Source organism: Grampus griseus (genome assembly GCF_964374135.1).
Source record: "Grampus griseus genome assembly, chromosome: 5".
Lineage (NCBI taxonomy): Eukaryota > Metazoa > Chordata > Mammalia > Artiodactyla > Delphinidae > Grampus > Grampus griseus.
Genome location: NC_138998.1, coordinates 104,243,693 through 104,315,781, shown reverse-complemented (window position 1 = coordinate 104,315,781; position 72,089 = coordinate 104,243,693). Strand labels below are relative to the sequence as shown.

The 72,089-nt window shown below is 38.1% G+C and overlaps 1 protein-coding gene across 3 annotated transcripts; it reads right to left on the bottom strand.

Annotated features, from left to right (window-relative positions):
• Window positions 1-15,773: 15,773 nt before the first annotated feature.
• On the bottom strand, window positions 15,774-62,872 carry VGLL3 (vestigial like family member 3). 3 transcript variants are annotated; one of them, XM_082654118.1, is made up of 4 exons: window positions 62,557-62,872; window positions 50,398-50,683; window positions 40,887-41,420; window positions 15,774-22,066 (listed from the first exon to the last, which is right to left on the bottom strand). In XM_082654118.1, the coding sequence occupies exons 1-4, from the start codon at window positions 62,680-62,682 to the stop codon at window positions 22,023-22,025; spliced, it is 990 nt and encodes a 329-aa protein (XP_082510244.1). In that variant the 5' UTR covers window positions 62,683-62,872; the 3' UTR covers window positions 15,774-22,022. The 3 variants fall into 3 exon arrangements, with proteins under 3 accessions (XP_082510244.1, XP_082510245.1, XP_082510246.1); XM_082654119.1 differs by having other exon boundaries at window positions 50,398-50,680; XM_082654120.1 differs by having other exon boundaries at window positions 50,398-50,515.
• Window positions 62,873-72,089: the final 9,217 nt, after the last annotated feature.

The following is a 72,089-nucleotide window of genomic DNA, read 5'->3' as shown; positions in this document are numbered from 1 at the left end:
AAAACAATCTTGTATATATAGACTGCTATATCAAAACCACTTGGGAACCACAAACCAAAAATCTACAATAGATATACACAAAAAAAAGAAAAAGAAATCCAAACACAACACTAAAGATAGCCATCAAATCATAAAAGAACAAAAGAGGAAGGGAAGAAAAGAGACCTACAGAAACAAATAAAAAAAAAAAGATTTTTAAATGTCAACAAGAACATATATGTCAGTAATTACCTTAAATGTAAATGGATTAATTGTTCCAACCAAAGACACAGACTGGCTGAATAGATACAAAAAGAAGACCGATATAATATGCTGTCTACAAGAGACCCACTCCAGATCTAGGGACACATAAAGACTGAAAATGAGGGGATGGAAAAAGTTATTCCATGCAAATGGAAATCAAAAGAAAGCTGGGGTAGCAACACTCATATCAGACAAAATAGACTTTAAAATAAAGAATGTTACAAGAGTCAAGGAAGGACACTACATAATGATCAAAGGATCAATCCAAGAACAACATAAAACAATTGTTAAATATATATGCACCCAGCATAGGAACACCTCAATATATAAGGCAAATGCTAACAGCTGTAAAAAGAGAAACTGACAGTAACAAAATAATAGTGGGAGACTTTAACACCCTACTTATATCAATGGGCAGATTATACAGACAGAAAATCAATAAGGAAACACAGGCCTTACCTGACAGATTAGATCATATGGACTTAATTGATATTTATAGAGCATTCCATCTGAAAGCAGCAGAAAACATATTCTTTTCAAGTGCACATGGAACATTCTCCAGGACAGATCACATGCTGGGCTATAAAGCAAGCCTTGATAAATTTAAGAAAATTGAAATCATATCAGGCATCTTTTCCAACCACAAGCTACAAGATTAGAAATCAACTACAAGAAAAAAACTAAAAAACACAAACACGTGAAGGCTAAACAATATGCTATTGAACAACCAATGGATCACTGAAGAAATCAAAGAGGAAATCAAAAAATACCTAGAGATAAAAGAAAATGAAAACACAATGATCCAAAACCTATGGCACACAGCAAAAGCAGTTCTAAAAGTGAAGTTGATAGCAATATAATCTTACTTCAGGAATTAAGAAAATAAACAACCAAACCTTACACCTAAGGCAGCTAGAGAAAGGAGAACAAACAAAACCCAAAGTTAGCAGAAGGAAAGAAATCATAAAGGTCAGAGCAGAAATAAATGAAATAGAGCTGAATAAAACAATATAAAAGATCAAGGAAACTAAAAGCTGGTTCTTTGAAAAGATAAACAAAATTGATAAACCTTTAGCCACACTCATCAAGAAAAAAAGAGAGAGGGCTCAAATCAATAAAATTAGAAATGAAAAAGGAGAAGTTACAATGAACACTGGAGAAATACAATGGATCATAAGAGACTACTACAAGCAACTATTTGTCAATCAAATGGACAACCTAGAGAAATAGACAAATTCTTAGAAAGGTACAATCTCCCAAAACTGAACCAGGAAGAAATAGGAAATATGCAGACCAATCACAAGCACTGAGATTGAAACTGTGATTTAAAAACTCGCAACAAACAAAAGTTCAGGACCAGATGGCTTCACAGGAGAGTCCTATCAAACAATTAGAGAATACTTAATACCTATCCTTCTCAAACTATTCCAAAGAACTGCAGAGGAAGAAACACTCCCAAACTCCTTCTATGAAACCAACATCACCTTGATACTAAAACCAGATAAAGATATCAAAAAAAAAAAGAAAATTACAGGTCAATATTACTGATGAACATAGATGCAAAAATCCTCAACAAAATACTAGCAAACAGAATCCAACAACACATTAAAGGATCATATGCCATGATCAGGTGGGGTTTATCCCAGGGATGCAAGGAGTTTTCAGTATCCACAGATGAATCAGTGTGATACACCACATCAACAAATTGAAGAATAAAAACCATATGATCATCTCAATAGATGCAGAAAAAACTTTTGACAAATTTCAACACCAATTTATGATAAAAACTCTCCAGAAAGTGGGCAAAGAGGAAACCTACCTCAACATAGTAAAGGCCATATATGACAAACCCACAGCAAGTATCATACTCAATGGTGAAAAATTGAAAGCATTTCCTCTAAGATCAGGAACAAGACAAAAATGTCTATTCTCACCACTATTATTCAACAGAGTTTTAGAAATTCTAGCCACAGCAATCAGAGAAGAAAAAGAAATAACAGGAATCCAAATTGAAAAAGAAGAAGTATAACTGTCACTGTTTGCAGATGACATGATACTATACGTAGAAAACCCTAAAGATGCTACCAGAAAACTACTAGAGCTCAGCAATGAATTTCATAAATTTGCAGGATACAGAATTAACACACAAAAATCTGTTACATTTCTATACACTAACAACAAAAGATCAGAAAGAGAAATTAAGGAAACAATCCCATATACCATCACATCAAAAAGAAGAAAATACCTAGGAATAAACCTACCTAAGGAGGCAAAAGACCCATACTCTGAAAACCATAAGACATTGCTGAAAGAAATTGAAGATGACACAAACAGATGGAAAGATATACCATGTTCTTGGATTGGAAGAATTAATATTGTCAAAATGACTATATTATCCAAGGTAATATACAGATACAATGCAACCCCTATCAAATTACCAATGGCAGATTTTGCAGATCTAGAACAAAAAAATCTTAAAATTTGTATGGAAACACAAAAGATGCCGTATAGCCAAAGCAATCTGGAGAAAGAAAAACACAGATGGAGGGATCAGTCTCCCTGACTTCATATATTATACTATAAAGCTACAGTAGTGAAAGCAGTATGGTACAGGTACAAAGTGAGATTTATAGATCAGTAAAACAGAATAGAAAGCCCACACACCTATGGTCCATAAATCTATGACAAAGGAAGCGAGAATATACAATGAAGAAAAGACAGTCTCTTCAATAAGTGGTGCTGGGAAAACTGGACAGCTATATGTAATAGAATGAAATTAGAACATTCTTTAAAACCATATACAAAAATAAACTTAAAATGGATTAATGACCTAAATGAAAGACCAGATACTATAAAACTCTTAGAGGAAAACATAGGCAAACACTCTTTGACATAAATTGCAGCAATACCTTTTTGAATCCACCTCCTAGAGTAATGAAAATAAAAACAAAAATATACAAATGGGACCTAATTAAACTCAAAAGCTTTTGCACAGCAAAGGAATCCATAAACAAGACGAAAAGACAACCCACAGAATGGGGGAAAATATTTGCAAATGATGCGACCAACAAGGGATTAATCTCCAAAATTTACAAACAGCTCATGTAACTCAATATCAAAAAAAACAACAACCCTATGAAAAAATAAGAAGACCTAAATAGACATTTCTCCAAAGAAGACATACAGATGACCAAGAGACACATGAAAATATACTCAACATCACTAATTATTAGTGAAATGCAAATCAAAACTACAATGAGATATCACTTCACACCAGTCAGAATGGCCATCATCAAAAAGTCTACAAACAATAAATGATGGAGAGGGTGTGGAGAAAAGAGAACCCTCCTAAACTGTTGATGGGAATGTAAACTGGTACAACCACTATGGAGAACAGTACAGAAGTTCCTTAGAAAACTTAAAATAGAGCTACCATATGATCCAGCAATCCCACTCCTGGGCATGTATCTGGAGAAAAACATGGTTTGAAAGGATACATGCACCCCAGTGTTCACAGCAGCACTGTTTACAATAGCCAAGACATGGAAGCAACCTAAATATCTATCGACAGATGAATAGATAAAGAAGATGTAGAACATATATACAAAGAAATATTACTCAGCCATTAAAAAGAATGAAATAATGCCATTTTCAGCAACATGGATGGACTTGGAGATTGCCATACTAAGTGAAGTAAGTCAGACAGAGAAAGACAAATATTGTATGATATCCCTTATATGTGGAATCCGAAAATAAAGGTACAAATGAACTTATTTACAAAACAGAAATAGACCCAAAGACATAGAAAACAAGCTTATGGTTACCAAAGGGGAAGGATGCAGAGGGATAAATGAGGAGTCTGGGATTAACATATACACACTACTATATATAAAATAGGTAACCAACAAGGACCTACTGTATAACACAGGGAACTCTACTCATATAGGTAATAACCTATATGGGAAAAGAATCTGAAAAAGAATAGATGTATGTATATGTATAACTAAATCACTTCGCTGTACACCTGAAATTAACACAACATTGTAAATCAACTATGCTCTAGTATAAAATAATTTTAAATGTGTTTATTGAAATTTATTTTATTATTAATTTTCCATTGGAAGTCATAGAAACCAACATGGATTGTTAAAATTTGACTGGACACCCCATAAAAGATTTTTTAAAAAAAACTAAATAGAAAAAAATAAGTAGGGGCAAGCCTGGATAACCTGTTATGTCTTTAGTGCTGTATGTCTGTAACATTATCTTCTGTATTGGATATAATTATTTATAAGAATGCTGTAAATTTTTCTTTTTAACTCTACATTTCTATTTTGCAACCATTGAGTAATTCAATCCTGAGCACTGAATGCATGGGATAAACAAAAATTCTAAATTATACACAGGTTTGAACATTGGCTCCTTGAAGGACAAGCTATGATAAAAATATAAATTCCAGGATGTCAAATTCCTAAGGAAATTGTGTCTCTCCTGCTTTTTTCCTGTTAAGATTACATAAACACCGATGGCCTTTGTCGCAAAGAGATTTGGAATTTTCCTTTGTTCCACTGTGTGCAACATTGTCATTACTGAATTTTTATAGTCTAGTCTTCCACTGACATCTGAAGAAGTGGTCAAATAAACTTTTCCAATTAGATTATTCTTTCCAAAATTTTCTTGCCCCAGGAAAATATTAATGCTGATGTCTAAATAGGTTATAGCAGTATGTTTTTAAAAAATACATGTAGAATCAGAAAACTTTTAGAGCTAGAAGACGTCTTAGAGGTATTCTAGTTTTGTTTTCCCTATTTCATAGATGAGGAAACACAACAAGGATATTCAGTAATTTTTCCAGAAGCACATAGGCTTTTAGTGACAGTCAGGTCAGGAATACACTTTTTTCAGATTATCTAAGAAAGCATTCTTTCAGTAATATTTCATTGCACGGTAAGACTTCATTTTGGGGAGAGCATGTGATGTGGTTCTTCTTTGTGATCATGAATAGTTGCAAACAACACATAGACTTTTTTATTCTTGAAGAAAAATAAGACTAGCTTATCCAGGGCGTAACTCGTTCCTCACTATTCTCAGCTTCAGGTTATTTACACATAAATTCTTCAGTTCAGAGTCATCTTACAAACTGTTTTTCTCTTGTTTCTCTATGTTGAATTCCTTCCAAAATTTTCAGCTTTCACTTCTGCCTTCCTCTCTCAACCTGAAGCCTTTTTTAAACTCGGCTCTTCAAGATGGAACTCTCTTATCATCTTTGAATTTATAATTTAATGTACTACAACAGACAAGAACTGGAAGTTAAAAATACAAAGCCAAGACAGCCCAGAAATAAACGCACATACTTATAGTCAATTAATCTATGACAAAAGAGGCATGAATGAATATACAATGGAGAAAAGACAGTCTCTCCAATAAGTGGTGCTGGGAAAACTGGACAGCTACATGTAAAAGAGTAAAATTAGAACATTCTCTGACACCATACACAAAAATAAACTCAAAATGGATTAAAGACCTAAATGTAAGACCGGAAACCCTAAAACTCCTAGAGGAAAACATAGGCAGAACACTCTTTGACATAAATCGTAGCAATATTTTTTTGGATCTGTCTCCTAAAGCAAGGGAACTAAAAGCAAAAATAAACAAATGGGACCTAATTAAACATAAAAGCTTTTGCACAGCAAAGGAAACCATCAACAAAAGGAACCATCAGTTTTCTCCTACTGAATAGGAGAACATATCTGCAAATGACATGACTAATAAGGGGTTTATATCCAAAATACATAAACAGCTCATACAATTCAACATCACAAAAAAAAAAAAATCCAGTTAAAAAAAGGGCAGAAGACCTGAATAGATATTTTTCCAAAGAGGAAATGCAGATGAACAACAGGCACATTAAATGACTCAATATCACTAATCATCAGGGAAACACAACCAAAACCACAATAAGATATCACCTCATACCTGTCAGAATGGCTGTCACCAAATATCAAACAACAAATTTTGGTAAGGATGTGGAGAAAAGGGAACCCTTGTACACTGTTGGTGGGAACGTAAATTGGTACAGCCACTATGAAAACAGTATGGAGGATTCTAAAAACACTAAAAGTAGGACTACAATATGACCCAGAAATTCCACTTCTGGGTATATATCTGAAAAAAACAAAAACACTAATTTGAAAAGATACATGGGGTCTTCCCTGGTGGCACAGGGGTTAAGAATCCGCCTGCCAATGCAGGGGACATGGGTTTGAGCCTTGGTCCGGGAAGATTCCACATGCCATGGAGCAACTAAGCCGGTGAGCCACAACTACTGAAGCCCACGAGCCACAACTACTGAAGCCCATGTGTCTAGAGCCCATGCTTCGCAACAAGAGAAGCTACCACAATGAGAAACCCGCATACCACAACGAAGAGTAGCCCTGGTCACCACAACTTAGAGAAAGCCTGCGCACAGCAACAAAGACCCAACACAGCCAAAAATAAATAAAGTAAATAAATTTACATTAAAAAAACTTGTAGTTTTTTTTTTAAAAAGAAAAGATACATGCACCCTAATGTTCATAGCAGCATTATTTACAATTGCCAAGATATGGAAGCAACCTAAGTGTCCATTAGCAGATGAATGGTTAAAGAAAATGTGGTAAATACACACAATGGAATACTACTCAGCCATAAAAAAGAATGAAATTTTGCTATGTGCAACAACAAGGATGGACTTGGAGGGTATTATGCTAAGTGAAATTAGTCAGAAATAGAAAGAAAACTACTGTATGATATCACTTATACGTGGAATCTAAAAAATACAACAAATAGTGAATATAACAAAATAGAAATAGACCCACAGATATAGAGAACAAACTAGTGGTTACCAGTGGGGAGAAGGAAGGGGGATTGGCAACACAGGAGTAGGGGATTAAGAGATACAAATGATCATGTATAAAGTAAGCTGCAAGAATATATTGTACAACAGGGACACTATAGCCAATATTTTATAGTAACTATAAATGGAGTATAGCCTTTAAAAATTGTGAATCATTATATTCTACACCTGAAACATATCATACTGTACATCAACTATACTTCAATTAAAAAATATAAGCAGTTGAAAACCACCCCGCTACGCAGGAACATGAGAAGTAGAGAATTAAATGTTTGCGAGTTCTCAATCCATGGCATTTCAGGAGCAAAAACAGACACAGCCTCTGACTCGGGAGAGGGCATTTACCTGAAAGCCTGCCGTTTCCTCCTCTTGCTTTGGATTGTATCCTCAGGCAAGATTATGTTGCGGAATCACATCTGCATCTTGAGATCATACCTTCAAACGCATCAGCACAACTCCTTCACCTGCTCCCACTGCATCCAGAGAAAGAAGGACCTTGAAATGCTGAAAATGCCAACCTCTCCAGTCTTTTGTCTCAGGAGAAATTCAGGAACAATGAGCTCCTATATGAAGATCAAATTGTGATTTGTTTTCTTTCCTGTCTGCATGTGCTCTCCTCTTACACAGACACCCCAAATTTCTGCTACAGCATGAAATCTGTTGGTTGCACTGACCTGCCCCTTCCAAACACGTGCGGAGCCCATTCTGTTACCCACCCTTGGACCAATGCCTGGACGCAACTCTCACAGATATACCCAGTAGCCCCCGTGCTTAATCCTGGCCTTAGCTTAGAATCACCTGGAGCACTTAATTAAAATAGCATTGATGTTTCCACCCAGATCAATAGACCGACTCTGGGGGGAGGCACAGGTGACGTTATTTCTCAATACTCCTCATGTGATCCTAATGGACGGGAACCACTTAGCTAAGCATTCCTTTTAAAGCTTTAAAGTGTGTGCAAAATCCCTTAAGGATAAGGGGCCTCAATCTAAGACGTTATGTTCCTGCAAGTTTGCACTGGGGCCCATGAAATGACATCTTAACAAGTATTTTGTTGCTGATGCTGCCCAGCAGACTCATTTTCAGCAGCATTGAGTTTGAGGTGTCACACAGCCCACCTGAGTCCTCTGCATGCTGTGAAGCTTTGGGAAGGGAACATCCCGAACTTCGGGCTCCCATGAGCCAATTCCTAGCGTCTGAGCTCATCCTGGAATCGGCGTGGCTGTGTTGTCACCTAGAGCACAGGCAGTGGCCATGGAGAGAATCACATGGTGCTTCAGAGTTGTGTAAAAGGTTCCCCTCAGAATTCTACCCAATGCCTCGAGTCCTTTAGCCCCCTGTCTCCTCAGGGCCCATTTGATTCACAGGGTAATCCATGGTGTGAGCACCTGTCCACAGGTGAGCAGAGCCTCCATCCCCAGGAGACCTGAGGCATGAAAGTGTTTACATCACAGCTTTGCCTGAAAATAAACCAAAGACAGCAATAGAGGATAGATTAGCATTTTATGTTTGGAATGGAGAGAAACGCTTCCAAATGATGCCATGAGTGCACATTTAATGATGCACAAAGGAAGCTATGATACATGCTAAGTAACAAAGGAAATTATAACTGGAAAAAAATGCAAAACCACACACCAATATCCTGTAAGTAGGACTTCTCTTTACCACGGGGACACGTTGAAGTGGCATGTACACAGTCAGATTTGCCCTGAAGCGAACTAGGCTAAAGCTTCAAGGCCCCTTCCCAAGCCCTGGGATGCATCCCAGCATTCATGTTGACATATGTTTTTGCAAATATTTCAAAAATAAGCTATTTTAACCACAATCATTTCAGAGCACTCTCTTTTTTACTCAGATGGTCCTTATTACACTTTCCCTGCATGGGGTAGTGGGGATTAAGCTAAGGGAAAGTTTAGTTGGTAGACATACACAGTTTGGATTTGGATTGAGTGGGATATATTTATAGCATTCTCAAACATTTCCAGGGGTAGATAAGTAATCATATCCTAGTGTAATGGCTTCTAGGAACACTTCAGCCCCTCACTGTGCTGTTTCAAAAGGGTCTGAGAGCATGTTACTTTATGAACAGGTCCTATGAAGGTTCCACTACCAAGTATAAGAAGAAGGTACTGGAAAAGGAACATGTTTGAAATCTGGTAATAAAAGCAAGTTGTTTGAAGAGTACTATGTTATACCATACTTGTGTCTTAAGCAGGTAGTTAATACAAATTTACATGATTTTTCTAAGTTTTGTGTTTATAGTATTCATCAGTCTCTCAAAATCTGTTAGCTGTGATTTCTAATTCTAAATAAATATTCACTTTCATACATAATTTAGCATTTGTTTTGTTTCTTTTTCTTTAAAAGTCCCCTATTCTCCAAACTTTTATGTCTCAGGTCCCACAAATCATAGATCAGCCCTTGGGTGAATAACTTCCCAGAGAGAATCCTTTTCGGCTTCAGGACAGCCTGATCCTGGCTCATTCCAGGAGCCAGAACTGAGCCAGGCAGGGGTAGGAAAGACCTATTATGAACTACCAAAGAAGTCAAAACCTCTTTGAGAAGTGCAATAAAAAGATCAACATCAGAAAGGGTTGAATTCTGTTGACAAGTCTAAGAGGCTCATCATGGGGCCAGGAAATGGACGAGTTCAGAAGTTTCACAGGCCCAGATGTACCACAGAGAGCAAGGAGCAGTGGTTGCATCAAAGAACATTTCCATGAAAAACCTGGCATTCCTAAGACTTGTTTTCATGAATGTGCACTGCCGAATAGGAGGGTAGTTTGCCCTATTTCAAATAGTACAGACACTATGTCCACTGCCAACTGTCAAGGGAAAAAGATTTAACACACACATGACTTCAAGACCACAGCCCCTATGCATTGAAATCACCACTTTGTTTTCCTTGTATGAGTATTTTATCATATATGGTTGACCCTCCATTTAGCATAAATGGAGAAGAAGAAAAGATATTATGTTGTACACATAAACACACCCAAATTCTAGGGTTCTGGGAGAGGGAGATTTCTCCTGCTCTGTTTTTTGTTTTTGTTTTTAATAGATCTTTATTGGAGCATAATTGCTTCACAATACTGTGTTAGTTTCTGTTGTACAACAAAGTGAATCAGCCATATGCATACGTATGTCCCCATATCCCCTCCCTCTTGAGCCTCCCTCCCACCCTCCTATCCCACTGGTCTAGGTCATCGCAAAGCACTGAGCTGATCTCCCTGTGCTGTGCTTCCGGGATCTAAAAAAAAAAAAAAGAAAGAAAAATGGTACTGATGAACCTAGTGGCAGGGCAGGAATAAAGACATAGACATCGAGAATGAACTTGAGGACACGGTGCGGGGGAGGAAGAAGCTGTGGTGAAGTGAGAGTAGCATCGACACTTCCTGCTGTGTTTTTATGGGATTTGGAGGAAGAAGAAAATGGGAACTATTTCCCTCTTGCACAAGTTTACGTTAATCTGATTGCTGATGCAGAAATTCGACTAGACTTTTTGATTACTCATCATGGTATATCAGTCATGAAATTAGCTGCCCAGTAATTTAGTTCAGGGACCACAGCTAGTCTGTGGTATAAGCAGTTTAGAAGCCAGGCATCCCATCACCCAGAGTAGGGCATTTATACTCTTTCTTACTTATATTTTATACGTGAATGTGAGCAAACCGTAGGCACTCAATATTAATTTTTTAGTAGATTGAGAAGCCAGCTGGTGCAGTGGAAAAGAAGTGAGCTTTGAAGTTACACAGACTGAGCATTCAATCCTAATTCTGCTTTGGACAAGTGATCTAAAATCTCTACAACTCAGCTTTCTCATCTGTAATGTGGGAATTAAAAAACCCACCTTGTGGCTTCCCTGGTGGCGCAGTGGTTGAGAGTCCGCCTGCCAATGCAGGGGACACGGGTTCGTGCCCCAGTCCAGGAAGATCCCACATGCGGCAGAGCAGCTGGGCCCGTGAGCCATGGCCGCTGAGCCTGCGCTTCCGGAGCCTGTGCTCCGCAACGGGAGAGGCCACAACAGTGAAAGGCCCACGTACCGCAAAAAAACAAAACAAAACAAAACAACCCACCTTGGAAAGTTGTGTGAGAATTCAATGGAGTGACTGTTGTGTCCTTCTTACAAGTGCCTAGTAAACTGGGGCCATTAGTAATTGATACAGGAAATCATACTCTTCCCAGGAAAGTCTAGTGTTCAACAAGCATATATACATTATCTCGTTTAATCCACATATCTACTTTACAATGCAGGGATTACCATATCTTTTTTTACTGATGAGGAAGAATACTTTTTCCCACATCAAACAACTGACAATTAGAGAGTAAAAAGATCAAAACCAAATCTTGCAATTTCTTAGCTTTCTGACAGAGAACCTGCAAGTTAAGATATTGTGTGTTTTTAAATGATTTATTCCATTACCATTGGTCCTGTCCCAACACACACTCGGTGTGAGAAATGAGAATACTTCATAAACATTAACCTAATTATAAAATAATCAGGTTTAAAATGTAACACTGATTCTTTCAGCAGAGAAAATGAGAGCTCATCCCTAAAGAGCTAGTGAGTTGACATTTTCAGATGAAAACTATGATAAGATGTCAACAGAAAGAAGCTATGATTCTTCCAACCCATTATCCACTATTTTAATGAGATTTGAGATTGGCCTGAGTAGAAAAATAACCAGGATCCTTCAGACCAGAGGAATATGTTGAATGAATTGATTCTATATCCCCATGTTACAAATAATGCTCTACAGTTGCAAAATCTGTCTGAACTCTATTTGGCTTGTGAAAGCCACCCTACTCTAGCTTGTTCTAAAGAATCTTCCCCTTTCTGGCTAGTTTTAGTTCCTCCTACTGTCTCTTTTATTCTAGTTAGCTAAGAGATTATTAAAATATGTTCGGGGCAAATACATTCAGATGTGACGATAGCAAAAACTTTTGGGAACAGTGTGGTGTTCTAAGATTCTATTTGGGGACTTGAATCCTGGCTTTTGAATCCCTTGAATCCCTTAGGCAAGAGCTTCCCTGATCATTTACTCAATTACTCAAATTACTGAAAAATAAGATTAATAAAAAAATCATAGTATTTACCTAGTGTTAAACTATTTACATATTTTACTAGTCTTCATAACTCTATGAAGTAGTTATTTTAAATATCTTCATCTTATGGATGAACACAATGAAATTTAAAAAGGTTAAGGAAATTGTCCAAGGACATACAACTTCTAAGTAACATCACTAAAACTCAAATCCCCATTTTTTAAATATTGCTAACAGCCTCCCAAATAATGCTATCCACATGTTATTTGTGAAAATTCCTTGAGATAAATTCATGTATTGTTCATGGTATATAGAGGACTTTTAGTACATATCCCTTCCTGTCTCTTTGTATCTACTTTTTGTTTTCTCAAAGCAGTTTGCATCTTTTTATTTCACTTGATCTTCATCTGACCAACAGAGAAACTTTGGAAATTTGGGACTAAATGATATCAACAAATTTCCCGTGGAACTGGTCCTAGGACCCAGGGTTTCTCCTTTTACGTTTGCCATCTTTTCTCCTCTCAAAACCTGTCAAAATCCTGTAAGAAGTAACTTTTATTTTAACTTCTCTTGAGTCCTCTCTTCCTTTTTAGGCTTTGGGTAGAAAGGCATATGCTTATTTTCATAAATGGATGAATGCCTTGATAAGAACCTGATAATACACACTTAAAGTGATTACTCTGATCTTTGGAATCTTCACGGCAGGATGGCCACTCTCAAGAGGACTTTCCCTCCCCTCGCAATGACAAGCCTTAATGGAATCTGGCCTGAGCAGTGTCTGGGCTGTGTGCAGGGCTGGTGTCAGAGCAAGTGCAAGCTGCTCCCCCGAAGCTCAGCCTTTACAACATAGTACAACTCAAACATTCCTTCAAGGCACCGCCCACCTTTGCCAGTGGGAATCTACTGAAATGATTCTCTTGGAAGCAGTGTGGAGGAATGCGGGAAGGGTGTTAAGTAGGTGTTTTCAGAGGAGATAGTGGATGGGTGAGTGGGTGGAGACAAAAGGGGAAAATGACAAGTAAAGATGGAAAAAATAACCACTACTGCCACCAAAATATTCTGCTCAAGGAGTGAGGGAGTACACCTTACAGCTGTCAGCACTGGTCAGCATATTTTGCATATTCACACACACCAGGTATTTCCAAACAGCCCTGTGTTTGTTTGAAAATCCCACGCAGAGATGTCTGGTGAAGCTGTCACTGTGAAAGAGTTATTTTCTTGGTGATGTTTGCAAAACTGCTTTCAAAATTCTGTATATACAACATAAGAGACAGAAGAGTCACTGTCATCACCCACGTTATAGAGAAATCTGGACTAGTCCATTTACCCATGAGACAACATTCAGAGTGAAACACCCACACTCTAAGGCAAAAAAAAATACCTGGTTGGTTGAAGCCAATTTTTTTATTATTACTTTTGGTTCAATACAAAACGAAAGACAAAACATCACCCAGTGATCCTGGTTAGTCCTGAACCCACCAAAGTGTGATTTTCTTAGTCACTGCTGACTCTCATCTTTGATTTAGGAGTTGATTTTTTTTTATGAAAAATGCTAACACTGGATGGATTTCTCATATAGCCATTTTCTTTTGGAAACATAAAACTCCACAAAACCACACATAGCCCATTTGAAAAAGATTAGGGAACTTCCAGCAGAAGGAATGGGGTAGTTGAAAGCTATATTTTCCTTTTAGCAAGATCCACAAGAAAAGGATAGAGTGTTATGCTTAAAGGGGAACAGATTTTGTATTTTTTGGCAAGATATTAAATCCTCTGTTGCTATATTTGGCTTCCTGCAAATAGCCTTTAGTACAAGTGCAAAGCAAAGATCAATGCTGGTGTTCTTCATTCAGCCACAGCCAAACTTGGTATGGAAAGTAAAACAGTTGGGCTTAAGTGTTGTTTCTAAGAGATTCTAGTTCATTTATTGATCAACAGCATTCTAGAGTCTAGGTACCTACTTTACACATTAAATGTATCAAAACATGTTTGCTTTCCATAATAGTTTTTCCCCTGCTTAACTGATAACAGATGTAAGGATTCAATCTGGACAGAAATGTAAAAGCTTTACCAACGTAGTCATATATGGATATTTAGTCAAATGTGTATAAGCAGGTCAAATGAGATGCTTGGAGACTTAGGACATCACACGATGGGCATATATTCCCAAAAAAGGAAGCAAAACAATTAAATGGTAGTTGATTGTCCCCAGAGAAAACACACTTCAGCTAGGAAGAATCTGTACCAGATGTCGTGCTCACCACCCCCCTGAGTGCCTGTCTGACATAAAGACAACATAACCCTTTGGATTCGAAGACACTGTAATAACCACATAAATGTTTGAAATAGCAACAAGAATTTCCTTTTTATGCAATTATTTAAGTGAATGTAGATGAATCCTACACAGATGACCATTGCAAACATGGAACACGCCTTGCGAGTTCCAGTGATATATTAAACCCTCTTAGATTAAAAGGCTGATAAAAATTAACTGAAATCTGATAGTAATTGTGGTAGGTTAAATAATGCCCACTCAAAATGTTCACTTCCTAATCCCCAGAACCTGTGAATATGTTACCTTACATTTAAGAATTTTTTTGAAATTAAGAACCTTGAGATGGAGAGATTATCCAATGTAATTACAAAGGTCCTTAAAACTTGTAGAAGAGAGGCAAAAGAGAGGGTCAGAGTGATCCCATGTGAGAAGGACTTGACCAGCTGTTGTTGGCTTTGAAGATGGAGGAAGGAGGCCATTAGCCAAGGACTTTAGAAGCTGGAAACACCAAAGGAACAGATTCTCCCTTATATCCAGAAAGAATGCAGCTGACAGTTTGATTATAGCCCACCAAGACTGGTGCTGGATATTTGATTTATAGAGCCATGAGATCGTAAATTTGTATTGTTTTTAGCCACTAAGATTGTGGTAACTTTTTACAGCAACATAGAAAACTCATTACACTTGTCTGGTCTAAATATGGCAGACAGTTGAGAAGGCTGTGCCACATTATTTCACCTGTGATGATGAAGGTCTACTAATCGAAATGCTGATTTCCAGGCTTTGCATTTTCACATTACAAATTCATTTAATAAGAAAATAGAAGGCCCCTGTAGAGAAACTCCAGCTTCCTTTAAAAATAAGGTCTTGGACTTCTCCTTTCCAGATACACTTCTTCAATCACAATGAATTGCCAGGAAAGTTTTGTTTCTTCTTCCACACTACTTACAGAAGCTCCATATCACAAATGTAAAAGCAAAACAACAAAGTATACCTCTCCCAAAGAGTTAATTGATAACTTCAGAAGCATTGTGTTAAAAAAATTCACAAGCCTCCTGCTATTATGTAATTGATATAGCCCATTTCACTTGCTCTTCTATTATAAACACTTGTTTTGTAACCATACAATCCTCACTATAACATATAAATCCCTTGGCTGTAGAAATTAACTTCATTAAAAAAAAACTACGGTGGTTTAATTTCTAAAGATATTTGTAATTTGTTTAATTGAATAAGAAGAAAAGAGACAGCTTTAGTTAATTGTCAAGAAATGCAGACGAAACCAAATTGCTACATTAAAATATAAACATTAAGTTCACATTAAGTTATTTATTGAAAAAATTGAAGATGACATTTGTTTTTATTACAAAGTCCTCCATCATCTCATATCATCAACATATAGTTATGAGACCTGCATTTGAAGACTGAATAGAAATACAAAAATGTCTCTTCCTCCAACCCCATGAAAAACAACAACAAAAAATATGATTTTATAATTAGCTTGTGAAGCGAAAAGTTTTATGAATTACATATATTTTGTAAATTAAGAATGACAACAGAGCTAAGATTAGTTAATTTCTCTTTCTGGACATGTAAAATGAAGATAGCATAAAATTGCCCACAAAACTAATAAATCTGGAATTTTTTTGTATTTCAGGGTTGTAAGATAACATTTATATGACAAGTTTTCAGTTCACTTAATCAAGTGACAAATATAAACTTCACCATACTATGAATTTTTTGTTTATAAAAGCTTTCACCTTATCTAGACTTATGTGATGAAAGCAAATTGAATCTATGTTTTCCCTTTCAATATATGCACTTTAAAATACAAAGAATTCACATGAAGACCCTTCCCCATATTGCATATCCAGAAAAATGTATGGAATAGTAATTTTAAATCAGATACAATATCCAAGATTGTAAATAGTCAAGAAATTAAATCAAGTGTGTAAATAATCATTAATTTTTGCCCTAGCCACAGCCTAGAAAAAAATGTACACCTCTATCAGTATCTCTTACCAGTAAGAGATATCATTAGAAAACTTCACATCTTATGCATATACCAAAATAACTAATTAAAGAATCTTGTATTCTAAAAGAGTTATTCTTAGGGCAAAATTTAGTAGTCCAGAAATTGTTAACAAGGAAGCTAATCGATGATGACGCGGCATTTTCTAGGTGTCATTGTTTATTTACACAAAAGAATTGGTAAATTACACTTAACTCAATTATCATTTCTTGAAACTTTAAAAGAAGATTTAGATAATTGTATTGGATCAAATTAATTGGTATTTTCGAGAGAACATTAGTTTGATCAATTATCTGAAACTATAAAAATATTTTTCAAACAGACAAGCACAATGGACAATAAAAGGGATAAGAAAATTATGATATTTTAATTATAATGACTATTTCTATACTTTGGAAAGTGTATAGAGGGAAATTCCCAGCGAGCACTAAAAGAAAAAAACCTACTGAAAATTCTGAAAGTCTGTTCTGTGCCCAATCTCCATGACCAAGTTACCAATTAATTAACATTTTGAAGCTATTAGAACTGAGGCTCCCTTGCAGGCCTCACCCGTTCCCCACTCTCCATTTGTGTGTAGTTTACATATCCTTCTTCAACATACATTATTTTTTTTATTTTATTGAAGTATAGTTGATTTACAATGTTGTGTTAATTTCTGTGGTTCAGTGGTACAGCAAAGTGACTCAGTTATACATATATATATTCTTTTTCATGTTCTTTTCCATTATGGTTTATCACAGGATATTGAATATAGTTCCCTGTGCTATACAGTAGGACCTTGTTTTTTATCCACTCTATATATACTAGTTTGCATCTGCTAATCCCAAACTTCCAATCCTTCCTCCTCCCACCCCACCTCTCCCTCAGCAACCACAACTCTGTTCTCTATGTCTGTGAGTCTGTTTCTTCAACATATATTATTAAACTAAATTTTTACCCTGATTTTTCTAAAATGACTTAAATAATAGTTTTAATGCTTAATAATAGATTTAAAGGATTCTAGGGCTATGTTTTTAGAGAATACATTTTAATTTCTCTCTCAAACCACCTTAAATTTTTTGAAAGATATGTCTTTTATCCTGAAGGAGGGAAAAAAAACACACAACTGAGTCCTTAGGGTCCTGTACATTAAAATTGGCAGGCTGATTTCAGTCTTGGTCTCATAGTTTCAGCTTTTCTGCTGTCCTGTCTGCTGTGAAGATGCTCAATCACAGGAATTTTAACAGCCATCGATACCCCTTTGTAACCACAATGGCTCAAGTGAACCCTTTCCATCTTCAATAACTGACACAGTGTCAACATCTGCTTCCAATGAAGTTGTTTCTTTTTTTCTCAAGTAGAATAAATCTGCTGACTGAGATCATAAAGGGTTGGGGTTTTTTTTCCTCCTCTTTTCATGCAGAACATTTTTTCCACCATATTTTGCAATTTTTTCTCCAAGTTAAAAAAAAATGAGATAACTTCAAAAGAGATGTTTTTATTCTAGGTGCTAAGGAAGCCCAAAATATAATGAAAAAATTAAAACTTTGGTGATTTCATGAAACTGTCACTTTAATTTTGGGGACAATAATACACAGGGTCCTGGATGAATAAAAGTTTGGAACATGTAAGAAAACTCAAAGTTGGGTCTACATACCACTAAAAGGTTAATTTATTTTCCTTCATAAACAGCACACTAAAATAAAGATAATTTAGAAATTTATGTTTTATCTTCAACATCTAGTAGAAGGCAAAGATTCTCTTGCAACAATTTCTTACAGAAAAGCACAGTCATAACTATTTGATTGCTACAGAAATGGGTGTGGAAAGTAAACAGAAGTGATGTTTGGGAGCTCAATTTTATGATTTACTTACTCAGCTGATAGGTATTTGTGGTATCTGTCATTTATTGAATGTCTACTATGAGCCAGATGATTGAGTATATATATACGATTTCCAGCCTGCCAGTTAGGTATTATTATCCCACTTTACTCACGAGATAAATAAATGAAACACCAAAACACACATCTAATTATGGCTAAACCAGAATTCAGAAAATGACCTAATGTCCAAGCCAATGTTGTTGGTTTTTTTTTTTCATTAATTCATTCTGCTTCTCTATTTATCCTCTAGTCGAACTGTAACATAAATACTAGCCTTTTCTACCTCTTAGTACCATTGCCCCATTGACTTAATTTGGCAAACATTACATAACCAAGGGGCACTCAGTAAGGGATAGAATGCAGTTTCTAAAAATATAGTTTCTGATTGCCATTTGTATAATGAATAACGAGCTCCTCAAGGGCACAGTTTATGCCAGTGCCTAGAATTTTTTTTTAAAAAAAGGTTTTTACAACGTTGAAGAAATTAATTTCTCAATTATTTGCAAACCACTTGTTATCATTTGCAAAATGTAGAGCAATCCCAGCCATTTTTGCTTAAAATAGTAACGTAAATAACTCTAAGAGGAAAGAGAGAGGAAAAAAGCTAAAGAGGAAAGTTAGGAGGGGACGGTTAACCTTCTTAAGATGAAGCATTGATTTTTACCTTCAGAGGTGCTTTTCAAATAAACAGTGAAAAACCAAATAACCTGTAAAGATCTACCTAATCACTATTTTGTTGTTTCTTATTTCATGATAGTTTAGTGGTTGAAGCATAGATTAGATGTCAAATCAATGAGATGATTTTCTAGGATCTAGCTCACAGATCTTTAGAAAGCTTGAATAAAGCCTAATTTATAAAATAACCAAAGGTGGAGTGGTTGCAAATGAAATTGGGGAGGGAGATGGTAGCTCTCAATAAAGCAGTCTGGAAGCCTCCAAAATTAACAGTATCATTTTGGTGCGAGAAAACCAACCCAGAGAGTGACAGCATTTTAAACTTAAACTCAGAATCATACTAAATTACAACTCATCCTCTTTTATGACTTCGGTGGTAATAGTAATATGATTGTAGCAATGGGATGTGAGACAATTACAGAGACAGGCACTCATCTTTTTTGACTCACATTTTGATCCACTCCTTGTATAGGCAAGGATCCAGTCCCTGCGATGTGCCAAGCAACACCTGGGCCTGTTCTCAATGGGGGATCTCACTCACAAATCTCTCCTGTGTACAGCAGAATTCAGATCCCCAACTTTTCTTGGGTCCTCTGAGCCAAGGAATGTTTTATCAGATAGTTACCAGGAGTGACACAGGGCAAAGTGTCACCCTAAATTCAGGGTGAAGCTATCTAATTGTCAGCTCTCTTGCCTTACATTCAATTCAGTGGAGAGTAAGGAAACGGGCAGAAAGTCAATACATTTCTTCTCATAATTGGGAAAATCCAATTGAATGATCTGAATGAGTTGGAGTACAAAACTGCTCTAAGAGAAACTGCAAAGGAAGTTAACAGGTTCCAAGGGAAGAGGAGGAAAATAAATATCCCCAGTGAGTCATCCCATGGGAGCTACTGAGCACTGGTCTTTGAGAATTCAGGAGGACACAAAGTAAAACAAATTTTATAGATTCATTCAACCTTGTGCTACACAGATTTAGGCAAATTACAAATAATTGTATCAAATCAAATTGTAGATCAAAATGTAGATAATTTAACCAAGCCACTCCCTAGAAATCTAAGTTCATGTCATTAGTAAGTGGAAGATTCCTTACGTTTGGACCTCACATTAGATTAAATGTGTATACTGTGTTAAGAGTAGTCTGGTTAAGAAGCAATATAGTGATGAAAATACAAGAGAGTGTATAGATTCATAACTGATAAGATGCACCAGGAAAGAAGATTATGGCATTAAAATAGAGTTAAGGGAAATATTTGAAAATTATCTGTGAGAACTCTGCCTAGCTAAGCAGAGACTATGTTGCTCTTATATCTAAAATGTTCACACATATGAGATACACTATTTAAGATGGAAAATGTATTTCACTAAACATTTAATTTCACATGGGTGAAGACAGAGATGGGAAAAATTGAGAAACATTTTAAACAAACTAAAACTTCTATATAATACTACCTTTTTGATATGAGCCATCTCTGGAAGCAAATGAAAGAATGGACTTTACATTGAAAGTCCTTAAAATACCAATAACGGCTACTTTTATAAACCTAATCTTTTCCTAATAGCATTTTAATGATAATCCCAACTTTTTCTTATTTAGATCCTGAGGGCCATGTCAAGTTGAATCCTGAGTCCTCAGTAATAAATTTCAGGTAAGTTGTCAATTTATTAACCTAATTTCAGTAATTGTAGTATAAATCTCAATTTAAATTTATCTTGCCCCCATTTTTTTCTTAAAAAGAACTAAATCAACTAAAACCAGAGTTAAACAGACAAAAAAGACGCAAAAACTGATTTAAAATATTACATATGCAATACATTATTTTTCAATTTAAAATGATGGGTAACACTCTCAGAAACAGCCATTGAATTAAAGGCTTTGTGATGTGTCTAGTACCTTCCCAAATATTATCCCTTCAAACTATCTTCAGGAAAAAAAAAAATCACTTAAAATATGGCAAAAAATTGCCATGAATGAATAATTATAAACAAGAAAAATAAGTCACTGGCACTCAAAGGTAGCATGATTATTTTTTTTTTTTTCCAGTAGTTGGATAGAAATTCTGGTTCCATTTTTCAAAGTCAGATGGACTAGAAAGATAATTGTATGCTCTAGGCAAACTCTCCATCTGATTGAAAGTTTATGCCAACTTTCTTCTTAGTCAACCTCCAAGCAGTCTTTGGGAGAAATCAAAGTAATGAAATAGCCTTTCTTTAGTGTGATCATTAAAAAACTTCCTTTTCAAGCTTTACATATAACTCAGAGCTAAGTGAGCTAGCATGGAATTAAATCTTCACTGAGATTGAATGTAAAATAATACCATATTGGCTTGGCTATGGTGCTACTTTTGTAAAAAGGAGAAACTATCAAACATCTGAGGTAAGCTAGAAAGCACAGAGCGCATCACAGACATCTTAAAGCCAAGCATTTTAAACATTTTTGCCAGTGCTTCTCTGAGAGCAAGTTCTTTAAACAGAACTTAACAATTGTTACAATATTAAAAAAACCCACATCCCTCAAAAATAGCCCATCAATGCTAAATCAAACTTTCTGTATTTTTACAAAAATAGATGCACATAGAGCTACAAAATTGTATTCCTGAAAGAATGATCATTTTCTTTGTGGTTCATCTTTTCCTGACAAGGTGGTTGGTTCAAAAAGAAAAAAAAAAAAAAAAAAAAAACTCAAAAAAAGTGTTGAACTGAAACAAAAATTAAACCATGTATTGTTAAAAGCAAGACAAAAAATAAAAGAGAGTTGCACAGTTGGCAAAGGCTCAGATGAGGGAAAAAATAAACAAAAATGCTTTTCTTCAATGTCTATGACCCACTCTGCTTTCTCAAAAAAAGGCTCCAAACCAAAGTCAGCTGGATAACACTTCCTCTTTTCCTTCCATGTCTACTGTGTCCCACTGCAGAATGACAAACCCTGGCAGCATCTTTTCCCAGTGGGCCCATGGATTCACGCTTCAATCTAACTTGCTAATACTGTGTGTTTCAGTACCATGGTGAGTCCTTACTCTTGTCTTGATGCTGTAGACCTAGAAAAGGTGACAATGAGAAATAGAAAAGAATCAATATATGTAGCACTCAAAAATGGGCAAAATCTACATATAGAAACCAAAAAGACAATTGAGCTCACAATGTACAAACAGTCAACCAACACAGTAGGTGACAAAAAAACTCTAGACTAGAGCAGTGCTATCTGCATGGTACACATTCTTTACTATGGTTTTATCTTACTAGAGTAGGTGTGATTAATAAATAAAATAATATAAATCAAGATTTCTTCCTTCTAATCCCAAAATGAACTGATATGGGGGAAAATGACAGAACTAGTCTTTGGGCATTTAGGCAACGCTTCCGTTCATACTTTTCAGCAACCATCAAATGACACTTTTGGACTAAGGTAGTGACTAAATTTACTTACTTTTATTGCCTTTTCTTTCAGAAACTACTTAAGATGGCTTATAAAAATCCATATCTCAAAGCCAGAAAATGAAATTTACAGGTAAGTTTAAAAATAGTAGTACAGGGCTTCCCTGGTGGCGCAGTGGTTGAGAGACTATGAGCTACTGAACACATTTTATTTTATTTAAAAATAAAATTAAAAAAATAGTAGTACAAAAGGAAAATATGTGAACATGTATGAATTCCAACTCAAAGCTAGAATGATTAGGACGAAGTATATCAAGGAGGAAACAGAATATATGACTGATTTGGTTCTAATGTAGTCAATTGACTAATTTCTGATGCGGGCAATTAGCACAGCATCTTCAGCTAACACTCACTTGAATCACTTTATTTTTGTCCTGAGGCATAACTGTTTGGAAGAGTGAAGACTCCAAATAATGGTTGTTCTTCAGTTATTTAAAACCAAATACCAAAACATGAAGAGAAGGCTATTAAATAAGTGAGTAGAAATGCAGTGTGACTGCTGTTATGTGGGTGCTAGGATCCCAGGCTGTCTTCTTGATTTTTTTTTTTTTTTTTTTTTTTGCGGTACGCGGGCCTCTCACTGTTGTGGCCTCTCCCGTTCAGGAGCACAGGCTCCGGACGCGCAGGCTCAGTGGCCATGGCTCAGGGGCCCAGCCTCTCCGCGGCATGTGGGATCTTCCCGGACCGGGGCATGAACCTGTATCCCCTGCGTCGGCAGGTGGACTCTCAACCACTGCGCCACCAGGGAAGCCCTGTCTTCTTGATTTTTAATCTAAACCTGTTTTAAGTCTGGGCTGGATGTCAGAAATTGAATGGTTAAATGAGCCAGTATGGTTTTCAATGTAATTGTCACTAAAACAGCTATAGTGATTTCATTGCTTGTCCTTCAACTTGTTAAAGAATTTTATAAAACAATGTGTGTCATTATAAAAGATACAATTAGTCAGTCATTGATAGGAGACATTAAGACAATCTACAAAACAGATTACATAAAGGGAGGAAGAACAAATAAAAGGAGTCAGAGAAGCACCTCATAGAGCCACAAGACACAATCTCTGGTTTATAGCATTCGTATCCTGGGAAAAAGCAGCACTTCTAGAATGCCAAAAGATTAGCTCCATCTTAAGTTTTTTTTCATGTATACCAGCATTATGTTTAGATTCAGAGTCAATAGTTTTCCTTTCCCTTTTCAAAAGAAGAAGAGAAGGATAAAGAGAAGCAGGAAAAAGAAATAAAAGGATCTGGGATGTACCAATTCACTCTAAGTTTGCTTTATTCATATAATAATTTTGTGGTCAGAATAATTTGCAACCTGACAAAGTCTCCGTTGGGTGACTTTTATAATCTAAACCACCTTAACTGACAATCTGCTGACTGCATGAATATTTTTTTCATTATTAAAATGTCTCATCTTCTGTATGACTCAGTATTTTCCACACTTGAAGACTACATCAATCTATAGAATGTCAGCACTGCAAGTCATGAATAGTGTTGGAATTATCAAGTGGTTTGAGTGTCTTTTTTTCTTCTTAAATAAAAGCAATCCTCAGTTTGCCTTGCAAAGACAGATGACTCCGTCAAAAGCACGTTAGCCTTTTTCTGTGGACAAGGATTACATTACTTAACAGAGCCCTAAATATTCTAACCAGAATAACTGGTTGGAATAACTTTCATTATAACTTCGTCTCTTCAGTTGTTCTGTTTCTAAAGCTTTGCATTACTCCAAAGCAAACCTTTAAAAAATCAATTAATCTACGCCCTGAAACATATTGAATAGCTAATATTGTCCTTTTGGCTTAGCTTCTTCTTAGTGATGGGACATAAATAAAATTTTTACTTTGATTACTAGGTATCTATACCTGTAAGTTTCAAAATAGGTATAAGTAAAGCACAAGAAAATGAACAACCACAGGCAAAAGACCCTACTACTAGTAAGTTGTAACAGGAAAGCAGGACTATGATCTTTCCTGTTAAACACTTGTTGAAGGAAGATCAGAATATTTAAGGATCAGCCAGTACACTTAGTTTTCCATGTAAGGGTGAAAGGGGACAAAGTCATTAACCCATTATCCTTATGTGGTCTATACATATCTTTAATCCATGATCCTTACATGATCTACAGTTACTTGGGGTTTCCCCAAATTTTCTTACCAGAACACAAAATCAACTCTGCTATTATGTTGTTCCTATTCAGGCTTTTTGTTGCCTTCTCAATTCCTCAACTCAAACCTATATGAAATTAGTTTATAACACATTCTGAAATCTGCCCACTGGCTAGCTGAAATCACCCGTGCTTTTCTCTTGATGTTAGTAACTCAGTTTTAGTTTTATTGTTTCGTCTGTGAGATTTTCTGTGAAAGGAAAATAAACATCATAACAATAATGTTAGCAAACACTTTCTTAGGGCTGAATATGCCATTGTGCTGCTTTATGTGAAATATCTCATTTAATGCTTCCAACTATGCTATATATATATATATATATATATCCATTTTACAAATGAGAAAACTGAGAGTAAGAGAGGTTATGTTAACTATTAAGTGGTAGAGCCAGGACTGAAAATAGGTGGTCTGATATCGGAGTCAATGGTCTTAACCACAATGTATATGGCTCCCCCTGTGTGGACTATATTGTCTGTAGGCTGTGACACTAGCCTATACTGCAACTCCCTTGAGTCAAAGTCCTTTCATTAAATTAATTTGAAGAAAAGTCAATACATTTTTCTTAACACATTTATTGGAGTATACTTGCTTTACAATGGTGTGTTAGTTTCTGCTTTATTCCTTTTTGCACTGTTTAGAAACACCCTGATTTAACAGAACTGATACCAGTGTTAACAAAATAGCTCTCCTACTGTGTTTTTTTAAACTATACATTTGAAAAGCTTTTCCCAAGACACAGCAAATGATTACAGAGTAGTTTGTTATACCTCAGATGAAGACTACTCCAATCGTGTGATGGACATGTTTTATTAACTGATGTGTTTTTTTGATATGTATCTTTAATATAACCACTCCTCCCTGCCCCCCAAAGACCTCCCAGTGTGAACACTGAAGACATAGGGTGGCCATTTGACTCATGAGGTGGTTGTCAGAAATGGGACCAAAGAACAAAGACATCACATTGTTGGCTTCAGAGTCTGAGTCTGGGATGGAATTAGGAGAAAAGCCTGAAAGGAAATGCAAGCCCACAGACCCAGTTCCTCCCTTCAGTTCCACCACCACCACCACCACCTGACCACCAAAAGAAAAGGGAAAAAAAAACCAGACCCAGGAATAGAACAAAGGAAGTACGAACATAAGAAAGAAATATAGAATAATTAGTAGCAGGAGAGAAGTCTTGGTCACAGAAGATCATAATAGGATTTCCCTTTAAAATTTGAAGAATCTGACTATATATCAAGGTATCATAGCTCATTTTCTAGCTGAGATTTTTGGGAGGCTGTTGCTTCACAGATTCATCTCTTGCAAAAGACTCTGGGAATAAGGAAGTAGAGATGGCAACAGGGTGTGTCTAAGCATAGAAAGCCTAGAAACTTCCCCCTCCCTAGTTTCCTTCAACTCCAACGTGTCTGATGGAAAGATCTTAAAGTTCCCATGGGCCCCTGCAACAATGATACAGAAGTTAGTTCAGAGAGATTTCTGGCAGGCCTGCTATTACATTTCATAGTAGTGGGTACCCCATGGCAGAAGATGTGGGTATCCCATGGCAGAAGATGTGGGTACCCCATGGCAGAAGATGTGGGTACCTCATGGCAGAAGATGTGGGTACCCCATGGCAGAAGAAATGGCACGAGCCACCCCAGTGAGCACCTTGGAGGGATGGTCACAAATATTAGGAAGCTGAACTCGAAGTAATTAGTCATTGTCTGGGGAGCACTGTATGGAGAATGCACAGAGAAACAGTGTGGGGAGGGGATAAGTTTGCAAACAAAGGCCAAGATAGGAATGAAATGACAAGGCCAAGAGCAGAGAGCAACCTCTTAATCAACAACGTTCACAATGTGACAAACAATGTGATGCAATGTGAAGCAATCCCTAGGGAGAGCATGAGGGAAGCATCTGAGAAGAGGTTTCAACTCTAAGTGGGACAGTGTTTTAAAAAACTGAGCAGTGAAGATATCAATGAGCTGGACCATGAATACTCAGAATTGATGAAATTACTGTATAGCACAGGGAACTATATTCAGTATCCTATGATAAACCATAATGGAAAAGAATATGAGAAAGAATGTATATATATATATATATATATATATATATATATATATATATATGTATGTATAACTGAATCATTTTGCTGTACAGCAGAAATTAACATAACACTGTAAATCAGCTATACTTGAATAAAGTAAATTAAAAAAAAAGTATTGATGAAGTTAAATTTTCTTTTATGGGGCAGAAATAAATAATAAGTTGGTTTACTGAAAATGTTACACTCCAGCACACCTGAGTTTTAGGGACTATGTGATTATCAGAGTCATATCCACTAGAAAAGCATATCCTACTTCTAAGGAGGCATAATCACTTGACAACTTCATTGACTATCGCTCATAAGTAAGGTGAATATGCTTCCAATTAATTTTATTGCTGGAGATAAAAGAGGTAATGTGGTAACCATGCACTGATGAACATGCTGTTGATAAAAAGAGAAGAAAAATAGGAACATAAAACCTGGATGTGCAGGTAGAATATTTTATGACTGAAAAGTAAAGAAAATACTTAAATGAACTTTTCATTTCATAGACATTAAGAGTCTAGAAAACCCTTGTGGATCAGAATGCTTGCTATTAGACTAAAAGAAGCTGGTAGCTTATTTCTACATTTAAAAAAAAAATGAATCCTTGCTTCATCCTTGCTTTAATAAAGAAAAGCTATAATTTTTTTTTTTTTTTTTTTTTTTTTTGTGGTACACGGGCCTCTCACCGTTGTGGCCTCTCCCGTTGTGCAGCACAGGCTCCGGACACGCAGGCTTAGTGGCCATGGCTCACGGGCCTAGCTGCTCCATGGCATGTGGGATCTTCCCAGACCGGGGCACGAACACATGTCCCCTGCATCGGCAGGTGGATTCTCAACCACTGCACCACCAGGGAAGCCCAAGCTATAATTTTTACAAATATAAATATATACAACACTGTATTGGATGCTATATCAAAATATCCAACCTTCACCAACAACCTGACATCTAACACTGACATACTGTCAAATGATCACAAACTATGTGATGTGAGAGACAGTCATATTATCTTCTCCTACTTTATAAAATTATCACTGCTAATGATCATACAACTGCATTTGTTTGTCTGAGGCCCGGAGCAATCAGTTTAAATGCTAGTTAAGAATTTCTAAATAAGATCTACATGGGGGTAACACCTTAACACTAATGAAGGGAAAAAAAAAATAAGAGTGAGGGCTATCCAATTTGGAAACTATGATTTCATTTCAGGTGAATATCAAGATAGATCATGTTTACTCACCATGGAGACGTCCCTTTATTTGTTTTTAAAACATCTTTGTTTTTTTAAACTTTAAAACATCATAGATTTCTTGTTTAAAAATCAAGTTACAAAGTATTTCAAAAGTAAGAGTTCTACGTAATGTCCCCTGTCATCACACAACTTGCTGAGTATACTTCAGATGTACATGCATACACCTCTGTTTGTCCTGTGCTACAACATGCTTATTTCACCAGCAATATTATCTTGGAAAACCATTCATGTCAGTGTATGTAGATCAACCCTTTTGAAGGGCTACACAATATTCATTCTTCCCTGTACCATAAATTACCCAGTACTCTACAGATACACATCATTTGGATACACAGACACATGTGTGTAAAATTATATTTGTTACTTATGTGAATATTTTGGTAGATAAGAAAAATTCCTGAAAATATGTTTGTATAATTGCTGAACCCAAGCATATACCCACATTTATGCTTACATATTTCATCATGAGGGGTGTGTTTCAGAAAGTTTGTACCAATATTCATATTTTTACTATTATTATCATTATTATAGATTAAAAGTATCTAATAATTTCAATTTACATTTCTTTCAATATTAATGAAGCTGAACATTATTGAGATTATGGCATTTCTTCCTCTGTGTTTTATCTTTGGCCTATTTTCTATGCTTTTAAGAAAGTAATTTCCTCATTGATTTCTAAATGCTTTTTGTATATTAGATATATTAGCATTTTTTCTCATGTATTACATGTATTTTTGGCCAATTTGATGAGCACTAATTACCTCTATACTTAGTACTGAAATTTTGGACAATAATTCTTTTAAAAGTCATCACAAACAAGATGCATTCTTGAACCAGACCAAGGATTAAATTTATTATGACACTTGAATTACAATTATTCACTTATCATGACAACTCTTCCATACTAAAACAATAATAAAAGATACCTAACTATGACCAAGTAATAATTGATTAGCAGAGGGAGGGTTTTCAGTGTATAGAGACATTTTCTCCGGGTACATTTAGAATTGGCTTAAAATCCCCACACTGTCAGAAACAATGAGGTGAAAACTGTCTGAACCTGCCAAAATATCTTTAATTCAGATTTAAAAGAGGAGGAGAAATTTAAAGCTCTCTGAACCTGACGTTACCGGTAGACCATAATTTACTGCATTATTTTAAGAAGCAGGGCACCCGCACACCTGAGGCCAACACTGCAGGTGACGAGCAGTTCAGTGGCCAGGTGTTTCCCACTGCTGCTGGCCCAGGTGGCAAGCTCCCTTAGTCTGCCTGCCCTCTCAGACCTCTCCTCCCTCCAAAACCACAAACTCATGCACAGACTCTCCAGCCTTTGCCTTTAGCGATATCCACTACCTTAGACTTGTGCACTTTAAATGCCCAGCTGGAAGGGAAATTGGCAAGTACTTTAAGCATCAGGATATGGAATTACAAATCTGGACCAGCAATTCTAAAACCGACCTTTTGGACAAATATATAATATAAATCACAGTTAGGTAGTTTTTTATCACAGCAGCAATTTACCACGTTCAAAATGTCAGTGTCAGTGTGATAACCTTTTGGCTGAGAGAAGCTGGGGACCAGGAGGTGCAATATGGCATGAAGACACCTCTCACCAAGTTAGTGACCTCAATTTCAAAGCAGATAAAAAGTAGGGCTTCCCTGGTGGCGCAGTGGTTGAGAGTCCGCCTGCCGATGCAGGGGACACGGGTTGGTGCCCTGGTCCGGGAAGATCCCACATGCCACGGAGCGGCTGGGCCCATGAGCCATGGCCGCTGAGTCTGCGCGTCCGGAGCCTGTGCTCCTGAACGGGAGAGGCCACAACAGTGAGAGGCCCGCGTACCGCAAAAAGGAAGGAAAAAGAAAAGAAAAGAAAAAAAAAAGTAACTTTGAAGACAGAGACAAAGAATAAAGCAAAAAAGGAATGGGGAAGAGTGAAATGAAATACCCTCTGTAATTTCTTCTACAGACTTTCTCCCAGAACTGGAGAGGAGTAAGACCAGAAAAACGCCTGGATCACTTATTGTAACTGAAACCACAAGTTATAATACTCTCAAGAGATTCTAACTATCCAGACATCTGCTGGATAACAAATACAGCCAAACATCCATCTTTAAAGAGGTTTCTAGGTTATGCAGCGACAGCTTTACGATCCAGAAAATAGATAATACAACCAAAGGAAGAGCTAATCTGGATCCACTGCTTACCCATAAAACCTTAATTAGGGACACAACACCACTACAGCAAACATTCTACCTGAAACTATAAGTTAGTTAAGAACTCTCAAATTTTAAAACTTACTTCAGAACTGTAGAAATACAATGTAATTTTTATGCCCATTTAGTTTAAGTAATCAATCTTCCCATTAAATCAAAACATATTGGAAAATATTCAGTAAGAATGAGATATGGTATATATAGATCAATTCTCCACTGACATCATTTTTCATCTCACTTCTATGTGACACGAGCACAAGCTCACTCTCTGACATTTTCCAGAAACGTCTGTCCAATCCAAGCAAACATAAATAGGGCTTCAATGATTGTGAAGATACTAGATGTCACCTGATACTGCTCAAACGAGGCAGCTATGAAAATAAGCATTATAACACATGCTTGTGGTTGACAAAAATTAAATGCCCAGTATATCAGGCTGTAACCAAACAAAAAATGGCATATTTTGCTTCTCATCAGTCTCTCGCAAGACTTTTTTTGGTCATTATTGCCAAGGAATTCAGAACATGTTGGCCACAGACAACTGTTTGTGAAACCTTGTATTGTTGATAAATAGAACAATAAGAGAAGAGTTAGACAGCCAGAAAGAGAATAAAAAGTATCTGTAAATTCCACAGGCCGTATAGAAATTTTGTATAGAATCTTTGTAGCCTATTTGAAAGTCAATGTGAAATTGCTTGGGGACAAGTTCTAAAATGGATTTCTTCATTCGAGCTGTTTCTTTTAGATGCATGCCTGTATGTGATACAGGAAATAGGAAAGCATTACTGAAAAGACAATTTGCTGGTACAAAATACACTGACCCCTGAAACAAGCCTTTTAATGCTTTGAGTGGTTCTCCATTAGAGTCATGTTAGAATTAAGTATGAGTTTTTTGAACCTCTATAGCTCTCCTCTCAGGCAAGCATATAAGCTTCTCTTGGGAAGACACTGTGTACTTTGACAACATCCCCAATCCCCAACCCCAGTCAACGACAGGTAGTTGATGACAACTCCTTCAAGAAAATAATCAAGATAATGGTGTTGGGCTTCCCTGGTGGCACAGTGGTTGAGAGTCCGCCTGACAATGCAGGGGACACAGGTTCGTGCCCCGGTCCGGGAAGATCCCACATGCCGCGGAGCGGCTGGGCCCGTGAGCCTTGGCCACTGGGCCTGCGTGTCCGGAGCCTGTGCTCCTCAACAGGAGAGGCCACAACAGTCAGAGGCCCATGTACCACAAAAAAACAAAAAAAAAAGGAAAAAAAAGATAATGGTGTTGCCCAATTTTGCTTGCAATTTTTAAGAGAACATTTCAGAAAGCAAGAGATGCCACCCAATTTATATAGCTACTGATAGCAACTTGTTCACAAAATTAATACTAGAATGGAAAATGAATCTGTTTTTAGCTCACAACTTTAGAAGATTAGCATGTATTAATGGAGTTTTGGTGAATCTAATTATATGCATAGTCTAACTTCCTTATTCTGCACATAAAATTTCCTTTTCATCTATGTGAGTGTCAAGAACAAAAAGCTCAACCATCCATAAGCACAATGGGATAGGATATACATTTTTAGTAACCTCTACCACATGGTAGAGTGTTTAGATGGAGAACACTATGTTTAAAAATGTCAAAGATGTATATTCTGTTGACCCTTCAAATCTTTATCTTCTGGATTCTTTATCCTCCCTTCCCTCATAATCTGCCCAACCAATACCAAAGCACCCAGTTTTCAAGGTATGGCCAATACCAGCAAACACCACTACTGGGAAATTTGACTCCAATAAATATCACAGCTACTCTTCAAGAACAGAAACAAATTAAATTAGAAATAGTCAAAGTGATAGAGGCATTCAAAGTTTGCATCTCAATTATGCATGATGCTTCACATCTCCAGTGTGACCTTTTCTGTTTGAAATGCACCATATTTATTAAGAATAATGAGAGTTTTAGCTCTGCACCATGTGTCACCATCTAGAAAACACAACCACGTTCATTAGTTCATTGGAATCTCCTAGTTGTGTCAGAGTAGGGAGTATCATCTCCATTTTGCATCTAAGGAAGAGGATCAGAGAGGTAGAGAGGCTTGCTCAGCATAATATAGCTAAGTGAACATATGAGTCCTGGAATCTATTTTTTGGACCTCTGCTTTTTCCATAAACGTCTCTGCAAAGATTAACATTCCTGTGTTTACCATCATTTTATGAGCCCCTTAGTTTGGGGGAAAGAGTAAATTGTTGATAAAATCAATCTTTCTCCTCTCTTTTTCCTTGTCTCTTTCTCTTACATACACATATGCACATACATACATACATATTTTTCTCTTATTCTCTCCTCCTTAAACTCATATTAGTGACCCCAATACCTTCAGCCCCAAAAGGAAACACAAATTGACAAACTAGTCTTCACTGCTTTCATTGAATTGTAAGTACATGTACACATATGCAGGATTTCTCGCCATCCCTTTTTTATAAAAAGGGCATATATAGGCACTTCTTCATCTCTTTTTTTGTTTCAGTCAGCAATACCACACAAAACATACTTCACTCATACATTACCCTCTTGACGGCAGTCACTTGATTCCACTTTTTTGCTACTATGAGTATTGTCACGATAAACATTTTTGTACCTCTATCCTCATATGCTGCTGCTTGTATTTGTGTGGCATAGACTCACAAGAGGAAGAATACTGTGCCAAAGGTTATGAGAATTTTTTTTTTTTTTTGGTTATGAGAATTTTTAACTGTAATACATTTTCTAGTTCACTTTTTAAAATCTTACAATTCTTTAATTTTCTACCAGCAATGTATGAAAAATAGCATTTTCCCTTAACTAACATGTCTTTCACAAGGATTCACACACACATACCACACAGGCAATTATTTGTATTATTATGCAAATGCATCCTAAAACATTCAGAATCCTCTCAGAAGGCTTCTGCATTTGTCCTATAAGGTCAGAGGAGGATCTGTGGGAAGAAATCCCCGGGTTTCAGGCATTGTGACGTTATGGCACCATTCTAAGGATGAAGGGCTGGGAGAGAGCATGGGCAAGGTCTACATGGCCCTGAGAGAGCAGGGGAGTTTCATTAAGGCCCTGCAGAATCCAGCCCTGGATACTCAAAACTGACAGCAGTGCTCTGGAATGCATTTCTCCCTCTGATTTACCATCCTGCTACTTTTCATGCAGATTTCACTCTCTGGCTGGGATCTCCTGGCCTTTTGCATGCCTCTCAAAGATGGTTTCCATCTTCTTCTGGTCACGAAACTGTCATTCTGGACATGTGCCTTGTACAACTAACACCATTCAAGAGTGTGTAAATACTGTAACATACCTTTGGTGTTTTTTCTTTTATTTTTCCTCTCAGCGGAAAATAGACTTATGCCATAGGCCAAAGAAAAAGAAAAAGGATTACAGAAAGTGTGAAGCAATCAGCTGTTAATTACTGAAGTCTTTACTGTCACCAAATCATAATAAACTGTAAAAAAAAGTCCACAGGAAGTATTACTTTATAAACATTCTTCCTAGTATTTTTTTTTAACCCACAACTATTTTTTGTGACATTTTAACTATTCTAATTGAGATAAGGCCCTCAAGGTAAATACCCAGAAATCTATAAATCTCTATCGACCAGAGTGACTGTCATTGAAAAATCACATAGTCCTAGGGATGGCTTCTATATTAAAATGCCATTTAATGTGTCTCCCTGCTGAAATCAAATGATTAGAAGTAAGCTTCTGTGTCTATTCTATTTTATGACACTATTAAATAAAATTCCTTAACTTCTTCATTTATAAAAATCATTAATAACATCAGGAAAGACTTCAATGAATCACCAACCCCATTACCTTCATATATATATTAAATGACTAGTATATATGTTCCAAAGAAGTGGTGAAATGGAAAAGAGAGAAACTGTTTGTAGTTGAGCCCCTATCATATGTTTTGCTTTGATGCCTTCTCTTCTCTATGCTGAAAAATATCTTGGTGTTTTAATATTTTTTAGAGCTCATACTATCCTGTTAATTATTACTGTGGCTCTCAATGATCTCTCTCCAAATTTAGCATATTTATCTTTCACTATAAAGCCTGGAATTGGAGCACTAGGCTATCAGGTAAATATTCAAATGTCTTAGGTTGGTAACTCTTGGTTTCCTTTGGTCTTTTATTGTAAATGTATATGTTTAGAGAGAGAAATGATTTCCAAGAAGTTACTGTATGCAAAACTCCATGATTTTGATACCCTTAATATTCCAAATAAAATTCCAAAGCTTGTCAGCACCAGACCACCTACAAGAAAGCATGGGTCTTGAGAGGTGATCTAGAGAGATGGTAACTTACAGGCTGGATGGAAAAGCAAGTGGTGACTTTATATCCATTTCTCTTTCATGGAGAGAAACTGCTTCTCCATTTGCTGCTCTAGTATGTGAGCTATTTTTACCCCACTCTTTTATTTCCTATATTTGATAAAACAAAGATATTTATACTTCTAATGGATTTCAATGTAAAGCATCCATATAGTATTAAGCAAGACTGATCTTAACCAATGAAGGAGTTTAATTAGCCTATTTCAAAGGGAACACTGTATAATAATTTTAAGCAATAATAATTACAACTTAGATTGCATTAAAATGCATTTTGGGTCATTTATGAAAGACGTCTCTTTCACAAAATATTCAGATTAGAAGATTCAGATTAAATCAGATTTTTATATATATATATATATATAACTATAAATATATATGTAGAACTATGAATACATATATTTATACATATATAAGTGCATATATGTATAAAATACATTTATACATATATAAATATATATATAGCTTATAGGCCTTATATCATAAAAAATTCAGAAAACTATCTAAGGTGATTCGACTTTTATGATATTATCAGACACATAGTGTCTATGAAGAAAAAAATAAAAGAAGGACGTTTGTGAACTCCTGACTTCCCTATTGTTGCCCAGTGCTCCCTATTCACTATCAAAATTTAAGAGCTCAAAAATATTTTTTCCAGGTTTCTTAACAGAGTATTGCTGTTTGCACAAGGAGGGCAGATACAGATGCCCTACAATCATATCAACACACTGATCGTTCTGAGCGATGTATATGAAGTATCCATTCAACAGAGGGAGCAATAAGTGACAGCAGATCAGGCAAGGCAGGAAAGCAGGGCCAGGGCAGGGTGAGGTAAAATTTAAGGAGGTATGTACTTGCACGTCTTGGAAAGTGAGTATCTCTTTAAATTTTGAGTTGACGCACCTCACTCTCCTCACCCTAGCTTGGGCCCTTCAGAAAAGATGGACCATCTCTCCTCATGCTTGTAGAAGAATTTTGTCTACCAAACCCCAGAACCCTATTCTATTACTGTATTATGATACTCTGTAATTAAATTTTTAAAAAATTAATTATGGCTATAGTAAATGCTCTTTGAAATATTTTCAAGAAATAGAGAGGTATATAAAATAAAAAGTGAGGTTCTCTCAACCCCATAGTTCTACTAGGTACATAGCCAAGAGAACTGAAAACATATGTTCACCCACAAACTTGTATATGAGTGTTCATTACATTATGCTTATTAGCCAAAAAGTAGAAACAAACCAAATACTGAAAGAATGAATAAACAAAATGTGGTTTATTCATACAATGGAATAGTATCCACCCTAAAAAGGAATGAAGTTCTGATACATCCTATACGGATGAATCTTGAAAACACAGACCAGGAGAAAGAAGGCAGACACAAAAGGTCACATATTGTATGACTCTATTTATATGAAATGTCTACAGTAGGAAAATCCATAGAGGCAGAAAGTAGATTAGTGGTTGCCAGGTAATAGTGGAAGGAGGAAGTATGGAATTTCTTGTGGAGGTGATGGGAACGTTCTATACTTAGACAGTGGAGATGGTTGTAGAACATTGTCAACATACTAAAACCCACTGAATTGTATGCTTTAAAATGCTAAAGTGTATGATATATGAAATATTGTTCAATAATAAATTTTTTAAAGCTAAAATGAGTGAAGGTCTGATCACTTTCCCTTATGTAGCCAGAATTTATAGTGTACCTACTATGTGCAGGGCACATCTGTAAATGTTTTACTTCATTAACTCATTTAATCCTTGAAACCACCCAATGAAACATCTTTGAAAGATAAGGAAGTTGAGGCACCAAGCAGGTTAAAAAATTTGCCCAAAGCCCTGTAGCTAGCAAGGGACAGAGCTGGGCTTATAAAACCAGCTTAAAAGCTCACATTGCACACTAGTTACTAGGAGTAATGGCCATTAAAAGTTGGGGTATATACTTCTAGGCACACACATGCATATGTATGTGTGTCGACAGATAACAAGTATTCGCATGGGACTATACATACTAGAGGTCAGCAAACTGTAGCCCATAGACCAAATCAGGCCCACCATCTGTTTATACATAATCCATGAGCTAAGAATGGATTTTATATTTTTAAATGGTTGAGAAAGAAGGAATGAAAAACGAAGAGTATCATTTCATGACACACAAAAAGCATATAAAATTCAAATTTTAGTATCAATAGAAATTTTATTGGGACACCGCCAGCTCATTTATTTTTTTGTCTGCAATGGGCTTCTACAGTACAAAAGCAGAGTTGAGTGGTGGCCACAGACAGTGTGACCCCCACAAAGCATTAAATATTCCTATCAGGCCATTTACAGAAAAAATTTGCTGACCCTTGGATTATACCATACAAGATACTCTAAAACTTTCTTAGGTCACTAAACATTATATCATGCTCAACCTCCCAGACTTCTTAATTTCATTAAATGGCTGCAAAATTAAAATGCACCTAAAATTATTCAACCTTCCCCCTATTGACGAAAAGGGCATATTCTTTACCAAATTTCTCTCCAAATGGTTGGATTAATTTATTTACCTCCTAATGTAAAAATGACTTACATTGGTGGCCTAAGTACCTGGTCTTTGGGAAGTTTCAGGCTTGTCTCACCTGAATGCAGGCTCTTTTCACAGTTGCTCAATAGTCACCTAACAAAGATGCTGAGTTCTGAGCTGTTTTGGGCTGCACGGTCAGGTCAGCTTTACACAGATTACATAGAGGGACTCATCTCTCATTCTTCTCAACAATCTTACCTTCCCTGCTTGGGTCTATTATACAGAAACTTCTTTTACAAGTAGTTAGAAAAGTGGAAGAGTAGCTACCGCTCTTTTTTTGTCCCTCTGTAGTGGATACTGTGGTGGGCTGTCAGGTCCCTCACTATTCTGTGTTGAGATATTCATTCTCCTGCTGTTGGCAGCTCACGACCTTCAGTTGTTTCGCTTTGGGAATTGCTTTCAGCTGAACAAGGCTACCTTGCCTAATGTCATGACCTTCCTTCCAGGGGCAAATCCATCCAGTAACTGATCAGTGTGGGAATATAAAAGCCCATCCACCTTGACTTAAGGCAAGACAATTATAAAAGGCCATCCCAGATCTAGAGCTCCCTGTAGAATCCACTGAGGTTCAGTTGAACTTATTCATTGTGAGACTTCTCCTGTTCAATTCTTCTCCCTTTGCACAAAGATGTTGCCCTGAGAACACTACTGCATATACTTCCTACAACCAAAACTGCATCAGAGTCTGTTTCTTGGGGAAACTGACCTAAAACACTCCTAACTCTTCCTAAAGGAAGAGAGATGTGATATTTGATATGATGCCCGAGAATAGGAGAGGAAAATGAGTCCCTGTGGCTTAGCCCCTTCAATTCTCTCTTTTTGGGGCCACCCACATGCAGGGAGGTGCATGCTCCTCCTGCTGCCTTTGTAAGGTAAGTCATGCCTCAGACTATGCTTTTCTGAGGCAAATCTGACCAACCATCATCTCTTTTCACAGTAACGAGGCTCTAAACTGTGTGACAAGGAAGTTGTCTATGGGAATCTTCTCTGAAGACTAGATTTTCCCTAGGATTGGATCTCCCAATATCTAAACTTAGCTGAGGATTCCAGGAAGTTCAATTATGGTAGTAAGCCTAATCTAAGATCTCCAGTTTGGCCTGATCAATAATTATGCTAATGATTTGATCTTTATCTGCTTGATTCCTTTGTCTTTGTTCAGTTGGGTTAAAACTATGGGACAGGAAAGAATCATGATCATCATCCTAAACCCACACTGACAAAGAAGAGCACTACATACATCCAAAAGGTAAACCTTCATTCCTCAATATTAACCATTTACAGTCTAATTTAACAGTTTTAATTAATAGTCTCTTTTACCTATATAAACAGGGAGATGCTACCCCAGCAACTCTTTAGATTGGGGTAGGTCTTAGTTCAAATCCACCTTGAGCATTTGTGATTTAGGAAGCAGTTTTCAAATAGGAAAACTGAGCTGTGTCCTTATCAATAACTGAATCAGAGAAGATCCATCTCAGATTCGGTTTAAGGATTAAAAGCAAAAAAATATATATAAAGTATCTCTGGCAATACCCTATATAGTGGGTATTCAATACATATTTATTCATAGCTCAGTAAGTATTAAGAACTATTATATAATATACCCATATGGGTGCTCTCTAGATTCTTCAGAGAGAACAAAAATCCCCTCTCTTCTACTTCCAAAAGGTAGTAGGATGACTTTTCATTCCGAAGAGACTGTTTCAAGTCAAAATTCTGGACAGTGAGTCAAGGAATCAGGGTCACACCAAAATTAACAAGTACAAAAGTAGGTAATAAGTGACAGAGAGAAACAGGGAGCAAAGGCAATCACATCCACCTTCCACTTTATGTTATAAAATGCAAAGGTTGGATGCTACAGACTGAATGTTTGTGTCCCCGCAAAGTTCACGTTAGATCCTAACCCCAAATGTGATGGTATTAAGAGGTGAGGCCTTTGGGAGGCAATTAAGTCATGGGGTGGAGCCCTCATGAATGGGATTAGTGCCCTCATAATGAGATCCCAGAGAACTCTCTTGTCCCTTCCCCAAGTGAGGACACACTGAAAAGACAGTATCTATGAAACAGGAAGTGGGCCCGCACCAGACACTGAATGTGTTGGCACCTTGGTCTTGGATTTCCCAGGCTCCAGAACTGTGAGAACTAAATGTTTGTTGTTTAGCCCACCCAGTGTATGGTATCCTGTTGAAGAAGCCCAAACTAAGAAGAAGAAAATATTCCATTTGCCTGCTAAGAGCATTGTTAACTCTGGCCACGCAGGTACCTGGAAAGTGAGAGCCTGCAGAGACTGGCTGCCAATGATGGCAGCTACCAAACTGGGGCTCTCATTAGATTTGGCCCCAGGCATCAAACAACGCAAGAGTTGCCTTCATACTGTTAGTGTGTGGCAAAGGAAGGAGGGAAGCCTGTGGTGGTTAGCCCCATCATATTCTCTTCTCACAGAGAGGGAGAACCAAGTCCCCTGAGAGTTTAGAAAACCAGCTTGAACCCAGAGGCTAAGTAGGAAGCTGAAATGGGTAAGGTTAGGCAATGACCAACATTGGAAAGCTCAGTAAAGAACAAGTTAACCAAGATAAGAATGTTTCACTTATGTCAGGGTGAACGCAAATTGATGCTCAGCATTTATTACTCTGGGGTTTTCTCTGCTGTGACCAGCATTCAGATTAAAGACCTTGCACACTAAGAATAAAACTAAGAAAAACTATGAAAAGAGTGAGTTTTCTAATCACAAGGAAAAAATAAAGAACTAAAATTTATAAAAAAAAAAGAAAAGAGTGAGTTTCCTTAAACTTCTGGAAAGAAAATTCTAATTTGTCACAAAGTGTTCCAGGAAAAGAACCTGGGATTGGAGGTGGAGGTGGCTGCCTTTGGAACGTAGATTCTGGGGATATAATCACTGACCTGATTTGTCTTCTTAGCCTGTGATGCTTGTGATTTTGTGAACTCAGAACTACTAACACTATTAATATGTGTAATCTGGTCCAAAAATCAAGCTCAAACATTTAACACCATGACCTTCGGAACTAGTGAATTCCAGAGAGGAGCTGAATGCTCTGTGAAGAAATATTTCCCTTACCAATTTTTTTCTAAATCTGTTGATTACTTTAGAGTAATCTCAAGTCTGATGCTTTAAAACGAGAGAGAGAGGGAAAGAAACAGAAAGGAAGGAGAATAAGGAGGATGAGAAGAGGAAGGAAAGAAGGAAGAAAGGGAGGGAGGGAGGGAGGGAGGAGGAAAATAACAAAAGGCAAATGAAGGAAAAGGAAGGGAAGGAGAAGAAAGGGAAGAGAAATCCATTCCTTTAAAATACGTTCCATAATTCTTTTTAAAGACCATGATTATATTACATGGATTATACTCCAGAAAGCAGTTTGGTTTATAAATAATAAATAAGACCTGACAAAAAAGGGAGAAGGAAAAATTACTGAAACATACTATTTCTGAATTCTGTTAGGCATTACACATCACTGGTAGAGAGCACAGAGACATGGGAGATTTAAAGAATGTGTTTAAATCTTTGTAAATATAAGGTGCCAGAGATTCCAGTTCAAAGAAACAGATTACTAGCTTAAGAAATGGGAGAAAAGTTCTGAGACCTCTCTCACGCAGTCATACCAGTTTCTGCAGGAATGCAGGAATTCTTGAAAAATGGTTAGTTCTATAAACATATGGGCAAAGCTGAACTTTCCATGGAAGAGAAAAAAAGTTTTCCAGGTATTTAAAACATCCTCCATTTTTCTGTATTTATTTCATTATTTTTTCTTCTTTTATGGAAAGGAGGAAATCACCGGGCTCACCTGTATCAAACCCCACACTTGGCACTAAGTCCACGGTTCCGTGAAAGGCTCCGGCCCACGCTGAGGTAGCAGTGGTGACTGTAGTCGGATCTGTTTTTGTGATGTCACACGGGGGAGCGGGAATCCTGGCCGCACGCACAGATGGCATCAGCAGGGGCCCATAGGATGGATCCAGGGCAGAGCCAGCAGAAGGGTGGTGGTGATGGTGGTGGTGGTGGTGGTGGTGGCGGTGGTGCATGTGGGGGTGGTGATGCCGCATGTACATGTCATGCATGTGGCTGTAGGACGGGCTCACCTGAGATGCCAAAGGGTAGTGCCAGGACTCGGACACGGGAGGGGGAGGGGCGGGGCCAGTCTGATGCAGCCCATGTCCTGACCAGGGGCTGGGGTCAGCGGCAGTAAAGGTGCCAGGGGGTGCAGTGACCTGGAAGTCAGGATGAACTCCCCCCAAACAGGGTGCAGATGGGGGCTGGTAAGAGCTGGTCCAAAAGGAAGTCGGGAAACTACTCCGCTGGCTTGAGAGAGCTGAGCTGTCTGAGAAGACAGAAAAATACATTATTTACATAAGATTCAGTTCTGGGATAGACTTGCCTCTACTTGTCCAATATTTTACAAGCAGACTAATTAGCATACACTCTTTTTCTCCCCACACAGAGGTGAACAGATACCAGGTAAGCCTCTGAGTTGCCATGCCAGGTCAGTACTCAGGGGTCCAGGTGCTGAACGAGTCCCCTGCTTTGTTTGCTTAGCTTAGGCTGTCACAGTCTAGGCTGAGGTCGGCAAGTCTGGGACTGGAAAGCTTCTTTTCCTCCTGCGTGTCTTGCTGCCATCAAGTCTGAGCACAGGTCACAGGTATATAAGTCTCAGGTAAGAAAAGCTTATGCCATAGACGCGATTCAGGTAGGTTGGAAACGATGATGTTTACCAATTTCTTTTAAAGGAAAATACAATTTTCACCCAAACTAAGCATTTTAACGCTGAAAGTAACAGATGGAAGTAAGATCACAGTGATGCTTGCCAACACCCATTTTCCATCAAGAAGAGTATGTTCCAAGCTTATTTTTTCTGTACAGGTCTGGGAGTTTCTAAACTGAAAATAATAATAGTTCACATTTAATGTCAGTGACCAAATGCCCAATACTAGGCCAGGAGCTTTGCATGGATTTGATCTCACTGGATACTCACTCCAACCTTATGAGGTAGTTACTGTTATTATCCCCATTTTAGAGATGTGGAAACTGAGGCAGGGAAGAAGCTCAAGAGTCACAGCTGGCAAGTGGGAGACTGGGCTTTGAAGACAGGTAGCCTGCCTGGATGGCTGGCTCTCATCATACCTGTGCCACAGGACAGCACATTTGTAACTATAACCTGAACATCTAGAATTTGGTGAAGATTCTGTGGAAATCATGAGTGGAGGAGACCCAACTGGGGTAACGGATTTGAGGAGATGTTTAGGGAAGGGGAAATGATATCAGAGAATAGCACTTGGAGATAAATAAGCAAGAGGGAGACCCGTCCCCGACTTTGCTTCAATTCAATTTCTCCACTCAATGGTCTTGACATGTTTATATAGATGACCTACTATGTGTGAAACATGGGGCGACTAGGGATGACCGGACAGATATCACCTTTAATCACAATCTGGCAGGGGACAGATAAGTAAATAGACCTAAGCAATGTAATTTGGTTTGTGCTCTCATAAGGGGAAGTACAGGGAAAGGGCACTAAAGCTGCCTAAGAAAGTAATAGCTAAATAGAAAGGGTCGGGAGGGCTAGCCTTGTGAAGAGGTAGGGAAGAGTGTTTTAGGCCAGGGGTCTCCAACCCCCGGGCCACGGACCACTACCGGTCTGTGGCCTGTTCGGAACCAGGCCACACAGCAGGAGGTAAGCAGCGGGAGAGCGAACGAAGCTTCCTCTGTATTTACAGCTGCTGCCTACCATTCGCATTACCTCCTGAGCTCTGCCCCCTGTCAGCATTATGGTGAGCTGTATAATTATTTCATTATATTACAATGTAATAATAATAGAAATAAAGGCCCAATAAATGTAATGCACTTGAATCATCTCGAAACCCTCCCCCCTACCCACGTCCTCTGTAGAAAAATTGTCTTCCCCGAAACAGGTCCCAGGTGCCATAAAGGTTGGGGACTGCTGTTTCAGGCTAATGAAAAAGTATGTGAAAAAAAGGCCAAAAATTACACATACACACACAAATAGCATTTGAGGGACAAAAAAAGAGTTCAGTGGGCAGATGGTGGCAAACAGACTATGGTCTAAGAAGGACCCACATGGGTGTGTTTTTATGAGCCATGCACTAAGTGTGGGCGCTGTCCTGAGGAGATCCAGTGAGCTTAAAAGGGTTTTAATCTAGGGAGCGTTATAGTCAGAACTGTGTTTAGAAAGCTCGATACCTCCAGTGAGAGCCAGGTGCCTCCAGTGCAGGGTAACTAAGCAAGCACGGGCCTGGGAGTCTGGGGTGCTCAGCCAGAAAGCTGACACCCAGCAATTACCCTGTCTCATTGTAGGACCCCAAATGATCTGCTGGCCTCTCTGTGGCTCAGTGTCCTCCAATCAAATGTGAGGATTTGAGCTCATTTAATTCCAAATATCTTCTGTCCCCATACCTCTAGCCATTCTGTGACATGTCCTATGGAGGATTTGTATCTATAGATAATGATAAGGTTGCTTAGTACATTAGTCATGCAAGTACAGTAAAATAGTATTTTTATACTGGGTTCCACATAAATGAACCTTGCTAGATCTTTCCATGGAATAAAAGATATCCTAAGAAGTACTGTGAAATACAAGTATTCAGAAGTCTGACATGTTCACGTTCTCACGTCATAAACTTCCAGGACATAGTTTTCTTGCCTCAGGGAAAGCTTATATAACTTGACTCAACCCCTACATGTGTAATTTGATGAACGTAATTATGATTATCACCGGGTTGTTCAAACATTTCCTTTCTCTAGCTTCCCTAAAGGCTGTGGCACTAACACTGCGAGCTCTTCCTCTCTCTCCCCATCAGCCCTACAGCAGCGCTATCATCCACCCCATCCACAGACAGATGGCTATTCAGTGTCTCAGTTCAAGTTTCCTCCCATCCCCTGCTCAGGATCTCCATGGATCTCAAAACCCTTGAGGAAATCTAAGCGATGATGTTCTTCAAGAGGCAAAGGATGAAAGGACAAACTCTTCTTCAAACCTTCCAACAGTCCTGGCAAACTTTTACTTGAATGGCTTAGTTTTGTCACAATCACAATCTATCCGAAAATAGCACTTAAAGTCACTTACTGGCATTGAGGCAAATATGTTCTATTTAAGAATGGTCTTCCTTTGACATATGAAACATGGCTGCTAATGACAAGAAGGAAAATCGTGTAAGCTGTAGGAAGAAAATTCAATTTGCCTTAAATGATGGCCATTTGTAGAATATTTCTATCATACCCACAGTAGAAAGCTGTTAATGTTTAAAGTTTAAAACTCATACAAAGAGTTTATAGAGGCTCCTTATATTATACAGTGCAGCTTTGCCACCACCAATCTGCTCCTTTGTTCTCACAGATCCAATCTTTGGTGGCAAACCCTTCATTCTGCTCATAATTTGTATCTCTTGCGGGGCCAGAATCTCATTATAAAAACAACTGAACTCAACCCACCCACAGGTGTGTGCCAGAGACAGACAGTTCTCTTTATTAATATCCCCCATTAAAATGTCAAAAGTACAGAGAGTATATGTCATTTCCCTGGATGCTTTCCTTTTGTTTCTTTCCATTTGTATGTCCACGGACCTAATTTTATTTTACAGATGCTTACGCATTTTGGATATGCGTGCAGAAATATGAATAATGAAAAAATTCCTTACCAAAAATATTATCCTACTTATGACATATTGTATTGTGATTAGTGAACACATTAGCATTGAAAGTAGAAATCTATTCTAAAAAATGCACCCCATAGAGGCTGAACAAAGCTTTAAAATGCCCCAGGGAAAAATCAAATTAGAAGCAACTTAATATTTTCCCAGTCAGTATGTCTCCTGATAGTAACATAAAGTTTGCAGAGATCTATGCAGCTCTTTTCAAAAATAATGTTGCAGTCTACAAGTAAATGAAACTATATTGAACAGAAAATGTTTATGGACAAGTCTACATTTCAAAACCACTATCTGGTATCTTGATTGTTAAAAAAGAAATTCTTGATACAAAGAAACAGATGATATTCTTTGTTTCATGCCTGGGAATCAGTGTGCTTATTTCATATGTGTGTAAATTTTTTCATTACATGACTCTTTGCTTACAAGTATTTAATCACAGCCACATTTTTTTGGATGAAAAAGCTTATGAAAAACTGCACACGCTATTTCCATGCAATATTACTTTTTAGCAATTCAGAACTATGCAATATTCACACTCTGTGGTGACTTTGGGCTCAATGATACTGGATATTTGGGTGACGTTAACACTGAGTCTAACATGTACAAAAAGTTTAAGTATACTTTGGTTCAGTTTGCATTTGGGATTAAAGAATATTACACATGCATACACACCCTTATTTCTAAACAACAACAAAAAAAGAAAAAAAGAAATTGTCTCATACAATCCACTCAAAGCATACCCAGTAATCCCACTGGCATGGTTTTTAGCAGAAATGTGTCTTAGAGACATAAAAGACTTTAACATGGATCATCAGGTGGTTCTTTCAATTTCACAGGAGCTGGGATACTTTTGACATTAAACTTCAATGCCTCTGAAAAACAACCTAAGGGCAAACACTTTATGCAAGAGAAAATTCAACATATAATTTTAAAAAATAAATATTTTGTTACCTAATTTTGAAAAAAAAATGAAAACTATATTAAAAGGAAAAATAGGACCATAAAATGTTGTAGAACCTCTATCTTAAGTCATCTTAAAAATCTCCAGAAAACATATTCTTAGAATAAATACTGATTGAAAACATCCATGTTAAAAGATAACATTTACCTTTTTATTAACCTCAGTGAAAAAAACTGCTACTCCATTCTCAACCTAGAGGGCCCTCGCTCTAATTTTAATTCCCTTCCTCTTGTTCTGTTTCCCATAAAAATAACTCATTGGGTCAGAGGTGAAATGATACGTGTTCCAGTGTTTTCTGTCACTCAGGCATTAAGCATTACCATTATATCAAAAGACTGCCCTCCAGGTATTTTGTTCTAGAGTTGCTCAAAAATGGGCCTTGTGACTCTAAAGTGAGAGTTTCAAGGGGTGCTGTCAGCTGCCCTACTCCTTGGAGGCAGGACAATGAGATAAACCAGGCCTCAATTTCCTCCCACGTGTTTGTTCTAAGCTTCCCAGCAGCGATTACTTCCAGTGCCTCTTAGAGATGCCGCCCAACTCTCTCCGTCCCTGTCTCAGTCGGCCCAGGAGATAGGCCCTCTCTCCCCTTCCTCCTCTTTGCTAAGTTTAATGCTCATTTTGAGAGGGCTTTCTTATGAGAATGTTGCTCCAAGAAGACAGATGTAGATCAGTCATGCAGAAAACATTTACTTTTCAACTACAAGAAGAAAAAGTGTATCAAGTTTACCACTCAGCATAGTTTTCAAGCCAGTGACATATTTGTCTATGTCTTGACTTAACTACTTGCTTTCCCTACATACACACACACACACACACTTTCTGTAATAACACTTAAGCACTGAGGTCAGTGAACAGACATATTTGAAGCCAACGCTTCTATTGGATGGGATAAGGAGACAGTCAGATTCATTAGGTTTTCTTAATTGAGAAGCTCTACTCAATCCATGAGGAGATATAATGCGAGAAGAGGTAGTCGTCGTGATGTCATGTCAAATAAAGTACAAATATTTACTGTCAACTGCTTGCCTCAAAGCTGCAAAACGTTTAAAGAGGACTTTCCTAACTCCATCAAGATACAGACGCAACGTATGACCGCTGTTCCATCATTAGCTGACACTTTATCATTTGCCTAAAGATTTACTGTGGAAATACATTCTGCAACCAAACATAATTCAGTTTTAAATTCCTTTGAAGTACTGTAGCACTTGTGTAGCACTGTAAAAACCTCATGCCATAAATTAGACCCTTTAATTTAATACAGCTGCTCAGCAGCTCCTCCTAAAGTATTATTGCCACGGCCATCAACATTGTCAATAGCCTTGAGTACTTAGTATGTCCAAAACACTGTATTTTTGCCAGGAATACAAACTCCTAGAAAACAGTTTTCTGAATAAAGATCCAAGGTTGGTTTTCTATGTGCCAAATGAATGGAAACTTACTTAAGGTAGAGAGAAAAGGCATCTGACCTTCAGTTGGTGCCTTGCATCAAGCCCTATGCCAAATAATTCATATATATTATCAAAATATCTTTACAACAACCCTAGGAGATGGGTATTAATCAACAAATATTATAGTTGAAGTTAATCTCAGGGAGACTTTGAGAATTACTCAAAGATAACATTGCAACCAGGCAGTAATAAGGTCAAAACTTGAACCCAAAACAAACATAATCCAACCAAAGACCGCATTATGCAAACCTGTGTTGCTTTGGCAATTAATACAATATTTCCAGCAACTCTCTTAACTAGACATGGGAATCTCAATTTATTATACTTCTCTTTAACACATTCAATAGTTGCTAAATCCTTAATTACATTTTGTGGATTTCATATGAATCATCCAACTTATGTATACTTAACTAAAAACACTAATTCACAATTAGAAACAACTATGGCAAAGTTTTATTCACAAGTGGAAAGTAAGTAATACATTTGAAATCATAGAATTTCACAGAAAAAAAAAAGATTTCAACAACCACTTAATTCAGCCCCCTTATTTTATAAATAAGAAAACTGTACCCAAAGATTGCATACAACTTATTACTAATAAATTCTCTATTAAGTCTATTAAGGACTTTTTTTGTTTTCTAATCCTGGGTACATAGTATGAACTTGGTTCATCTAATTTAATCACTTGATCATTCAATTCATATTCCATATTTTTCACATAGAAATGCATTATTCTGAGTATTGGGGAAAACGATGTGAGTTAACTAGATAGGATATATACAGTCTCAGTGGAAAAGGAAGAGATGGAAATTGAAAAGCATGCTGTGTTTGCCTGGGCTACTCTGATAAACTAACATACAAAGCTCTAAAAATTCTGGTCTCTACTTACACCTCTTCTTTTCATTCCATTCACACTAGTATTTCGGCTTCTCGTTGAACACTCAAGTTCAATTCTTCCTCAGGGCCTTTGCACTGGCTGTTCCCTCTGCCTTAAATAATTTCCCCCTAGATATTTGTGTGATAAGAAGCACTCTTATTTCCTTCGGGTCTGTGCTCAAATGTAAGTCTTAGAGAGACCATCTGTTATCACTCTAAGTAAAATAATACCTTGCATCTCATTATATATATATTGCCTGTCTCTTTCACTAGCAAGCTCCATTGAGTATAGAAGCTTAGACTCTCTTGTCCACTGCTATATTCCCACTACCTAGAACATAGTAGGACCTTAATAAATATTCGCTGCATAAGTCAATGAATGAAACGGGAGATAGATTTGAAGGCCAGATTTAAGATAATGCCAAGAAAATTCTAATAATACTTACTAAAACATTACCATTATCCACACTTTCTATACTGAAATTTGACAGCCTTCCAAAGATCCTCTCCACTCAGTCATGCAGATTATGGGAAAAACACTGACATGTAGAGTTTTTGCATTTACACAACACCTCACTTAAAACTATTATGGTTATGATACTTTAGACAATCACTCTTACAACTTTCTATAATTTGGGGCTTTTGCTCCTATATTCCAAGTTAAATGATCACTGGGCTGCATATGCTAGTATGCTAAAAGAATTAGGCATTGCATTCATTACTCTCCTGGGACTGATTGTCATGATAGGATTTATTATTGATATATCAAACTATTTATTAAAGCCAGCTAATTCACTGAAGTTTTCCTATTTTCACCCTCCACAAGCTATTAAAAGTATTCACAATGTGCTATCAAATAGGACATTGTTGGTTCTATTAGCATCTTAGGGTTTCGAGGACTAAGTTCTCAGTTCTTGTGGGAAGTCCATAATTACTAATCAAATAAGCAGTATGCTTCCCAATTCACCTCTACCAAGGTCTAGGTCACTTGAATATGGATTCCACCTTCCTCTTTAAAGTTACTGTGTATGTCAATGTTGTTCATATTTCTTATCAGAAAGGAGAAGAGAAGGGAGGGATGGTGAAAAGAGAGAAGGGGAGGGGAGGAGAGAAAAGGGAAGGAAAGGCAGGCAGACAAGAAAGAACCATTCTTCTGATGCTGAGAGGGGACTGACCACTCATCACCTCTCACCTGCCCCCTACCACAAGTGACCTACCACAGGTGACCTATCACTGGTGGCCAGCCTCTCCTCACCATAGGATCACATGGGGCACTTATTACAGTGATTCCCAGAGCCTCCCTCTGGAGTCTCTGTCTGATTCGAAGGTCCAAATCTGTCTGATTCGAAGGCTGCAATCTGTGATTTTTAGCAGCACTAGATCAACAATTATCAAACTTGAGCCTGCACCTGAATCCCTGGGAGGGCTGGTTAAAACACAAGGTACTCTACCTGTGAGTTTCTGATTCAGTAGGTGTGGGGCTCGGACCACGAATTTGCATTTCTAACAACTCCCATGTGATGTACATGTTCCTGGTCCTGGAAACCACACTTTGAGAACCATTTTACTAGATTCTTCTTAGAACCAGGTGAGTTCAGAAGAAACATTCATATTTCTTTAAAACTACCATTGGAATGATGGATTGTTTTTTCTCTAATGTTGTAATTATCTCAATTAAGTTGTCATCAGACCATTTTCTGTGAGTCAGAAATCAGATTCAAACACACCTCTCTGTGACCTCTATATAGTGGGAAATAAAGAAGAGGAAGCCCAATCTACTGCTTTGCTTTACTGAGTTAAAAAAAAAAAATAGCTTAAACCAGGGAGATACAGTCAATAATGTCTGGGTTGTACACTACAAAGAGTTAACATCACAACAAAGCAGGACAGAGAAAGCCATCAAGAGAACACAAAAGGCTTTCAAAGTATGTATTCCTGGGTCAGACTCAGACCTCTGCTATGTCATCACGTAGCACCTCGTGGAATGAGCAAGAGCTAATTTTTAAACACTGATCCAGGCACGCCTATTATTTAGAGATCCAAATTGGGCCATCGGGGCTTAAGGAATGGTGCTTCGCAGCTCAATCCTGCCACTATGAACTCAGGCCAGTTGCATCACTACTTTCCACGAGGAATTTAAGGGGTGTGACTGCATCCTTTCCAACCCTGCATTCCACATGTGACAAAACTGATCCAGCTGTTTGTCTGAAAGAAATTCCTTGCTGTCCTTAAAAATTAAAAAGCGAGTGGATATCCGTCCTCCAGGGGCAAGTCTCCAGCTGGAACCTGGTACAGACGGTTGCGAAACAGAGCCAGTGCCCTGGAGAGCATCTGCTTTGGAATTCTTACCTCGCCATAAGGGGGTTAGCCCCATCTTGCTTTTTGAAATGGCAGATTCTGGATGAAGGGTGCTGGCTTGGCCCAAAGCTCTTGAGAAGTGTTCATCCACTACTGACCCAATGTCTCCCTGGAAATAAGTGAAAAGGACACAGCGAGAGTTAAGGTACTCCATCTCGGCAGGCTGGTCTTTCTCCTCCTCCTCCTCCTCCTCCTCCTCCTCCTCCTCCTCCTCTTGTTTGCTGGGAAGGGTGACTTCCAGAGAGTCCTGCATCTTGCTGTATACCGCTAACTTCTTCTGGGATGGAATAAACAAAACATAGTATCAAAGACAGTTTGTACAAAAAGCATTAACGAGTTAACTTTTCACTAAAAAAAAAAAAAAAAAAAATCTAAACATTAACATATGTTCACAAACTGATTCTTCTTCATTTGCTTTACTCCACCTTCCCCTTCCCCAAACCAGCTTTCTGCTTCCCACCCTGAAAAAAAAGACTTTGCTATTTCAAATTTGGCAAAAAAAAAAAAATGTCCATTATCCAATGGTATATTCTCAGACTGTGAAAGGCAGGCTTTTTTTTTTTTTTTGCTTAATTTAGATATACCAAAAGGAGAATGACTTTAAAAAAAAAAAAAAAAAAGAAAGTGACAGAGCCCTTCCATTTTTGTTCCCTTTTCTATTTTACAGATTTAATGTACAGCAACATTATAGTTCGGGACAGGGAGGAATGGAGATGGTAGGCCTAACTGTCTGGGGGAGGGGTGGAGAAGAAAAGAGTTTTTCATAAATGAAATACACTAAAATAAAAACAGGAATGTAGCATCTTATAAAAGGATTTGGCAGATGTGCTGAACTCATTTCTCAAAAATCAAACTAAAATGACAAAATAAGTCTGTGTGAAGATCCATTTTGCATGGAACATATTTTTCAGATGTTCCACTTACCACCATTATCATAAAAGGGGAAAAAAAGGTATTATGATGACTTGCTGAAAATAATACAAGATACTAGCAATGGCTAGGATGGCTTTTAAATCAAAATGAAAAAGGTTTGGTAATTTTAAAATGTTTTCAAAACATAAAATCGTAGCTCTAGTAATAGTTTACATTATGACTGATACTCTTTATTACCCCATGTAATCTTTACAATTCTATAATGTGGTTATCATTACTGTCCATATTTTAAATATGAAGAAGTGAGGCACAGAGAAGCGAAGTAACTTGCCAAAGGTCACAGAGCTTATAAGTGATGGACCCAGAATGCATAATAAAAATACACAAATGTACATATGTGTGTACATGTATGTGTCAGAGGAGGGCAGGGGAGGGATATCTAGTGCGGAAAAAAAAATCACCAAAATGTTATGTTTTGTGTTCTTTTTCTGGGTAGTAAGCTTGTAGTTGGTTGTTATTTTCTTATTCCTATTTTTCAATATTTCCAAATATTTTTCGTAGAACCCATATCATTTTTATAATCAACAACTTTAGTGCAAATTATATATAAGAAAATAACGCTAAAAAACTATAAAACTCATTATCTTAATGACAAAATGAGCATCCTATCATCTGTATACCTACAAAACCTGACCCTTTGTCAGACCATTTTTCTTATTTCAGAAAAAACTGCATGTTGGAAAGTGAATGTCAGTAGAAAAAAATAAATCATTCTAGAATAGTCAGTAAGCACATAGTTTGGCAAATGTTATCAAAACACATAACCAAGACTCAATGTTTCTAGTGGTAATTACTAGCCCCAAAATCTGTAGCCCCAAATTATAAATGCCTCATTCGGAAAACTGAACCCCAGCAATGAATATGTTGTTCTTGTGTGAGGTAGGGTCTGAAATGTTCAAGCACATTACAAGCTGCTGCTTATTATTTAGGGCTGCTATATATACACACACACTATATGTATCTCCCTTTTTATTTGAAATCTGTGTCAGTATGGTTATCGCTTCTTGATGAATAGATGATTCATTCCCTGTGAGTGAATATGCCTTGCTGATGAATAGGTGATTGTAATGACTGAGTGGTTATAAAATTCTTACAATCTGTTCTGCTCAGATTTGAACATGATTATGTTTAACTTCAATAGTAAAAAACACCGTAGTAATATACGTTATGTATAAAATGAAAAGATTGAACTAACTGACCTCTACAGTTACTCCTGGCTTTAAATTCCATTATAAAGTTACATGAATATTACTATTTATTAGTCAAATCACAGTACTGCTTCTCCAGGCACATGTGCATTTACCGAAGTTATACTATTTTAAGCAAATACACACACTCTGCCGAATATTCAGGCATATTAGAAAGAAGCACTGTTTTTATTTGGGAAAAAGATTAAAACTGATCTACAGAGTGGCTTCACTGCCTTAAGTGTTAAGTATTATCTATTAAACCGATTTCTTTTTTCTCATTAACGTCCAGTGCAGCATCAGTTTGTGAGAGTCAGGCTTTGCATCTACTTGTTTAATTTGTTTAATTTTAATGCTTATTCCTTAAATGAAAGAGCCTTGGCTATGTTAATTATCCAAAGAAAGACAATTTTTTTATTTTATCCCAATTAGCAATTGATTCTTAGATAAAATAAAATTAAAGTTATATATATGTGAAAGATTTGAGAACTGCAAATCAAATGCAAATATAGCCTCCATTTGTATGAAAATGTAGCACAGTATTATGATCAATAATGGTATCAATAAAATTTCTTAATTTTTACATTGATGGCAGTTGAATTTAAGCCATAGATTTTCAGTCAATTTAAGATTACACAATTTTCTAAATGCTATATAATTTTATGTTACTCTTTTTTAACCAATTGCTGAGTAGTTGGATACAAATAAGTTATACATTTTTCACTATGAAATGGGGAAAAATTAAGCAAAATCTTCCATTGTGTCAAAATACCTTTTATGAGTCTATTTTCTAAATGTCAATTCTGTCAACGGATGCATTGATTCCCTATAATCTTTATATTTCCTATATATGTAATATATATCTATATATACACATATGCATTTATATAAGTATATATTGAAATATTCCTTTCAAATACCTGTCGTACTATAAAAATATCTATATTGACTCCTCTATTTAAATACATTTTGGGAGGATGCTTATAAAATATACTTTTTTTTCTCTCTCCCAGCTCTTTGAGGCAGGTCTTCTACTAGTTAAATAAATTTGCTGGAGACCATCAAAAAAATAAAATAAAAAAGGAGCCTATGATACAGCTACCAATGGGCAGGATATAAAGCATATTTCTCACCCCCCTCTTGCATTTTGCATCAATTTTCACAAATTTTAGTGTACCCATTTAAATATTTACGTTTACAACACACAGGAGCATTTATGACCACACCATCGACATCACTTGTTAAAATAAGAATTCTAAAGCATCCAAACAGCCTGATAGCCTTCTAAAATGGCAACACTGAATTTACATACATTTTTTAAACATCAAGTGTGAGCATGAAGAAAATGGGAACACACAATTTAAACAGCAATTGATCCATATGCTAACATTCACACTATCCTAGTCTCCTTCCCCAATGACTCTTAAGCCTCAACTGCCTTCTGTTATCTGTGCTTTTGTGACTGTAAATCAATCCTTTGCCTTTTTTCAAAAAAAACTAAGTATGTTATTTATGTACACTGTTGCCATATTCTGTATTTACTTGGTGTTTGCTCCTTGGAATGAAACTTCCCTAGGGTTATCTTCATTCTTGAAAGTAATATATAAAATTTAAAACTTGAAAATAAATCTCAAATCATCAGAACCCAGATTTCCTGAATCAATGCTGAAAGGCAATGTGGTTCATATTTTTCTCAAAATGCACTATCACACCCTAAAAATAGCCCAATCTGTCAGAAGTATTCATATTTTTCTTACTAGACACTTACGAATTATTAACAAAAAGAAGTCATCAGAAGGAATTTCAAAGACTACAATTTGGTTTATTGAATGCACCTTAACTGACTCATCCTCCATGGCAGAGTAATGACAAATTTCCTTCAGGTAAAAGAACCTTGAGTTAGATGAAACAGTGACCGAGTTAACAGGCACAGAGTTAAAATTAACTCAGAAAGACTTGAAAGTAGCAGTGTGAAGGAGTCCGCCTAGCCTAGGCAGTGCGAACCATGCCCAAACACCTCACAACCTGCCATCAGGCACAACAGAAACAAACTCGCACAGGAATGTGCCGGGGAAAGGATTTGTCTGACAAGAGAAAGACTTCCATGTCAGGAGCCAAATACCACTAACTTCCCAAGGCTTAAGCCTACAAAATGCCAAATGATTACTGTGCATATGTGGAAACTTTTTTTCTAAGGAAAAAAAAAGTATTTTAATGAATCATTGGATATTTGGAAACAGCTTTTTTTTTTTTTTTTCTACTGGCTATCTTTTCTAAATGCAATGATTCTTTCATCCCGAGAGACATGGTTAGAGCCTGTAAGAAAGGACCACTAGCCCATAGTCAATGTTTCAAAACTATGAAGTCCATAAAGCAGTGTGTTACTCTTTGATCCTATTTTTCCGAATTTACTTGAATAACAGATTTTTTTTTTTTTTTTTCGGTACGCGGGCCTCTCACTGTTGTGACCTCTCCCGTTGCGGAGCACAGTCTCCGGACGCGCAGGCTCAGCGGCCATGGCTCACGGGCCCAGCCGCTCCGCGGCATGTGGGATCCTCCCAGACCAGGGCACGAACCCGTGTCCCCTGCATCGGCAGGCAGACTCTCAACCACTGCGCCACCAGGGAAGCCCGAATAACAGATTTTTAAATCTATCCCAGAGAGACTTGAAGTTTTGGTCCTTGGCCTATTTGGAGGAGGAGGAATCAGGTTGTGGGAAGGTGGGTCAGGATAAGGAAGATAGTTCACAGACCTCTGATATATTTTATTTCACTAACTGTCACACATACACAAATATTTTGTCCAAATAATTATTCTCAATGTATATATGCAAAAACTGATTTACTTGGCCACATCATCTAACTAGTAAACGGCAAGGATGGGATTAGAACCTCTTTCTGTCTGACAACAAAGCATCTGCCAAGAAAACAGACTAAAGAAAATGAGTCTCTATATAATATTTAGTTTAACTGTGTAAACAAATAGAAGCCCACAGTCAGCGTGGCATCATATGCGAACTAAAGAAAGTCTAAAGTTATTTATAACACTTAAAAACTAGGGATGTAAACATATCAAAGATATGGCTATTAAATAAAGCAGAGCTCTTCAAAATATATGTATATCTAGATGAACCTGCCCTTCTATATCTAGAAATGTGTTGTCCCCTTGGCAAGTCAGATACAAAATACAATTTTTCTGGAAATCTTATTCTGGAAATGTGAGTGGAGCCAATTTACTAGACACACTCAGACCTCGAGATTCTGTGTTTGTTTGCTTTTTTTGTTTGTTTGTTTTTTATTTTTCTTAACAGTAGGAGGAGCAAACCAAAAATAATATTAGCTATTTTTGAGCACACCTGCCACTCAATGATTCTGGTCATTATCAAAAAAAAAAATCAAACTCATCCCCTCAAAGGATGAAATTTTTCCAGTTTTGAGGATGTTAAAAAAAATGTGCCACAGGCTGAGAATTTCAAAATTTGCATTCCCAAAATGTTTTAAGCAATGATCGCATCATGAGGGTATGTGTTCTCTCTCAAACTGACTGCTTTGAATGAAACAACAGTTTCTGATGTATAAATTTCTGGTATGTTTACATAATCCTATTACTAGATTTAGGGTATGATTTCACTTTTTAAAATTTATCTGTTAGTCATCGAATTGCCAGTTAATTCTTATTTTGTGTCAGTCATTGTGCAAAGGCTCGGAGGCACAAAAATGAAAGTCATAGCAGTTGAGAGAGGCTTGTAAGGAAAATGGTAAAGAAAGAGAACCTCCAGGTTTATCCACATGGCTAATTGTCTAATTTCTCCAAGTAGCTAATATTCAAAAATTTTTAAATGAGAAAAGTAAGAGGGTAACACTAGGTGAATTACTAATTGCTTTTGTTCCTTCTAAAGAAGCCCAGATGGAAAGGGAACACAGTAGAAAGAGAACTGGAATGGTTAAGGGGATTTGACCAAAACTAGTCCATGAATCTGGGTAAGGCATCGAAACCTTTGGCCCTCAGCTTTCTCTTCTGAAGATGAGGAATTCTGACTTCATTATCTCAGAGGTCTCGTCCAACTCTGTAGGCTAATAAGCAACATGCTGGAGCTCTAGACAAACTCACACTTCATTTTGTTTCTTACGTTGGCTGCCTTTTCTGATTTTGCAGGACACTGGTCAAAAAAACCCTACAGATCATTGAAGACTAATTCATTTTCAGACATAGGTCATCTAGCCCAATTCCTAGGAACTAGTTTGGGTACTTCCTTTAGCTATCTTCACAGTAACCAGAAAGGAGGCATCCTTCAAATATCCCCACCCCATCCCCCAAGGACAAGTGTTTTTGCACACTAAAACAACATAGTTTTAAGAGGAAAGGACACCTGTTCGGTTTAGGCCCTTCTTCCGTTCTTTTCTTTCCTTTTTCTTTTTTTTCTTTTTTTTCTCTACTGAAGTATGAGACAAGTGAAAAATAGTTCAGTTATCCCGTTTCAGACCATACTTGTAAATTACTGAAATAAATCTGGTATCCACTGAAATATCTATAAATATGGCATTCATGACTTGCTTCTAGCAACAGACGTTTGGGTCTAATGGTTCAAGTCACTATTAGGGTCTTCCTAAATGAATAGTTAAAGCAGAAAACCAGCTGCTGAAAGACGTGCTTTTTAAAAGAGTCAGTGCAAAGTTTTGACCAAAATTATTTCCTCCACTATCTCTGCCAGAGTCTGAAATTCAAGTATTGGAGAGTTTTAGTTTCTTGAATGAAAATGTTTTTCTAGAGACAATACCTTAAATTGTTATGTATTACTAGATGTATCAGTTTTGAGATTTCTTTTTAAAGCCAGTTGGAAATAGGGCTGATGGGATTCAAGTTAAGTGGCCGGGTTTTAGAATGGCAGTCATTTAACTCTCGAGTTCACTTTAGAATCTGCGTTAGGCATCTTGCGCATAATATTTTTAGTCTTATTGACAATCCCCTTTGCACAGCAAAACACAAGACAGAAATGTACATACTGCACAACCGGGTCAACACAGCATCTCTTCTGTAGTTGTCCAAGGAAGCACCGTGCAGGATCGTTCTACCCACTGATCCCCCTCATTTCCACTGTTATGAGTCATGTCCCCATCATCTCCAACTCTGAGATGTGAGACTTTACCAAGCGCTAAGTGAAGTAGGACTTCCTTGCATTGAATGAAAATATCCTTCACTTAAATTTCCACAGAATGCTTCCTTGTCCCGGCATTTGGTTTTTCTGGTGAATGTAGCCTCACTGCACATGATTTTATGGATTTCAAGCCTGCCCTTACTATCCGTATTGTAATCTCCATTCTGGTTGACTGCCAGAGACAACAGTTCAGTTTAGTTATTTCAAAGTTTAATTTTCCTTCTAGCTTTGAATTTTCTGGCTGGAAAGTTATTGGGAGCATAAAGCTCTGGGGCACTTGAAGCTTCTAAGTCTCTACAGTCAAGTTACTTTGTGTAGTTTGGAATCAGAGGGGCTGTTCTCTCTCAAAGAAGTCCTGTATGAATTCTTATAAATCTACTTAAGTCCTTGCTTACAGTTGCAAGAAAATTATATCCTCCAACTTAAATAAGTGGACTGTGTATTGAAACTATTTAGAATGTAATTGTATGTTTTCCTCTTAATAAATCTAAACTTATGTTGGAACAGCAATGATATATGAGGCACTTAAAGCTGACTGTTAATACCACTTCCTGCATATTATTTTCAAATAAATACATGTTCATTTGCTAAGTGGATATTCTGCTTCATCAGCAAAGGATGCAACACGGATAGCAAAAGTCATTAGCATAATACAAATGCTTGCAAAACAACTTTGGAATGCCTAAACTAAAAACGTACACTACCAAGGACTTGGAAAGAATTTCAAGCTCCAAGGCCAAAGAATCTACTGCATATTAATCTTCTTTATCAAAAAGTTGATTTGGAGCACTAAAGACAGAAATAAGCCTATTGTGCAATAGCAAAAAAAAAAAAAAAATCTTGGGAGACGGCATGGTATGGTGGAAAGATGCTCTGCTGGGGAGCAGGGGATCCAGTGGTCCTACTTTTGTCACCAATTAGCTTTGAAATCTTTAGCCAGGCATTTCAGCCCTATAAACATGCATTTCCCCGTCTGTAAAAGGAGGGGTTGAAGTATGTTTTCCCAGGGTTTTTTCCTAACAAACAGAATCTCAGATTTTATGACCTAACCAAGGTGGCAGAGTCCAGAGAAAGAGTTCGAAAAACTCCTTACAAAGTTAGAACTGAAGTTCTGCCTCCCAAGACTTTTAATTCTCTTAAGTGAAAGCATGCATGCGTATTCACCCAGCTGTCACCCTTGAAGAGAGCAGCGTCAATATGCTCTAACTTATATGAAGCCCAAAGTGTGATTGTTAAAAACTCCTATGCACAATTAGAGAATGGGCGATTGTTCTCCTCTGCTTTCACCACCTCACCTAAGAACTCACCCAGTTCTGAAAGCTTTGCTTTAAGTATCTCCCTAATGTTAACATTATGAAAATATGGGGGGAGGGAGATTTTAGATGACAGATTGTCTGCATTTAAGATGAGGAATCTACGGGGTATGAAGGGAATTTATGATTGTTTCCCTCAATTTTTCCTGACACGTATTTTGAATTTTTTTTCATTTTTTCCTACTGTCACTGTCGGGATACAAACGCATTCCTTTCTGTACACGTTCTGCAGTGTCATCATGCCTTTGGAGCACGTGCTGAGAGACTAAGTCGAGAGTTCTCCTGAGGAGTTGGTAGGGACTGATGCATTCAAGCAATGAAGAGATGGTGGGCACAGGGACCAGAGACCTTAGATCCCTTAGCAAATCCTGGCTCTATAAAGCACACTGTTAGATTTATGCACGCAATTCTAGGAATTAACGTCAGGGACTAAAACTGACTCTTTAGGTATATTTACATTTTACTTTTATTCACTTAGCCTACTGTATGCTTAAGTAACACACTGCAATGCAGCCTGATGTATACACAGTTCACTGTTTTTAAGGTACTAACCTATTACCCACCTATGATTTATAATATGTTCAATTAAAAAATGAAACAAAATTCCAAGTGCCTTTTACACTTGTAATTACACAAAATCACATTGTACTTTTAGGTGGAAAGCTGCGAATACATGTGCCTGGAGCATTAAGTTCTACTATTTAAAAAAGAACTTCTGGTGTCTAATCATGCATTAAGAGGAAAATATACCTATGTTTAAAATCTATCATAATAAACCACTATGAGATAATAATTTACAAGGACTATAGAGCTATATGGACTTGAGGAAAAAATCAGTTCAAAGATACACTACAATAATTGAAAATACAGAAGTGATACAAAACTTTAATGCTCTCTTTTCTAACATTTTCTAAATGACCATTAAACTTTGTAACTCTATCACTTTTTCTGCTTCCTGTCCTCAACAAGTCAATTTTTCAAGTACAGTAGGACTCGTAGCCCTTGTTTTTGTCTCCCAGGCAAGATGCTATTAGGGGTCACTTCCCACGTACGGAGAAAACAATCTTCATGGATAATAATGATAAAACCTTATGGAATGTGAAAACAACCAAAATATGTATTCTCAGATGACTACGTTGGGGCCAAGTCAATATTAGTCCCACTTCACCCACGCACCACATAGTCTAAAAATGCTGTCAGCCTGATAAGAATTTCCTGATTTACTCTGTTTTCCAACAGAAAATATAGGGCATCAAAATAAACCCCTGACAGTAAAAGTACAGTAGTTACACTCCTGTCTTTTTATTTTGCTATAGCCAGTTACATAGTCAAATAGTTGCTTTACCTGACAAAAAAGCAATCTCCAACAAGCCAGTGTAGTAAAAGCAACATGAAAATTTCCAGCACACTTCTCAACTAAATTCTTCAGTTCAACTCAGCCTAACATCTACTTAAACAATATCTACAGAAGCTCAAAGGATAGCAGAAATTGATCACTATTTACAAATAGATGCCACTCATCGAGGTGGACAATTCAGGTGAAAAAGAAAAGCTCATTTTTTGGTTTGTTGACGGTCTTAGCAAAGGAATGTGATTTGGCAACTGAGTTTCGGGGCAACTGCAAAAGTTAGATAAGGTATTGGAGTTATTTTTCATTGAAAGCTAAATTTCATGATTAGTTATTTATAATGTTTCTGATACCGAATTTTATTTTCTAGCTCAAAAAACTATTCCAATCCTAACCCCCACTAGCGATTCGTATTTGAATGGAACTATTTTCACAACTCTAGAAAATAAAACCTTATTCACAACTATTCTGCTAAATTTATTTTTGAAGGGGAAAAATACCTTTCTGAATGTTTAGTAAAGTTTGAGGCTGTTGCTCGTCCACATTCCAATTGATAATTTAAGGCCTCTACAGTCTCTGAGATGGAAGAAAGTAAAGAAGAAAAGGGTGGTTCATCTGGGACACAGTGTTCATAAAACACAGAAAATTGATATCCAGCGTCTCTTTGCATCACTTGCCTGACTTGGACTTAAATGGTTTCCTCCATTACTTATATCTTTTATATTAAAACCAAAGAAAAAGAGCATAACCAAAATAAAATGTTTTAACCTGTCACCCTTGTTCACAAATTACAAAATGTTTTCCCATCCCCCTCTCTAAAAGTAATCTTGCTTTGAAATGCTGAAGATGATGAAGAAAAAAAAAAAAAAAAAGATAGCTAGAAAGTGGGACTCCTTCCTCTTTTGCCCTAGTTGTCCTGGTTAAGCTCATACTGTTCAGCAGATAAATCTAGAGTACGTACTCTTCCGGAATCAGCTGAATTTCAGTCCCTAAATTCTAAACAGAAGTTATAATTTCTTTCCAAAGAGTAGCACAATAAATCTAGTAAAGAGACAGGGGTAGAGGAAATAAATTAAATGGCCAGATTAATTAAAGAGCCAAACCCTGAAGACCACAATAAAATATATGTTTTTTAAGAAACTAAAAAAAAAAATGTCAATCAATAAATTCTGTGGATGTTAGTTTCGGAACCATATCTAGATCCCTGATAGGTGTCCCTACCTCAGAGTATGTATATTTTTTAAGTCTCACTAAATCAACCCACCCTAATTCCCAGAGTCTCAGGACCCTATTTTGGTACAGCCCCTGGCCACATGCTCACATATGTGTTTTAGGTAGCGCTAACTAAGCCTTGACACACTGCGGGCGAACAGGGAGGAACGTCCAGGGGTACCTAGTGCTTAATTCCCCAGAACCCCACTCTCCCTTCTAAAGGAACTTTATCATCTCCCTAGTTCCTGAATCCTTTTTATCCAACAGCATTCAGTCACTCTTGGCATGGCGGAGACCCAGCATCCAGTGACCCAAGGTTACCTCTTAGCTGGGAAAGGAGAGGGTTCTTCTGTCCAACAGACTGAACCATAACATCTCTGTGCTTTGATGGAATTAAAAATGAATGAGGCATTTGGGGAATAATCTCTGTCACCTAAGTATGGAAGATGACAGACTTTGCAGAGAACTTCTAGTAACATTGGACAGGTATTACACGAGACCCATGTTCCACCATAAAAGTTCCAGAAAAGTCATTCCATGGGCTCACTGTCCAGGTAGCCTCCCCTATGTCAGTGACACATTTCATCCTCCTAATCAAGAAAATCCTGAAACACTCCACCGTTTCAAAGGAAACAAAATATTTGGTTTAAAGGAAGTTTACTCACATACTCCTAAGACAGATGCCCTTGGTGAGCTTCAGAGAACTGAGCCCTAAGAGCTAGGGTGGCTATGAGGAATAGCTTCTCAGCCGGTGACAAGAGCTCACTGAAGCCCCCAGCCAGGTAATGCCTCGCTTGGAATCCCCACCCGTCCACCTGGCAGCTCGTCCTTCCCGAAGCCTCGTCTTTTCTCTTCTGATGGCTTTCTGTTCAAGGGCGCTCCCGCAAGTCTCAGAGCATCCTCCGCGCCACCCGTCCCAGAGGGACGTCTTGGGAGCCCCAGACCGATACTCTCGCTGCCCCTCGCCCCCGCCCCCGGCAGGCTGCCCGGTCGGTGACTCACCTGCTGGCCATGTTGGGGCGCCGGGTGGTAATAGGCTGTGGGGCAGGTTGCAGCTGCCACGGGGTTGGGCAGATACTGGGGCGCTCCATACGGCTGGGGGTGATACATCACCTCCGCACAACTCATGGCAGCCGGGGCAGCGGCGGCCCCGGAGCTGCGGCCGCTGCTCTACGCGCTCGTGCGACAGGCGCCGCCGCAGCTGCCGCCTCTGTCGCAGCCCCAGCTGCTACTGTGGCGAAGGCGGGTCCTCGGCGGCCGTGGGCTCCGCGCGGGGCGCGGGCTGGGGAGGGGTTGGCAATCGGCGGTGGCCCATGCGCGGGCACCCTCATCTTCAGCCCCTCCGGGTGTCCCCTGGCCTGCGCTTATATAGCGACTCGGGGACGCATTGGCCCGCCGCGCGGCGGGAGCATGGCAGTGCGGGGCGAGGGCGAGGGCGAGCGCAGCGGCGCCCACGGCAGCGCCAGCCGCAGCCGCAGCCCCGGCCGGGGTCGGACAGACCTGGGGAACCGGGCTCTGGTTTGCATATACACGATGCACGCCCGGGGCTCGTCCTATCACCGGCGCTCCCGGCTGGGCGAGGACCGGGAGGCGGGGGCAGAGTGAGGGGGACGGCAGGGGAGGAGGGGGAGCATCTCGCCTCTCCCGGCTCTGACGCGGAGCTCCGCGAAGTTCCTCCAACTCGGTCGGTGGCGGGCCGGTCGCCCAGCAGGGGGACCCCGGGGAGGGCCGGCCGCGGATTGGAGAGAAGTTGCAAGCTCTCTCCGCCTCCCGGCAGTGGGGTGGTGGTGGGAGGGAAGGAATGGTATGAGAGAGGTTCCACGCCCTGAAAGCTCCGCGGGTTCCCACCCCATCTCCTGTCACCTGGGCGCTGGGGCGAGGGCTTCCCAGCCCCAAGGAGCTTTTACAAGGAACACCAAACTAGAGGCCAAGGCTACAGGAAGGCCAAGTGCACTAGGAGGTAAAACAGAGCAGGCGCAAAATGAGCTGGAATTGGTTCCTACATTTAATATAACCGTAAGTGAAAGTTAACTTCATTGCAAGCGCTCACGTGCCAAGAATGCGACGCGGTTTTCCGTAAGCAATCCCCGCTTTAAGTTAACACCTTCATGGTATGACCCCCTTGCGGGACGTCAACCTCTTCTGGCTTTTTCAGCCCGGTTTCCATAGAGCAACAGTGACAGTCGATTAAACCCATCCAGCTATTATTTAAAGGTTTATTTGCACGTGGTTTACAATCCTCTCGGAAATGAAAAGTTCGTTCCTAGGAATATAATTGTATTTCAATATAATGAGGTAAAGCAGAAAAGATTTATACTTATTTTATAAATAAGCAAACTCTCTGACCAAGTGTATCTCTCCCCCTATATATGACACAGAACAATCTCTTTTGTTTTCACAGAGACTATCCTTTGAGGAGAAGTTAATCTAGATGTTAAACGTTCTGATGTTGTTAATGGACAGGCTTGCGTTCCCCCTAAAATTCACGTGTTGAAGCCAAACCCCCATTGAGACTGTATTTGGAGACAAAACCTACCAGAAGATAATTAAGGTTAAATGAGGTCATAAAGATGGGGCCCTAATCTAGGACTGGTGTCTTTGAGGAAGAGATGCCACAGATCTGTCTGCTTTGGCACAGAGGAAAAGCCTTGTGACACCCAGTGAGAAGCCTCAGTCTACAAGCCAGGAAGAGAGGCCTCACCAGAAATTAACTCTGAGGGTACTTTGATCTCGGATTTTTAGCCTCCAAAACTGTGACAAAATAATTTCTGTGTTTAATCCACCCAGCCTGTCGTATTTTGTTATGGCGGCCCTAGCAGACTAACGCAGATGTACAGTACTAATATATTGTTTGTATTGTTAAACTTTATATGAATGTGTATGTGGCTATGTATAACCACACAGACACACAAATATATAAATGCATATACGCTCACACATGCCCTCACTCATACACTCAAATATACAAACCATAGTAATTGGATAGGAACTCTTGGCTACTCACAGCAGCTCCTATTCACTCACTCATTCTTTCATCCACTGAAAATTTAAAAAAATATTTATTAAGAGCTTTCACAGTTTAGACTTTGTACTCTTTGTAATGGAGGAGTATTCCAATCAGTAAGAGACAAACAAGTTTATTTAAAATGATTTTTACTGCCTTTTCACAAGTTGACAACCACTGGTCATACTCATCTTCTGTGTTCCAGATTCGTCTATTCTGTTTCTGTCTGGATGGTTCCACATAGATATTCATTAGGAACCTCAGTCGTAGTAGCACTAATATTTCCCCATAGCCCCAACCCGATCCTCCTCTTTTAATCCCCATTTCAGGTATTGAAACTCCCACCCTAGTTGCTGAGCTGGAAATCTGGGAATCATCTAACATCACAGTCCCCACATTTGGTCTTGGAGTCCATTTCATCCACACTTTTACCTTTCTAGTGACTCCACTCATCTCCTTATCTCTGCTGCTATGATCCTTAGTTCACTCAGCATCTCTCACCCAGAATCCCGCAAGAGGCACCTACCTGATTTCCAGGCCCCAAGTTCAACCCTCTTCTGATCCATTTTTCACGATTTGTCCTCCTATTCTTTTCCAGCCCAGCCCCTGCAAATCCAACAAAGTAATGATGCTTGACCCTCTTTTAAAAACAATTTCCCAGCAGCTCTCCACAGTCCACAGTCCCAACTCCTTAACATTCAAATTTTGGCCCCTACCTATGTCACCATCTCCTCCAACTGTCCATTCAGCCATTTGAATTGAGACCTCCCTTTCTAGGAAGAAGTGTGGTCGCTTAACACCACTAACTTCATCTTCAGATAATTTAATATATCTGTAACTGATTTTTTTTGTACAATTATGTGCTCAATATGTCTCCTCCACTAGACAATTGCTGAGACCATTTATATCTTGTACATCTAACATTTAAAAGGTGTTCAGGCTATATTTGTTGACTTAGAAAATAAAGGCAGAACTAGATCCAACGTGTTCATACCCCAATTTCTGTATCTTCCCTGTGACCCGTAGAGCCTCTATCTAGTATGCTGCAAATATTTACTGTATGACAAAGATGTAGTTCTCAGATCCTAGTAAGTCATGGACTCAAAAGTCTGGAGGTATTTGGCAAAATCTTTCTATAATGCAATATCTTTGTTTTGATACCTCCCTTCATTTCCACATTGCAGCGATGGAAGAAAATGAGAAAATGAAGATAAATTCTGCCTAGACAGAATTAGAATCTAGAAGAAGCATAGACAGAACAGAAGGAGAAAATAACCCGTCAAAGGGTGGAGTCTTTGTCTGCTCATTAATAAAAAGTAGGATCATTCCTGTTAAGGAGAGCTAATTTGGAGTTCTGATAGGAGAACAGATGTGCCTTACTTCCCCCCCGGTAGATATTTAGGGTTTTAGAATAGAAAAGAATCACAAAGATCACCTAGTCTAAAACATCTTCTTTCAAAGGTAAGCAAACAAGTGGTCAGATTAAAATCTCCTAGGGAAATGAAGGCAGAACTAAAACCAAAGTGTCCAGGTCTCTGGACTCTTAGTTCAGTTCTTTATCACCCACAGTAATATTTATAAACAAACACATATGTAAATCTACATGCATGCATACATTACATGTGGGTGTGCATACGTGTACCTATTCGTGCATATCCATCTATGCATATAAGAAGAGGTTTTAGATGAGATTATCCTTTGGCGAACCTTGAGTTGTGGAAAAGGAGTGAGGGGAAATGTGGGCCAATTATATTTGACAATAGTGAGTCACCCACACCAGAGAATTTGATCTAACCACTGGCGTACTCATTTTCATATCTGTCATGCAGAGGTGGGTGTCACAATTACTTGGAATAACTCAGTGATGGGATGGAACTTGATAATTTGCACTTCTGAGCTCAAGTTCCTCAAAAATTACTCATTTACTTTCTTTTTCTTCTCTCAGTCTCCACCACTGATCTTCTGGTTGAGTGATGTGGAACTCAAGCCTACCCATCCAGTGTTTATCCTCCTACTCTTTTCTATCCCAGCCACCGTAGTTTTAATAGAATACTTAGATGACCTTAAATGTTCCCAACTCTTCTGAGTCAGAAGTTTACAGTCATTATATTTTTGGGCTCACCTACCAACTTTCCCAGAATATTTCCAAATTTTCCATCTGGAATTTAGTGGGGTGAACTCCCCAGGCCAGGTTTTTTTGTTTTTTTGTTTTTGTTTTTGTTTGTTTTTGCAGTACGCGGGCCTCTCACTGTTGTGGCCTCTCCCATTGTGGAGCACAGGCTCCAGACGCGCAGGCTCAGCGACCATGGCTCACGGGCCCAGCCGCTCTGCGGCATGTGGGATCTTCCCGGACCGGGGCATGAACCTGTGTCCCCTGAATCGGCAGATGGACTCTCAACCACTGCGCCACCAGGGAAGCCCCCCAGGCCAGTTTTATTTGGAGGGGTAACTTGAAGTAGGTTTTCCCAATATTTCTTGGGGTAAGATAGGGCAAAGAGGGGGGTAGCTTTTTGTTTTTGAGAGATGACAACCATGCTTGTCTTTAATTTAGGGTCTTAGTGTAAGAGAACACATGGAACCTGCAGTGCCTGTGTTGGACATCTCAGCATGTGTATCCAAACTCTCTTCCCAGGCCACCAAACAGCTGATTCTTGGCCAGCACTCTGGCCAGCTGATAACGCAGCCTGCTCTAGGAATTACCGCTCTGAGCAAGTGGACTTGGTTCATCTGCTCAGAAAATTCCCAAGTCTTGAGTACATACACATGGTTGTTGTAGGCAGAATAATGCCTATGAATATGTTTATCGTATAGCAAAAGAGAGTTAACATTGCAGATGGAATTAAGGCTACTAATGAGTAGATTTTAAGATAGAAAAATTATCCCCGATTATCTGGGTAAGCCCAGTGTATGTAATCGCAAGGGTCCTTTTAAGAGGGGAGACAGGAAGCAGAAGAGTCAGTGTCATATTGATGTGAAGTGAAAACGACTCTCCAGCCATCACTGACTTGGAAGATGGAAAGGAACCACAAGCCAAGAAGTACAGGCAGCCTCTAGAAGCTAGAAAACGCACGGAGTGGGCTCACCTAGAACCTCCAGAAGGAATGCAGCCCGGCCAACAAAACCATTTTGGACTTCAGACCTCCAAAACTGTAAGATAATAAATTTGCATCGCTTTAAGTCATTGAGTTTGTGGTGAGTTGTAGCAGCAATAGGAAACGAATCAACAATTTAGTGGAGGAAGGGGTGCTAGAAGGGAGAACTTGGGTGAGCATGTCCCCCTTTGCCCTACAGATTCCTTGGAGGAGAGGCACAATAGGAGGAGAACCAGTGAGAGGTTCTCTGAAGCACAGGGGCCAGGGAGGGACTCTGGCTGCCTGGATCTAAGAGTGGTTCTAATAATACTAATGGAATAGACGGAAAAACAGAAGGTGAAAACTCACATGCAAAGCAGTAAAACCACTTTTAGCAGTTGTCATTTAGGATCACCTGCCTTCAGTGGGCCCTCCTCAATGCCCAGCAACTTTATTGTGTTCCTCTGGCATGCTTACCCCCATCCTCTTGTGACTACTGTCTCCTGTCTTCTCCACCATTCTCAAATCCTGCAAAACCACTTTCTCCGCTTTCTACTTTTCTACTCACTCTTCCACCCGTATGCAATCAGATTTCTGCCTCATCACCCCACCAAAATGTATTAAGGTCACCAGTAATGGTCATGTTAACAAGTTCAAAGTCTGTCTTTAACTTCATCCTAACTGATGCTTTGTAAATTCTGACACTGTGGATTAATCCCTCCTTCAAATTACCTCTTCTCTTGACATCCTATCATGACGTCCCTCTTTGCTAATCTGTCTCCTTACACTTTGGCTACGCTTTCTCAGTTTCCTTTATCAAATCCCCCTCTACTTAAACTCTAAATATAGAGCTCCTTAGTCTTTTCCTGGGCCTTTTTCTCATCTTACTCCATCCTCTCATCCTAAGAGATCTCATCCATCTTCACATCACTTCTATATGCAAGTAACTTACAAAAATTAGCATCCAGCCCAGAGTCCAAGACTTACAGATTGGAGATATATCTTATATGAGGTCCTAAAGTTAATAAATAAAGCAAATGAAACCATGCATGGTCCAAATTATTATTGACAATTTCTTCAAAGCCCCACAATGAACTGGATCACATATACTGTGTCTCAGTAAGTGCGACACAGACAATTTAACCTCCAGCATTGAAAAGACTGCCTTTTCTTGGGTTGACAACCAGGTGAAAAATTGGTCCATGTTTCGGAGCCATATCTTTTTTTAAAATACACTAATCTTCAAATGCTAAAATCATACTCAAATTGGCAAGATATATGCATAATGTAAGAGAGTCATGTGGGGATTTAGACTCAAGGAATAATAGATTCATATCTCCCATCTTACTCTTAACTCTGGGCTAGTTCTACTAAGTTTTATCACACTGGTGAAGACAATGCTTCTTTATCATAAATTTTCTCTTCCCCTCTCTTTCTCTTTCTCTCTGTTTCTCTTCTCTCTCTGCCTCTGCCAGCTTACCTCCACAGCCTCCTATCCATTTTCTCCTGTCCACTCTGCAAATTTGTTCCAGCACATGTCATGCATCCACTTGCTTCAGTCCAATGAACCCTCTTCCTCAGTCTTTGCATGCACTATTTACTTGGAAAATTCTTCCCCCTACTTGGTCTGTTTACTGTCTTAGGGCTCAGCTTAAACATGTTTCCTCAAAGACACTTTCAAATTTAAAGTACACCCCAATTCTGCCCCCACTACTCTCTCAAAAACATCCTGCCCACACCCCCTTCCTAGTATTTATCCTATCTTGAAATATAGGCTTTTTCTTAACCTTTTATTTCTGTCTCTTCATTCATGAAGGGATAAAGTATATATGTTTTATTCATACTCATTACTATATCATACTTATTCAATGAAGTAATGATTTTATGCTTTATTAAAGGATAATTTCCTTTTGGGTTCAACATGGTCACAGTTGTAGGGATAGGCTTTGTTTAAAGGTAGATGTTTCACCGCCCAAAATGTAGGTTATAGACTTGTTAGGTGATTTCAAACGTGTGTCTTATGAGAGGATGAAGAATAATGAAGGAGGGTAAAATGGATCCGGTGTTTATGATTTTTCTGTTTTCATGGGCAAGAGGATGATAAAGGGAACTCACATTTTATGAGCATCTGCAATGGACCAGGCATTTGCACTGATTCCTTTTCTCTCACTCATTTAATTTTCACAATAATCCCATGAAGTAGTTGGTATTACCATTTTAAATATGAAAAAGCTAAGGGTCAGAGAAATTAAATATTTTAAAGCTCACCTAGCTGGTGAGTGGCTGAGCCAGGATTTGACCCCAGGTCTGATTCCAAAACACTTGTATTTTTTAAAAAAGTATTATTATACCATATATTATATAATAATTACTGAGCACTAAGTCTAATGAAATGGTGTACATATATATTTAACTTCATGTGTTTGTGTGAAAGAGTTAAAAAGATAGTTTCACCAAGGAATTGATAAGCCTCATAAAAATTTCTTAGATCAATTATTTGTCTAGTGGGTCAATTTAATTAAAATTTCCTGCTGAGCCTAAGTTTCTGGCTTTAAGAACTAGTTTGGAAAGAAGTGGATAGGGAGCTCCTGAAAATTCTCAAGTTCAGTGGAAAAACTGATGCTAGGGATCACAGAAGTAGCTTCAAAATTTTCTCTTTGGGTAGAATTGAGAAGTTCTTTTCTCAAAAGTACTTCTATGTTTAATTTTTTCTCTTCTATTCGGTTCCTTTCATAATCTATTAAAAATTGAATAGCATCAGATTTGTGGTTAACAGAGGCAGGGGTTGTGGTAGGTGGGATTAGATGAAGGTGGTCAAAAGGTACAAACTCCAAGTTATAAGATAATTAAGTACTAGCAATGTAATGTACAACATTCTAAAGATGATTGACACTGTTGTACAATATCTATGAAAGTTGTTAAGATAGTAAATCCTAAGAGGTCTTATCACAAGGAAAGCATTTTTTTCCAATTTCTTTAATGCCGTACCTATATGAGATCATGGATGTTCACTAAACCTACCGTGGTAATCCTTTCATGCTGTACGTAAGTCATATCATTACATTGTACACTTTAAACTTATACAGTTTTTTAATCATTTTTTAAATTGAAGTATAGTTAATTTACAATGTTGTGCTAGTTTCAGGTGTACAGTAAAGTGATTCAGTTTTATATATTATATATATATATATATATATATATTCTTTTTTTACATTCATTACAAAACATTGAGTATGGTTCCCTGTGCTATACAGTAGGTCCTTTTTGTTGGTTATCTAATTTTATATATAGTAGTGTGTATATTTTAATCCCAAACTCCTAATTTATTCCTGCCCCCTCCCCTTTGGTAAACATAAGGTTGTTTCCTATGTCTTTGAGTCTATTTTTCACATATGAGTGATATCATATGATATTTGTCTTTCTCAGACATTTGTCTGACTTCACTTAATATGATTATCTCTAGGTCTATCCATGTGGCTGCAAATGGCATTATTTCATTCTTTTTTACGGCTGCATAATATTCCATTGTGTATATATACCACATCATTTTTTATCTATTCGTCTGTCGATAGACACTTAGGTTGCTACCACATCTTGGCTATTGCAAATAATGCTGCTATGAATATTGGTGTGCATGTATCCTTTCAGATTAGCATTTTCTCTGGATATATGCCCAGGAATGGGATTGCAGAATCTATTTTTACTTTTTTAGGGAACATCCATAATGTTCTCCACAGTGGCTGCACTAATTTACATTCCCACCAACAGTGTAGGAGGGTTCCTTTTTCTCAAAACTTATACAGTTTTATGTCAATTATATTTCAATAAAACTGGAGAAAAAAATTGAATAGCTTTTGATATTACCAGAAATGTGGCCTTAGTTTCAGGAAACAGAGACTTTGAATGGAATAAGGTAGAGTGGCCAGAGTAGGCAGGTGGACAGGACAGCAAGCCGTGTAGAGGACAGTGATTAGGGAAGTTACCAGGTGGTTGAGCTCTTTACCAAGAGGGCAGGGGCTGGCTGTGCTGTGGGGTGACTAGTAAAATCAGAGTCAAAAGTGTCCTTCAGGGCTTCCCTGGTGGCGCAGTGGTTGACAGTCCACCTGCCGATGCAGGGGACACGGGTTCATGCCCCGGTCCGGGAAGATCCCACATGCCGTGGAGCGGCTGGGCCCGTGAGCCATGGCCGCTGAGCCTGCGTGTCCGGAGCCTGTGCTCCGCAATGGGAGAGGCCACAACAGTGAGAGGCCCGCGTACCGAAAAAAAAAAAAAAAAAAAATGGGTCCTTCAGATATTCACATGAAGAATGAAAAGAGCACAAACCTTAGCTCCAGACAAAACTCTGAACTTCAGTGTTCTCATGTCTAAGTGGAGATAGTTATATTTATAAGGTTTCTGTGAGGATTAATAAATAATACACGTAAAGCTCATAGGGGAGAACCTGACCCATGCTGAACTTC

Bases quoted from the DNA above. Each gene is read 5' to 3' on its own strand.
- VGLL3 (XM_082654118.1), bottom strand. From the start codon at position 62,682: ATGAGTTGTGCGGAGGTGATGTATCACCCCCAGCCGTATGGAGCGCCC. The intron at 41,421-50,397 runs GTAAGAATTCCA...CTGTCTTCTCAG, and splicing joins GCTAACCCCCTTATGGCGAG to ACAGCTCAGCTCTCTCAAGC. The intron at 22,067-40,886 runs GTGAGCCCGGTG...CACCTTTTCTAG, and splicing joins AAGTGTGGGGTTTGATACAG to GTCTACAGCATCAAGACAAG.